This window comes from Trifolium pratense, linkage group LG2 (genome assembly GCF_020283565.1).
Source record: "Trifolium pratense cultivar HEN17-A07 linkage group LG2, ARS_RC_1.1, whole genome shotgun sequence".
In the NCBI taxonomy this organism is placed as follows: Eukaryota; Viridiplantae; Streptophyta; class Magnoliopsida; order Fabales; family Fabaceae; genus Trifolium; species Trifolium pratense.
In genome coordinates this window covers 24,888,318-24,958,532 of record NC_060060.1, presented here as the reverse complement: position 1 = coordinate 24,958,532, position 70,215 = coordinate 24,888,318, and the positions used below count along the sequence as shown (strand labels likewise).

Here is a 70,215-nt window from a genome sequence, read left to right as displayed (position 1 = left end):
TTTTTTCTTTTAAATATAGCAATGAAATGTATATTCAAGAATAACATTGCGACAATGAAAAATATATATAACTGCAATTTCTTAACTTTTTTTAGTGGTACTTGGTTTTAATAGAGAAGATTTGGAAATGTAATACAAGTTGGTCGTATGAAGCAAATTTGGAAGAATTTAATCTCTACTTGGTTAGAGGTGTTTTCATATGCTTAATCATCTTGGTTATGATTCAAATTAGTGGATTGGGCTGGTACGAAGGTTTTCAAGTTTGCAATTGAGCTAAGTTGTATTTTAATTTCTTTATTACTTTTAGAATAAACTCATTTAAGTCACTAAGAAAAATCGTAAGATTTCATTTAGTTTCTAAGACAAATATTAAAAGTATCTCACTATCTACCTTAAATTTTGTTTGATTGATGAAGGAAAAGTGACGTAGCAATTTAGTCACTACTTTACAATTTATACTTTTTTATTACACCAACATTTTAACTACTAATTTTGATATTCCATTGCTTAAAAAGACACATAAAATTAAAGATGCAAACAAATTAAAGATAGGATAGTGGCATAAACCTCACTAAGAAAAATAAAATTAAACCAAAATAGAAAAGAAAAAGAATTAAGCATATGGTGAAAATGATAAACGAAACCACTAGCTAAATAATTCTGACAAATAAAAGGCAAAGAAATCTTAATAAGTAATATAAAATGTTATATTATATTTATCTATTTTATTATTTAAATTACTCTCTAAGCATAATAGTATTTAGGAGATAAGATATTATAGTTATGAGTGAGTACATAGTGAGATAGTCTTAAGAATAAGATGACATGTTGAATGTTAAATTCTTATAATATCATGCAAACTAAAAAAAGAAGAATAGTATTTCTTAATCTTTGTACTATCGAACAGGTGGAGGGTGTTGAAAAAACTGTTATACTAAAAAAATGACCAACCAAAAAAAATGTAAAAAAAACAATAGACTTAAAAAATTGGGAATAGTAAAGTCTGGATAAAATTCCACCAAGTCAATATGTGAGAAGAAACTTCAAAAGAACGAGAGGAAAGTTTGTAAAAAAGCTACTTGATACCTTGAATTGCATAGAAGGAAATAAACAGTTACGCTATTTGATATGTAATTTTCAAAAAACGAGATCACGCGGTAAATAAAAGTATTTATATATGCATGCCTCCAACTCTATTGAAATAAATAAGGGTTACAAGTAAAATAAAAAGCAAGGCCACATTTTACTATACAATTGCAACTCATATAAAGAAAGCTACGATTACACTATTAAAATAAAATATAATGCATCTTTTCAAATTTATAAAATATTATAAGAGATCTATTACATTAAAATATAAAAAAAACTACGATATAAATCAATGAAAAATATCATTTCTAAACAACTTTTTTATTTATTTGTAGACACGGGCCGGCCCAAGGGTAAAGCGGCCCAAGCCCTAGATTTAGACCCCCAAAAATAATTTTTTTGGTAAAGGATTTAGGCCCCAAATTTTTTTTTATCACCTTTATACTATAAGAAAAGTTTACAATCTCTATTAAAAAACATTTTCATCATCTCCTTTAATTAAATTAAATCATTTTAATTTTAATTATCAATATATCAAATTATCACTATATAACTTCTTACACAAGGGACCAACTTACTAAAATGAAAAATTAAATTAAAAGGGACCAACTAATATATAAGATTTATATAACCACAAAATATTCATGACTATTGAAATTCTTTCAATACTAATAAAAAAAAACGTGTGTCTCTCTTCATTGCATAGTTAATTGGTTCCTAAATGAAAAATTTAATTAAAAGGACCAATATAACCACAAAATATATTCTTTCAATACTAAGAAAGAAAAAAAAAGTGTCTAAGACTATTGGAATTCTCTTCATTTCATAGTTAATTGGTCCCTAAATGACAAATGAAAAATTTAATTAAAAGGGACCAACTATATCGATATCGATTTATACATATCCATTAGAATTATCAAAAATTAGATGGTTTTTCAAAAGAAATTGGATGTGGCACTCTATAAAAAAGTTTACAATCTCTATTAAAACCTTTTCATATTTCATATAATAGAGTTACTCTAATAATAAATAATAAACAATAATAATATATTAAAAAAAAAACTAACACAATTTATTGTTGTTTAATTGAGACAAAAATGAATTGCAAGCAATGAAAGGTGGAACGATGCATCATGTTATTGTTTTATTAATTGCATTGCAATATATTATTAAAATATATATTGTATGTTACAATTCCCTATTAATGCAATTGAAAACAAAGAATTCTTGGAGACACTAATATTGAATATGTAAATTTAGCTAATTATCAAACACAAGCCCTATATAAAGTTAACCCAAAAGCTAATTATCACCACCATATTGAATATGTAAATTTACATTTCTAGCTTCTATGTTTTAACAAAATTTTAATTTATCTATCTCATGGCAAAAACTCTATGGTTTCTTTGTCTAACATCTCCATGAGAAAAAGTTATGCATCTTCACCTTCCATATGTTAAAGTTACACATTATAGTGTCTTGAATTGATTTAAAAGCTATCGTGTGCATATATATAGTTACATCATAAGTATATTGGTTTTTGTCCTTGGTGGGTGATGGTGTCTAACCTCTTAGAATATCAGGTATGTCTACATGTGATTGATTAAGAAATTGATATACATATATGTGATAGTTGCCTATTAATATGTTTGTAAATTGGAATTTTTCTACTACTCTGAGTTTAGAACATCTCTAATCATTTTTTATATTTCTTTTTTAGGTTGGATATTTTTTTAAATATCAACCAGTGTTTTGTTCGATGATTAATTAAACTTTGAGTTGAATCGATTAATATGAATATGACTATTTTTTCATGTGAAGGAGGAGAACAGGATAAAACATACTTCTATTTTTGCTTACGTTGCATCCTTGCTCCTTATAAAGCATATGAAATGACACATCATGTAAGGATGTGTATTTAACTCTAATGGGAGTTTGTAAACCATCATTTTTTTTAATTGATATAATGTTTGTAATTAGACAACTTTTCTTTTTCATTTATTATTTTGTTAGTCTAATGTTTTAGCTTATTTGTTTCTTATTTTCTTTTTCATTTATTATTTTATATAAGGTAGAAGATTTGTATAAAAAATTGTTGATTAATAGGAATATAATTAATTTTTTTCATGTGAATAAGTTGAAGAGGATAAAAGAGACTTCTATTTATTGATTTTGAAGTGCCTTAAAATTTATATAGATCGAGGGTATATTGATGTTGGAGGCATTCAATTAAAAGAGGACAATCCAAATAATTTAGAAATATAAATATGTCTCTCATTTTTAAATATTATATTGTCTACAATGTGTAGGTGATCTACTTGATCTCGATCAAGAGAAATATAGAAACAAAAACAAAGTAGAAATTAAAATAAGTTTTTTTTTTGTAGTTGACACTCAAGTCATGCGGTTCTTATAATTGTAATACATGCAAGAAGTATATTGATTCAACTTGACTTAGAGGTTGTCCAAATATATAATCTTCATGCATTTATCGTATAACATTTGCCTAATTCTGGATGGTTCAATATGAATATATATGAATTTTAATAGACGGTCCTATTTTAATCTACGCATGTCATCTTATTCTTACAACCATAAAATGAATCGATGAAAAGAATTGTGCTAAATATTTTTTCCTCCCACTTAGAATTGTACTAAAAACTTTCTAAATTAAATTAAAAAAAGACAAAAATTATTAAATAAAAATTGTTGATGCTGATCATTTGTCAAAATAAATTTTAGAAATTGTTAAAACCGTAGATGTTAAAATATATTTACATATATTTAGAAAATATAATCACACATATATTTAAACATATTTACACACAACTAAAATTCATCAATAATTCAAAAATTATTAATTTAATTTACATAATAATATAATTTTTTGGATAAATTAAGTACATATTCTAAAATATTATTTACGTTACGGCTGAAAATAAAATAGTGGAATATTTATAAGAATAAGATGACATTTCTTTAAGCAAATAAGAAGATGACACATGTGTAAATCTTAAATTCATCTATAAGACTTTCTTTACCTTAACCAAATAACTAAACCTAAATTCAAATATATAAAATCTTCGTCCAAACTTATATATTAACAACAACAAATATTCGAGTTTATATAATATAATAAGAAAAAATAAAATAAATGTTCAAGAAAATATTAAATAAGAGGGACAAAAACTAACAATAATTTTGAAGAGACACAAACCTCGCCAAGAAAAAGAAAAACAAACCAAAAACAAAAGGACCAAGCAAAAATAAATGTGAACCAAACAATAGACTAAAAAATTGGGACTAATAAAGTTGGAATAAAATTTCACCAAGTGAATAAGTGAGAATAAACTCCAAGAGAACGAGAGATGAGTAAGTAGATAAGCTATTTGGAACCTTAAATTGCATAGAACGTAATAAGCAAATACACTATTTGATACATAATTTTCAAAAAATGAGATCACGTGGAACAAATAGGCAAAGCCACCATATATGAATCATATTCTATAATCAAAACTTATTTTAACATTTCTCATGAGCAATATTATCTACAAGTATAATTAGGTATGCCTCCAACTCTTATTGAAAATAATAAAATAAGGAATACATCAAAAATAAAAAACAAAGTGACATTTGACTATAAAATTGCAACTCATATAAAGAAAACTAAAATCTTATATGATTACACTAATAAAATAAAAAATGATACATCCTTTCAAACTTATGAAATATTATAAGAGATCTATTACATTAAAATATAAACAAACTACGACATAAATTAATAAAAAATATAATATTTCTAAACAACTTTTTTTTTACTCATATACTAATATTAAACATAATCATATTTTAAAATAATATATATTATTTAACTATATACGATTATAGTTATCACAATCATTATTTTTTTATTTATAAAAATATTTTAATTATATATTTTAATCGAACCCGTGCAACGCACGGGTTTATTCCTAGTGACATATAATATGATGATGAATGCATATGCAGGCACGAGGAGGGCTAGACTCGAAGCTTTCACCATTGTTGAAAGAGATGGAAGCTCCTAAATTAAGACCAGATTCCTTTAACATATTTAAATTAAGAGCAGATGGTCCAATGTGGACATGTGATGGATATTGTTAGGAGTAAATGGTTATCATTGCTTTCAAGAACAAAAAAAAAATGGTTGTCATTGCTATTATGTTAGAGATTTACTTTTTACACTCTACACCATTTCTTGCACGCCCTACAAATTTACCAAAATACCGCCGTCCGCTACTTAAGTAGCGGATATTATCCGTCACTTTAATAGCGGATGGGGAAAAATCTAAAATTTTGGACCGGTTTAGATCCCAAACCCCCCAAATACCGCATGTGAAATTTGACGTTTTTGGCGGATGACCATTCGACAGAAAAAAGGTCAAAAACAAGATTACTATAACAAACAAGAATATTATAATAGTAGTTTTTTTATAACAATGAATTAAATAAAATTATATCTCAAATGAAAGGAAAATTTTTGATTTATAGAGTTTTAGCTTGAATTCCATCCGCTACTTAAGTAGTAGATTGACTGCGTAGCGTAGGGTGTTCCGCTACTTAAGTAGCGGATGAACGGTGGTCAGAATTTTTGCGGCCCAGAACACACTAGAACCTGTATAAATAGGGGGTGTGGTGGGAACTTGAATCTTTTGAGGATACACGTTAATGTTACACTAGGTGCTCTGAGGCAATAGCTGACCCAGCTTAATTGTTGACTGAAATTAATCATTGGTATATTACTCACATTATTCTTGAAGACATGAAATAAGTTTGCTTTTGTAACTTTAAATGCAAAAAAAAGAATACAATAAAGAATCATGCAAATAAAGCTAAAATAAACATTGATACTTTTTATACACAATTTAAGATTTGATAATATAATAGAAGATAACTTATCATTATTACTATATATACATTTGTGAACTGAAATTAATCATTGGTATATTGTTCCATAACTAGCTTAATCAATGTTTCCTATGGCCTGATGATGCCATGAGCACACCAACAGCCACAATAAACATAAACAACATACTCCCCAACAGTATATATGTTCTTGGTGATGATCTCCTATACTCTCCAAACAAAATTATGCCCCAAAATGTGCTCACAAGTGGAAGTGCCTGTTTCATTATCAAAATCAAATGAAGATATTATTCAATAATTCATTGAAATCTAAACACACAAATATTACATGTTTCGATAAAATTAGGTGCCGTTTGGCTTATGGCGCAATGGTGAGTTTTCATTATATGTCAATGTAAAACTAATTTACTGCAACAATGCATCTCCGTTAAAATCTCGAATTATAAATGTAACAAAACTCACCTGGACAGCATCTGCTGCTGCATATCCAGCCGCTTGACCTCCCATAAACTGAAGTCCATTCCCGAATCCACAAAGGAGACCGGCCACCAAGGCCCAGCCTCTTCCATTCCAGTCTCCCAAATAAGCTTTCAATGATGACTTTGGTAAGTTTAAGACAGGGTGGTAAAGGAAAATGATGTTTAGAATTACTCCAATAACAACACAAGATACTGAAAAATAGAAAAAGGCGGTGTAAACACTCAAATGCGGAACCCCTTTTTCTAAACTGTGCCACTGATCATTTGTTGCTAAGTTGAATGCTGGTGAGAACAAAGAAAAACAGCTTCCAGCAAAGAAAATTATGGTTAATCCAATCAAAGTGCTTTTCCCAAAAACCTGCAGCAGAACTTAAGAGCTTAATATGTGACTCAGGCAAAAAGCTTTGATTTCTGACATTAACATAACTTTTCATCGAAATATCATCCAATATACATGTATAATAATTGATAAATTATAGTGACATGCCTTAATAGACCTTCTTTTCTCAAGATCTATAAGAAAAACTGCAGTTCCTGCTTTCAACTTTTCTGCAGAATCGCTTCCACTTTCAACATCCTTTGATTTAACTATCATTTTGTAAATGCAGAAAAAATTAGCATATAGTCAAATGATAGAATTAGCAATATGAAGTTTTGAACCTTCTTATTTGAGGTTGTTACCTATGTTTCCTTCTTTCAAAGAGTCCCTGGCAAAAATATGAAGTTTGTGATAGAATTAGCAATATTCTACCAAATTCATATATTACTAGCTAGACAAACGGTAAGAAAATAATACATACAAGGAATCACTCGAATATTCCTGTAGCTTAGCCCGATTATCAGAAGTATTTGATGAATGAACAGCCGAGCCTAGACAAACTGCAACCAAAAAGCAAGCTACTCCTGGGAAAAGAATCTCAGCTTTATTGATTTTGTCATCCAAAAAGTAATTCAATGTTGTTCCTGTCACAAATGGAACAACGTTAATACAACATAATTCAGTACCGGATCAAGTTGAAGGGTACATTTTCTTTAGTATTCAACATAAATTCCCCTTTCCTAAATCCACAATTTTGGTCCCGAGTTTTCAAAATGTACTTTTTTCCACCTATGCATTTTTATACTGAATTTTGATGATTTGGTAAGTCCTATAAGGAATTGAGTGCAAGAGCCTAAGGAATTGAAAGATGCATGTTTGGTACGGAAAAAGTGTGAGCTGTTTATGTGGAAACTCAGTCGACGACGACATGCTGCCGTCTAGATGGATTCTCATTTAACAACTTATTTCATTTCATTAAAATATACATTTTATATCACAAAAGCAACCAAATTTGATGCAAGATGTTGTCAAAGTGGATTCTCACTTAACAATTCACTTTCATGTCATCAATCATGAATCTCTAAAAATAAGCCTCAAATGCATAAACATTTAAAAACGGTGGCGACCAAAATCATGAATGAGACAAAATAAGCGGACTAAAACTATATTTAAGCCTAAAACTAAATTATTCTTTGTTTATGGCTAGTTAAAATAGTTTGTTTAGTAATCTAATAACTTTGGACTGATTAGATCAGTGAGATACCTATAACAACAGTTATGCTTGCTGTAATCACTTCAGTAACCGACAGCCCAACGAGAGCGAAGGCATACTGTGTGGACAGATTTCCAAGGCTAAGAACCACACCACCTGCCATTGCATACATAACCGAGGGCCAATTATTCTGCACATAACAATTTAGGCAGATTGTTAACTTGATTGTAGGCAGTAATTAACAATTACGGATAAACTTAAAATATTATAGTACTATTAGTTTCAAAGATAGTAGCAATTAGTGGTTATTTTGTATAGACAAATATCAGTGGTTATTTTGCTAGGGGGAGGGAAAATTGTTAGCATCTGGGATCGAACTCTGGTTCAACGTCTCATTCTGTACTACTCGACAACACTTTCGAGAACTTTTCTTATTTTCAAATGATGATAAACAAGTGGAGAATACAATGAATACCACCCTAACCTGAGCAAGTTGAGCTAAGAAATTTGGTGCATCATGCGTCCCCTTGCCTATCTCACCAAATGTGAGAGCAATGATAACAGCAGCCAAGAAATTGGTGATTGAGTAATCAAGGTAGGTATGCTGTGGAAGACGGCCTCGCCTCTCCAAGAGAGTCAAAACAGCAGGCCATGTCCCCAAGAAGAAAAGTGCCAACAGCATGCACCCTATGGCACCTCCCTTGCTCTCCACTAAATACATTTTCAACTCGGCCCTTAAATTGCTCTCAGAAATTGAACTAGTCAAGGAGGTAATCTCAGAAAAATCCTGAAAACAACATGAATTAGTCCTGAAAACAAAAGCACCAAAATGATAAGCTATCACTAGAAATACTCAAATTCTACAAAGCAGACATACACTGACATGTAACTATTACATGTAATAATCACAGGTAATCATACGTGTGAGTGTCATGTGTCGAATACCAGACACACACCTTTAAGCTAAAGTGTCAATGCTAAATATTCCAAATTCAGACACCAAAATAATAAGCACAAAGAAGGGTAGATCCACAAAAGGTCATGCAACATGATAAGGTAAAATCAAACTTAAAAGAGAAAGTGCATATCCTGAAAAATTAGAAAGGGCTATCCAATTGAGAACTCCAAGTTATGCATATGAACTACTCATAAACTACCTTTTAATAAAATGAATCATCACCAAATTGAATAGGGTAGAAAAATTGAGAAGACACATTATTTACAAACCCATATAAAAAAAAAACTAAATATTCAGCTATTAATCATGAAACACCCAAATGAGAAAAGGGAAAGAAAAACAAAAAAGATCCTTAATTTTCAAAAAGTCAAACATGGTGACCAACAAAGAACATGCAACTACCTTGAAATCCATAAACCAGAAACAACAAAAACAGAAGACAAAAAAGAAAAATGTTAAATCATTGTAACAAGGCAATAAAAAGTGTATAAAAAGATCAAAAGTTTACCCAGTTGCAGTTACTTGTAAGTAACAAGTTTAATAGTGGGCCATAAGACAGAAAACTATGATTTGACAAAGTTTCTCCATAAAAAATGGTTTTAGAAACTCATATAATATAACTGTTGGTTTGGAAGCACTTGAATTCACAGAAGAAGTAAAGAAAATAGAAGGAACATTTATAGAAAAAATAAAAACAGAAAGTTACCTAAGTAACGCAGAGAAAGTGGCAAATGTATTATGTTCTGTTCCACGGAGAATCAATTGGAATCTTGACAGCGGATTCCAACTATAGTTGACTTGAATAATTGGATAATAATGGAGATTCTGTTTCTTCTACTACCTTGTTTGCACCTTCCTATTCAGATATGTGGGGCACGTAAAACTAAAAACCATTTATTAAGGATGACATATCGTATCACAAACAATAAATCACTACATATCACAAACAATAAATTAAATTTATTAAGAATCAAGCTCTAGTGTTTAATGATACATTGATATTTTCCTCCGACAGATTATTTGGGAGAATTCGAATATATTTGTTGTTGAAAATATCTTTAGATTAACCTCGAATTTTAGATTATCGGAGTCACCTTACCCTAAGAATTAGAGGGTTAATAATGCTAAAAAAAAATTAAATTGATTCCCAAGTTTTCAAGTTGTACAAATTGATCACTCGATTTTTTGAAATTTTATAAATTTGCCCAACAAATTGGTCTAAGTTTTGAAATTTTACAAATAGATAATTCAAAATTTTAACTCAGGTTCTTCCGAACTTTAGAGGGAGGGTGTTGAATGTGTGTTGAATGATTCTTGATAACTTTGTCTAGAGTAACATAGATTGAAATGGGGTAGAGTTCTTGAGCTCAATATTTTGGTTGCAAGGAATATTACATATTCAAATGAAAAATAAAATTAAAAATACCAATCATTAGGTCTAGTGATAATTGACGTTGGATTTGATAGGAAGGATCACAGTTCGATACCCCACAATTGTGATTGAGAGGAGTTGAAATCACTTGATATTAGAACTGATTCGAACCAAATTAAGTATGCCATATACTGGTAGTGAAAAACAAAATGAAGAGAATTTATTTGAAGCATTAAAATTGCTCAGAACTCTATTTTTCCGTAAAATTTCTAATTTCCGGTACAAGCACACTCTTAAGAATTAAATATGTTTTGAATTCTAAGGTATGGAAAATGTTTCATCAATGTACAGTTCTTGTTAAAGTGTTTCTTTTTTTAGAATGATATTATGCTTTTAATTATCTATTAGGGATGTTAATGTAGTTGGACAGAATCGAGATGTATTTTTTTTTTCCACTTCTTTCTCTGCCATCTAAAAAGAATATAGAGCGCCACATGTGAGTTTAAACGACTACTTTACTTCTTTAAGGATTTACATGTCAAAAGTATCAAGCTGTTTGTCTCGTATTGGGACAACCAAAGTGCAATTCAATTTTTCATGAGCGGATATAACATTTAGAGATCGATTATCACTTAATTAGAGAGAAAATACATGCAAGAATGATGAAATTGCTCTCACTCTCTCAGTTACATCAAAGGATCAATGGAGTTTATTTACTAAACCTTTACTTCCACAAATGTAACGACCCAATTTTCATATTATTATTTTTATGTGTTAAAATATTTTATTTAACGTGGCATTTTAATTAAGTTAATAACTTGAGTTATTTATCGAATACTTTAGTTATTAAGCGAGTAGAGTGAGTTAACGCGTTATTGGGCCAAGCCAATTGGGCTTGAGGCCCAATGGGCCTTGAGTGTGTGTGAGGGGGCGCCCATTAAGGGCAAGGAAAGAGAGAGAAATTCATTTTTATCATGTTCTTGTGTTCTTGAAGAGAGGAAGAGGAGAGCTTGGGAACTAGGGCAAAGGGAGAGCTAGGGATTCGAGAGCTTCGTCGTGTTTTCTTCGAATCCAGGTAAGAGAGTAGATTTCATATTCGTGGGTGACTCGAGGAAGGGGAGAATGTCGATTTCTCCTCACCCGAACTTCCTCCACCCCATTTTCGTTTTAGTTGTGAATGAATTTTCTTAATGGAAATCGATTCTAAGGTTCATAACATGTTTAACATGCTCTTATCATGATGTATGAACGAATTTATTGGATAAAAACGATGTTTATGAAAGATTAAACTCAAGAACTTTGTGTTCTTGAGTGTTTTGAGTAAAAGTGATAAATCCTTACTTTTTCGTAGTAAAAATGGTAGATCGGTGAAATGAACCGTCCTTTTGTGTTTAGATATGCTTGTTATGCTTGAATACAAACTCTTTTGGGATTTATAACATGAAAAATGGGATTTTTGGGCGTTTTTGTGTAGAAAACGCATATTTTTCCGCCTCAGACGCAATAATTTCCGCCTGAAACGGAAGAGCAGTGAGCAGCCAACCTTTCAGATGTTTCTGCGCCTCAAACGTAAAATTTTCCGCCTCAAACGTAAACTTCCGCCCCAAACGTAAATATTTCCGCCCCAGGCGGAAATACTGCAGATTTCACCAATTTTTGATCTGCTATCTTCCTTTGCATGTATTTTCAATCAGTGTCTTATTCTTACATGATTGTTGATGCTTGTTGATGATTGTTGATGCTTATAATGCTCATTGCTAATCGTTAATTGATTGTTAATCATGTATGAAGTATAAATGAAGTATATTAAGGTGTTAATCAACTTAATAAAGAATGATATTAGAATTATGTTATTCTAATAAAGACGGATATTAAGGTATAGTGTTATCTTAATAAAGAAGTAATGTTGGATAGTGTTCCACATTAGTAAAGGAAGAGCTTAATGCTAATTAAAATGATTGTGAGTGAATTCATGAAAAACATATACATGCATTCATGAATATATGTGATATTGGATATTCCAATAAAGAAGGATATCGGATTATATTTATCCGATAAAGAAGGATATTAGAGGTGAGATACTCTAATAAAGAAGATGGTACCACATGCATTAGAGGTGTCTAGAGGACATAGCATGAATGTGAAGCATTAGATTGCATTAGGGATTATGTGTGCATTTTATGATAAATAATGTTTGACACGTACTTGGTAAATGTTGATTGTTAATCCGTATGTGAGGAGCAGAGTCCGTCATTACTATAAAATGAACAACGCAGGGTCCGTCATGACCATAATCTGAACCGTGTATTTGTGGTGTTAGATTACATTAGGAACTTTATGTGTATTCCTATTTGTAATTGAGTTATGTGTATTTGTTGATGTTTTGGTATTGTCTGAGACGACGTGAAACTATATGTTTGGTATATAATTGTAGATGATTGATTATGTGATAAATGAAGTATATGCATGATATATGAATATGCATGAATGATGGTGATGTATATGTATAATGTATGATTATGCATGTTTTTATGAAGAAGTGTTTAAGTACCATTTACTTACACTTGTATATTCTGAGTATGTTATCTAACTCTCTTTTATGTGTTATGTGCTGGACCGTTGGGGGTCCAGATTTACAGGTTTTGTGGTATTCGATGTCGAGTCGTCGATGAAGCTCCGCTCTGATTGTGACACGGGAAAGGGTTGTATTTAGACTATAGGGTCTTTATGACTTGCGATATTTATTTGTAAAACTATACATTTTGAGAAATGATTATTTTGTATAAACACTGTTTTTACTAATTAATTACATTAGTATTATTATGATAGAGGAGTGTAATACTCGAACCAATATTCAATAAATTAAATGTGATTTTCCGTTGCGTATTTTGAAAAAGATTTTTACTAAAGGTAGAAATATTGAAATAATGGGTTTGGGTGTTACAATTGGTATCAGAGCCCCGTTGTCTTCGGATTGTGTGGGTTATGTGTCGATCAGAGCAGGTCTGTGCAGTCAGACCAAGTGAGTATTGTGTGTCAGTCGTGTTTGTCTAACAATTTTGTTGTGTTTGTTTTGTGAAATCACTTATGTTGTTCATTTAGGAACTATGAGTGGTGTGAATTGGATTAATCGATCCATTCTTTTGTTGAGTAGTGGTGTGAGTGCTATACTTCTATGTTTATAATAGTTGTATATGCTTAGAGTTTAACCTTTGTGTAGTTTAAACTTGATTGATTGATGCTTATTTGCTAATTGTTGACGATCCGGCATGATATAAAACTGCATGTGACGATCCGACATGATATAAAACTGCATGTGGTAATGATTTGAAATAATTTTAAAAACTAATATTATTTCTTGAAGATTTTGGTGAAAATAAAGAGTTATTTTCTTTTGAATAAGTGAAAATTAATTTTCAAAATGGTGAGAAGAGTAGGATATTAATGTGTCCTGGTATGTGTTTGTTATATGTTTGTTTATAACATGTGCTAGATGATTACTATGAATTTGAATTGCTATGCGTTTTATGAGTAAAAACATGAAGATCTCATAATTCTATGTTGTAATTGTGATGCATGATTCTAATTTGTACTTTCAAGTATATAATGATGTTATATGCTTGATGTTTTGGATTTTGTGGATTAGTGAGTCGAGAAAACGAGAGTTTAGTGAGCGTAAGTTCAAAACTGTAGCAGAGCACCCAGATTTTTGGATGTGCTCGCTAGGTGAAGAATGAACCTCGCTGAGTCTCGCTAAGTCTTGCTAAATCCTGTGAATGTTTTTGACTTGTCTCGCCGGGAGCTCGCTAGCTTTTGCTAAGCGAGGGAGTCAGACAAGAAATTTATTTTGTTGACGTCTTGTTCTGGGTTGATTGAATGTGAATATGAATTGTTGCTATGCAATGTTCATTTTTCTTGTGTTGTTTTGATTTCCTAACTTTGAAAAGTGAGGGAAGTATAGGTTGCTTGAATGCTTGCATGAATTTGTGTTAGTGGTTAGGTATCGTGGGTTAGGTTTTGTCCCCTGTATGCGACATGCGTGTAAACGATGTCGATACTAGTTTCTTCTTAGGAAGAATATGTTTAGAGACGATAGAACCGTTAGGTGTGAGCACCAGAAGTTATAGTGGAAGAGTGTAGGTGGGTTTGAGATAAGTGGGGGAGAAGGTTATGTCCCTCCGAGATGTTTCGAACGTGAAAAGATGAGATGAGTAGAGATGCTCTTGAAGCGGAATATTCAGGAAGTGGTGACGTTGTTCGAAGTGGAATGAATGGGAGCAACAAATTGTGAGAAACTACTAGAAGAGAAGTTGTCAGACTAAGTGTTTCGCCGTAGGGAGTTGGTGAGATTGGTTAAGTGAGATGAAGAGTATTCGGAACGGTTGGAGATCGTGTGTTGCACTAAAAGTATGGATGCGTGTTTTTGTGGACCAAGGTTGAAGTATCTGTTTGATCGAAATGAGTCGAATATGAAGAAGAGGGAGTGATTAAGATTTTGAGGAGGTGATGATTTTGAAGTCAGTTGTCATCCAAGTGGATCGGATGTTGTACCGAATTCTTGAGTAAGAAGCTTTATGTGAGTCGTGCATATGGTAGTAGGTTGAATTGGTTGAACAAGTCGGAGTTCTAAGTCTAGTATGCGAGGTGATTTCTAGAAGAGGTTTGAGAAGCTTAGAGAAAGAGATGTGAAGATTAGTGAACCGTTGGTGTTAATTAATCGATGAAGGGAAGTAGGTTTTAAAGTAAATGAGAATGGAATTGAGAAATATCATAATAGGTTTGGTATGTTTGTTGAATCGTTGGAAGTGAGGATTGTATGAGTAGTCGAGTTTATTCGAAAGATTTTGTGAGAGGCTTGTCGAAGAGTGATTGGATTTGGATAATGACAGGGCAATTTGTGTCGAAGTTGAATGAGATCCTAGAAGTGGAGATGAAGCTAAATGAGAGGTATCATTTTGAATGATGAAGAATAAGGAAGTTAGCCGTTGGAGAACGTGTTGAGAATGAGTAGTATGAGGTCATGTTGGAAGTGACTTGTGTTAGGTGAGAATTTGCGAAAAGGATTATCGCACATGTGAGTAGATGTTGTGTTTGAGCACATATAGTAAGGAGTTGAAGACAATGCCTAAGGTAAGTGTTGGAGAGCATTTTGTAGTGCCCACAAGATAAGAGTGAGTAAGTGTTTACTAGGAAATTGAATTCATGGAATGGAAGAGTTGGTAGAGACTAGTTTTGTTAGATGCATCGTGGATGTTGATGAGGTATGGTCATAATCGGTGACAGTGAAGTAAAGGATTTTAAATTGTTTCATCATGGATGATGGGACGGTAGTGATTTGGTGAATAAGAAACCGATGGGTGAATAAACAGAGAAGAGTATGCTTGTAGCAATGCAAGATGATGAGGAACATCGATAGATGGATTATGGGCGAATTGAAGATGTCGTTTGAAACTAATGAGATAGAAGTTATGATTGTTTGGAGAACCAATTTTAGGCAGTGGTCTAATTTTTGAAGTAGCGAATTACTAAGGAATTAATGAGGAGTGGTATTAGGAAATGGTTGCGTTAAGGAATGCAAATGTTGGTTGAAAGATTACTTGGGAACAGAATAGTCGTATTGAGACTCGACTCAATGATTGGAGGTATGTGAGAAAAGGAATTTGATGGTTAGAAACGATAATTTCTAGGATGTGTCGAGGAAGATTTGAGAATGTTGGTCATCAAGTGATTGTTGGTTATCGAGTGATAAGTTGGAATAAAATTCGAATATGAATAAGTGGTGTACCACGGTTAAGTGATTCATGAGGGAATCAGAGACTTATAGGATTTGTGGAGTTGTGGAGTATTCCACGGGAGTACCTTTTCGGAGTGTGTTCAATTGGTTGTACCAGTTTTAGGGTAACGTTGTGAGGTCGTAGAATGTGAATCTATGGATGTTTCGTGCGAAGTTGACGTTTTAGCGGTTTGATAAGAATGGTTTATGCCGATATCATGATTGTTGACTATCTATCGACAAATTGAGGAACTGGCCGTCCTTGATCTCTTGTTGATAAATGGACAAAAATTGTGTTGGATGAGATAAACTAATTTTGTCAAACTTAGTAATGTGTAGCGTTTTGAGCGTTTGGTAGGAGGGTCGGATACAGGAGTTATCCGGAGTTGCTTTAGTTGCGTAATTTTCGAGGGCGAAAATCTTTTAAGTGGGGGAGAGTTGTAACGACCCAATTTTCATATTATTATTTTTATGTGTTAAAATATTTTATTTAACGTGGCATTTTAATTAAGTTAATAACTTGAGTTATTTATCGAATACTTTAGTTATTAAGCGAGTAGAGTGAGTTAACGCGTTATTGGGCCAAGCCAATTGGGCTTGAGGCCCAATGGGCCTTGAGTGTGTGTGAGGGGGCGCCCATTAAGGGCAAGGAAAGAGAGAGAAATTCATTTTTATCATGTTCTTGTGTTCTTGAAGAGAGGAAGAGGAGAGCTTGGGAGCTAGGGCAAAGGGAGAGCTAGGGATTCGAGAGCTTCGTCGTGTTTTCTTCGAATCCAGGTAAGAGAGTAGATTTCATATTCGTGGGTGACTCGAGGAAGGGGAGAATGTCGATTTCTCCTCACCCGAACTTCCTCCACCCCATTTTCGTTTTAGTTGTGAATGAATTTTCTTAATGGAAATCGATTCTAAGGTTCATAACATGTTTAACATGCTCTTATCATGATGTATGAACGAATTTATTGGATAAAAACGATGTTTATGAAAGATTAAACTCAAGAACTTTGTGTTCTTGAGTGTTTTGAGTAAAAGTGATAAATCCTTACTTTTTCGTAGTAAAAATGGTAGATCGGTGAAATGAACCGTCCTTTTGTGTTTAGATATGCTTGTTATGCTTGAATACAAACTCTTTTGGGATTTATAACATGAAAAATGGGATTTTTGGGCGTTTTTGTGTAGAAAACGCATGTTTTTCCGCCTCAGACGCAATAATTTCCGCCTGAAACGGAAGAGCAGTGAGCAGCCAACCTTTCAGATGTTTCTGCGCCTCAAACGTAAAATTTTCCGCCTCAAACGTAAACTTCCGCCCCAAACGTAAATATTTCCGCCCCAGGCGGAAATACTGCATATTTCACCAATTTTTGATCTGCTATCTTCCTTTGCATGTATTTTCAATCAGTGTCTTATTCTTACATGATTGTTGATGCTTGTTGATGATTGTTGATGCTTATAATGCTCATTGCTAATCGTTAATTGATTGTTAATCATGTATGAAGTATAAATGAAGTATATTAAGGTGTTAATCAACTTAATAAAGAAGGATATTAGAATTATGTTATTCTAATAAAGACGGATATTAAGGTATAGTGTTATCTTAATAAAGAAGTAATGTTGGATAGTGTTCCACATTAGTAAAGGAAGAGCTTAATGCTAATTAAAATGATTGTGAGTGAATTCATGAAAAACATATACATGCATTCATGAATATATGTGATATTGGATATTCCAATAAAGAAGGATATCGGATTATATTTATCCGATAAAGAAGGATATTAGAGGTGAGATACTCTAATAAAGAAGATGGTACCACATGCATTAGAGGTGTCTAGAGGACATAACATGAATGTGAAGCATTAGATTGCATTAGGGATTATGTGTGCATTTTATGATAAATAATGTTTGACACGTACTTGGTAAATGTTGATTGTTAATCCGTATGTGAGGAGCAGAGTCCGTCATTACTATAAAATGAACAACGCAGGGTCCGTCATGACCATAATCTGAACCGTGTATTTGTGGTGTTAGATTACATTAGGAACTTTATGTGTATTCCTATTTGTAATTGAGTTATGTGTATTTGTTGATGTTTTGGTATTGTCTGAGACGACGTGAAACTATATGTTTGGTATATAATTGTAGATGATTGATTATGTGATAAATGAAGTATATGCATGATATATGAATATGCATGAATGATGGTGATGTATATGTATAATGTATGATTATGCATGTTTTTATGAAGAAGTGTTTAAGTACCATTTACTTACACTTGTATATTCTGAGTATGTTATCTAACTCTCTTTTATGTGTTATGTGCTGGACCGTTGGGGGTCCAGATTTACAGGTTTTGTGGTATTCGATGTCGAGTCGTCGATGAAGCTCCGCTCTGATTGTGACACGGGAAAGGGTTGTATTTAGACTATAGGGTCTTTATGACTTGCGATATTTATTTGTAAAACTATACATTTTGAGAAATGATTATTTTGTATAAACACTGTTTTTACTAATTAATTACATTAGTATTATTTTGATAGAGGAGTGTAATACTCGAACCAATATTCAATAAATTAAATGTGATTTTCCGTTGCGTATTTTGAAAAAGATTTTTACTAAAGGTAGAAATATTGAAATAATGGGTTTGGGTGTTACAACAAACATTTCATCATACATTACATTCCAAGTTAGGGATGATAGATATTTACCTATGTGGATACTCCATTTTAGACCGAGTACCGGTACCGGGTACGTACTGAGTACCGGTACGCGTATGGTAGTCCCCCGGTACGCACCGACGCTGTACCTAATTTTTTTTTTTTTGCAATGGGTACACGCGTGGTACACCAATCCAAAAAAACAAGGTTTTTTTTTTCTCCTTTTTCTTTTATTATTAGTTTTTTTATAGGAAGATTTACGTTTTTTATTTGTTTATAATATAAAGTAGCAACTATTGCTAAAAAATAATAACAAAGTAGCCGTCAGAATTATTCACTCATTCATTGAAAAAGAATAGACTAAATTCAAAGAGAGATGAAAATCTAGTTTTTATTCATACCAATCTTCGTCTTCTCTCAAGAAAGAGAAATATTAATACTTATAATGAAAGTGCAATAAAAATGTGGGATATTCGTAGAGATTAATGAGATTTATTTAATATATAGTTGATATTCTTGAAATTGTTAGTCTTTCTAAAAATGACGTACCCGTACCTTAGTTTTTCTAAAAATGACGTACCCCGTACCGGTCAGCACCCGGGCAACATAGATATTTACCAATCTCCAACTTGTATTACACCAAGCCAATCAAGAGAAGGAATATTCAAAAGCTCATGAAGGATTAGTTTGTGTTGAGATTTATCAAGTGCGAGTTAAGTCTCATATTGATCGGAAGAGTTAGGGTTGAACAATACTTAATTTATAAGTGAGATGATCCATAAACCTAATAACTTTTTGGGTGAAAGTGTGATTTCATCGTCACTTGTAAGATTGTTCAAAAGCCAATATATTGATTCAATCCAATAAACTCTCCCCTCTCGTTCCAACAGTTTGTTAGTGCTAGTTATAGTTTATTAATGGTAATAGTAGCTATCATAAGCAGCACTAGTGGTGCATAATAAGTATAGTGTTCTCTAACTATATGGCTCTATAAAAACTAACTATATGACAAGGAAAATGATTCTTCCACTCTCATTTTACATCTCACAATATTAAGATGTTGAGTGAAAATATGACGCATCTTTTTCTTGTAGTCATGAAACATTATCTCATTGCTTCTTTTATCTGATGCTCCCTCGAACTCTCCAATATAAACAACATTATTATTATACAGATTATATGTACGAATAAATAGTCTAATTTATTTATAAATATATATGTATAATGAAAAGGGAATAACCCTTGCTACTTCAAGTATACGAATGGATGTTTGCGTACAAGGTAATTTTTTTTTATTAAACTTATTATGGAATTAATTGCATTGGCTTTGGTATATAGTACATATATATATATATCTTCATCGTGTTGATTTGTAATTTAGTTGAAAAATGTATGTGGTGGAGAGCGAGGGAGGAGCAATAGTGTGCATGTTGTTTTCCTTATTGTTCTTGGGAACATGGCCTGCTATTATGAATCTATTGGAAAGGAGAGGTCGTCTTCCTCAGCATACATATCTTGATTACACTATTGCCAATCTATTGGCTGCTGTTATCATTGCTTTCACATTTGGTCAAATAGGCACTGATGACCCAAACTTCTTGTCTCAGCTTACTCAGGTTTGTGTTATTCTCTGCTCTTCTCAAGGGAAGCTGGATACACTTATGTACTTCAGTTTTAAATTACATTTAGTCGCGATTGGAAGGTGCTGAAACCACTTGATTGCAGAACCAACCCCTGAACCAGATTAGACTGGTGGTGAAAACAAAAAAAAATTACATTTATCCTAACACCTAACTGTCATAGGATACAAGTTTTGCTTAGATAAATGTATTTTTGAGGAGCAGTCCGCATTTGTAGGATTAAGCAACTAAATTTAATGTGGTGTGGTGTGGTGTTTGATGCAGGATAACTTGCCTTCTGTTCTATTTGCAATGGCTGGTGGGGTTGTCCTCAGCATTGGAAACTTATCCTCTCAATATGTTTGGGCTTTTGTTGGTTTATCAGTTGCTGGAGTTATCACATCAAGCATAATTGTTGTTATAGGTATTTCACTCTCATCATATATATCCCTCTTAATTGTTATGATATTGAATTTTATTTAACTTTTTTGTTTTTTGTTTTTCTTATGTGACAGGAACAACATTGAATTACTTTTTGGATGACAAAATCAATAAAGCTGAGATTCTTTTTCCAGGAGTTGGTTGCTTTTTTGTTGCAGTTTGTCTTGGCTTTATTGTTCATTCATCAAATATTGCTGATAATCAAGCTAAGCTCAAAGAGTTTGCAAGTGATTACAATGTAGCTCCGTATGTTTTTTTGTCATAGATTATGATTATAATGTCTTATTTTTAGAATCAAAATATGATAGTAAATACAATGTTGATTTTACGACAAAAATTAATTTATTCTTTTGCTAGGGGAACTAGTTTATCCACTTTGAAAGAAGCAAGTGAAGGTAACAATTTTTTGTTATCTACATTGTGGCATTGTCTTATTTTATAAATGTTGATCTTTTTCTTCTTTTATTACAGAAACAATTGATTCAAAGGATCTAGAAAATGGAAGTGATCTTAGTCCTACATACAACGTTAAAGCAGGAACTGCAGTTTTTCTCATAGAACTTGAGAAAAGAAGATCCATTAAGGCAAGTGATTATGCCTGAACAAAATTTTCACAAAACATTTCGCTTTATTGTGGAAAAATGAGACCTAAGTTATAAATTGCAAACACCATTTCACCTGTCTTATATATTCAACATTTTACTCATTCATAGTTGATGTGAGACTTAACCACTCACTTGACATTATAGAATAATGCAGACAAACGCGGCCGCAATTGAGATTGCGATGTTATTGTATAAGCCTTTAAAATCTTTATATTGTGGCAGCATTTGCGATTACGGACCACAATTTAAAACTATGATTTTTACTTAAACCATTTGCAGGTGTTTGGAAAGAGTACTTTCATTGGGTTGGCTTTAACTTTCTTTGGAGGAATTTCCTTCTCCCTATTCTCACCAGCATTCAATTTGGCAACAAATGATCAATGGCACACTTTAAACAAAGGGGTTCCTCATTTGAGTGTTTATACTGCCTTCTTTTATTTCTCAGTCTCTTGTTTTGTTGTTGCCATCATTCTAAACATTACTTTCCTTTACCACCCTTTCTTGAACTTACCTAAGTCATCATTTAAGGCTTATTTAGGAGATTGGAATGGTAGAGGTTGGGCCTTGTTGACTGGTCTCCTTTGTGGATTTGGGAATGGACTTCAATTTATGGCAGGTCAAGCTGCAGGATATGCAGCTGCTGATGCTGTTCAAGTGAGTTTTACTTTTCTTTATCATGGTTTTTTAGATAACTTAATAATGTTACATATTCTTTTTTTTTTGTCAAGTAGTCTAGTGACTAGATATGTGGGATAATCGGGATTTGAACCCCGGCCTCCTGCCTCTGGCCTCTGCATATATAATTCAATGTTCCTATCAACTGAGTTATTCTATAAACTAGTAAAATAATTTCTTTATAACTTTTGGTAACCTAAAGGGTGTTGTTGTTTGCACAGGCACTTCCACTTGTGGGAACTTTTTGGGGAGTTGTTTTGTTTGGGGAGTATAGGAAATCATCAAAGAGAACATATACACTGCTTGGGAGTATGTTGACTATGTTCATTGCAGCAGTTGTTGTGCTAATGGCATCATCTGGCCACCGAAAATGATCAATGCATCTGAAAGGAAAATGTTCATAAACTTGAAAGATTTTGTAAACACTTGTTTGGTGTTGCTCAAAGAAAAAACTGATAGTTTGTAAGTGTAAAAGTGTAAAGGCAAATTCTTAACTACCCATTCCACTAAAATGGGTAGAGTGACCCATCCTAGTTGGCACTAATCAAAACCATTCATTTTTTCATCTATTATTTATGTTATAGAAATATATATTTTACAATATTAGTATGTTAAATTTGTATAATTGCAAAAACACCCACAAATTTTTCATTCCACTAAGGAAAAAATATACAATCACAAGCAGTGAAATAATATTCTTAATATTCTGCAAACACAACTACAAGTTCAATCTACAACTTCAGTTCAATGAGCTCCTAGGGGATCCTCTTCTTCATATTTGCAAATGAACTTCTTCCTTGTTTTCAACTAAACTATAGTATTCTGCTTCTTTTTCATTTTCGTTTTTGTATTTGTCAAATTTTCGGATCTTAATATGCAACAAACTGAAATGAAGAATTATATGACATCTGTAGATCATGATTTTACGAATTTAACGCCACAAATTTCGTGAATTTTCGACAACCATGGATAGAGAAATCAATGAAAAACCTTTGTTTATGGGATTCACGAATTGCTCCTTAAATATCATGTTTTGATATTTAAGACTTGATAATTTTGTGTTAAAATCATTAGAAATTGTATTCCGGTTGAAACACACAAAAAATCGTGTGAAACGGGGCTGAAAAACGAAAGATATCGATTCCGGGTCGTGATCCACGTTTTGACCCGGTTTCTGGTCGTGGATCGACCCGTCAGAGGTTGAAGATGGTACTGTTCATTAGCGTGTCAAGCCCACTTGCAGGTTAGAGAGAGTGAGGGAGAGTGTGATCGCTACAAGTGTCCGTTTTTTATGGCTTTTTTTGCGTTGCACTCTATTTAACGAGCTTTATTTTTTATGACATATTTTTTTTAAAAAAATTCCTGCTTTAAAGTTTTTATAAAATATAACATCTTATATTGTTCAAAAATATAACACCTTATATTTGTAATTAAATATTAAATACTTTCACAATTTTCAAGTGTCTTGCATTTATTTCTATTTGTTGAAAACTCAAACGTTTGCTCTCTCCCATGGCAAAGGCTAGGCGTAGCAGTACGCCGGTACTCCCTTTATTTGTCAAAACAAATACTCCCTCCGTCTCAAAATATAAGCAAAAAGTGGTCAACCAAAATGAATGTATTTGGACTAAATTTTTAACCAAATACCACTTTTTGCTTATATTTTGGGACGGAGGGAGTACCCTGTAATTCTATATACTCTATTTTTTTTAACAATATACTTTAATTTTTTTAGTTTAATTGTTGTGCATTATTAGTCTAATATTATGTTACACATGCATCTAATAATGTGTTGTCACGTTATTTAATACTTATGTTGGTATTTTTATCATATCGGATAAAAAATATGAATTTTTACAAATTTTTATCATATCGCATAGATAAAAATATGTTTTTGTACAAAAAAAATGTTTCGTTAAATATAAGTACACAAAATATACATTAATTTTAAAGTATTCACGAGTTTTCTCTTTTTTTATAAAAAACATTCATTAAATTTATTTTTTATTAAATACACAGTTCCATTTGTATCTTTATTGAGTAAAATCAAATAATTCATTCCAATTCTAGTGCATTAATTAAAGAGACCTATTTTTAATGGTAGTCGAGGGTCAGTTTTCGAATAAAACATAAAATTTTAGAATTATTAATGAGAAACATAAAAATATTTATTTTTAATTCCACGTCAGCTAATTATAATATTTTAAAAAAAAAATTTGTTAAAACTATTTTAAGAAAAATATATATATTTTAATTATTTGATTGATCATTAGTTCAAGTTAACATTTTTGTAAAAAAATGAAAAAAGAAGACGAAACAAATTTAGTTGGTTTTTAAAATAAAAATTAACAAAATTTTAGTTTGTTAAAAAAAAAACAAAATTTTACAGAAAACTTGGTTTAACTAAGGATTGAACTCACAACTATGAGTGTCAACCAAAAAAAAGTTACCATTACATGGTTGTATTATATTTTTGATATATTATACCTTTTAAAAAAAATTACATGATCTAACCTGTTGATCAGAAGAGGTTGATGGCCAACAAATCGTCTGTTGAGCAAGTAGTTGATCCATCGGAGGGGGGTTTGTACCTACAGGCGCTCCGATGCTTAAATCAGTAAGAGCACGAGAGATACAAGAAAGAAAGAGTAGAATGAATTCAATATCCGGCTCTCATGTACAAGAGAGCTTATATAGTTGCCTCAGTGTTAGGCCAAAGGTCACCTTAATGGGTTGTGTTGAGCAGCCCATTAAGAGAGACTGCTAGGATATTTTTTCTGGATTGTGGGAAGAGTAGTTACTTGATCATATCCTGTTGAGCTGTTCCACGATGCAAGGATGGCGGATAAGCTCAAATGAACGCGCCGTCCTTGAGTAGGAGAACACGTGATAGTCGTGGTGTGATGCCGTGTCGAGGAGGCCACATCATGTGTTGACGTGGACGAGGAGGCCATGTGTTATTGGGTCGTCCTCTTGTAGTCTGAGCAGGAGCAGATTTGGGCCAGCTCTTGGCCCAGTTCAGAACATTACCATACTTAGTTCATATTTTTAAATTGGTTTAATCAAGGATTGAACTCGCAACCAATAATTTTAAAAAAATCAATTTACCATCATTTTTTTTGTTGTGTTATATTTTTTATGCATAGATTAAACCAACTTTAATATGATAGTGAAATTGATTAAACATTTGAATTTCGACAATAAGGCATTTCAATCTTGTTAATTTAAACTTCACATTTATAATAATTGTTAGTCCAAGTTAGCTTTTTTTTTTTGTCAAAAAAGAAGGAACAAATCTAATTATTACTAATTTTTTGACACAAAAATCTAATTATTTTTAAAATAAAAATTAATAAAATTGAACAAAAAATTGCCTTAAACAAGACTTGAACCCAAAACCTCTTCATTGTATAACAAGTTGAGTAACCACTGCACCAAATATATTAGTTATGTCTCTCTTTCGTATCCTAATATATATACGTTAAAACCAACGACAGAAAAGAAAGTTCATCCTCAACCTCTAGCGGGTCACTTTGACCCGAATTCTGATCCGCCGCAGATCTAGATCTCGCACGTTGCAGGCCAATTTTAACATAAAAAACCACATTTAATAACTCAGAAACATCATACAAATAATTTCTAATACATTTTTTATTTTAATTTCAATTAAAAATGTGTTAAATCAAATACTAAAATCAAAATTTGTCATAATTTGAAGAACAAATATCCAGATTTATTGAAGAACTATTCAGATTTGTTGAAGAAAATACCCGAATTTGATATATAAACCATGTTACCCATTATGTAAGAGAAGAATTTAGATAAAAAGAAAGAGATGCATTTAGAGAAGAAGTAAAAAGAGATTTTTGAGAATACTAAAGATGCACATCAAGAGGAAGAAGATGGAAGAGAATGGATGAATGATGCGTAAAAAACAATATCCAAAGAGAATGATAGAAAACATGAATTGAAACATGGGTGTATTTACAATTTTTAAAAGTTGTGTTGTCACAATTGAAAATTAACTATATTTTAATAATATTATAAATGATAATTTGGTGGACCAATATAATTAAGACACTTAATATGGGTCACCTAGCCCAATTTTATGAAATGGGTAGGCAAGTTGTCACCAAGTGTAAAACACACTAAGAGTTTAATGTCGATATATTAACAGTGTATAAAATATAAACTGAAGGTGATGAAAAACACAAAAAGTGGACAGTTTGAATTGTATCTTTTAAAAAAAAAAAATGTTATGTTCATTGTCAAAATATTTGAATCGTGTTTTTCTTCTTTTTAATTAAGAATTAAATATTAATTTTTTTTAAACCAAAGTTATATTCCGGGCGTAACTGCAGAGACTAATCCTCTCGAAATAACTAATATCCATTTAAGGGTTTGATCTTATAAAATGGAGATCCTAAGTTTAATTTTTCCTTAATTTTTATTGTTTTTTTATTCTCCACAAAAAATTTCTACTTGCGAGTCATTTTAGGCTTTCTTTAGTAAAAAATAACGGATAACCCATGAATTAGTTTATAGCGGATGAATTTATAGCGAATAAATTAGCGGATTGAATTTGTAGTATTTAGTAAAATTAATGATTGAATGAAATAACATAAAAAATATATTTTTAATTAATATTTAATTTTTTAGTAAGATGACAGAAATAAAATTAAAAGAAAAAATATATAAGTTATAAGCTCGTAAGCTAGTTGAAATAACGATTAAAAAGTAAAATATAAGTTAATGCAAGTTTTAACATGGAAGTTGTAAAAACATTATAACGAATATGAATTTTATAAAATCCACTGTTGAATTGAAGATTTATATCATGTCGATCATTCATAATTTTGTTTAAAGAAATTAAAAATCATTTGATATGTTATTGAGACCGATCAAAATTAATAGTTTATGAATTTTTATTGAATACTGTTAATCTTGATGGATCTCAATAACATTTCAAATAATTTTTATTTACTTATTTTTTAAATTATAGATGATCCATAAAAAATTCAATTTAACAATAAATTTTATAAAATTCATATTATTATCATGTTTCTTTTTTTACGACTTATACAAGATGGAAGACTTCGTCCAAATCTTTCAAGATAGCCAAAGCCAAGTTAATAAAATAACTTTTAAGCTTTTTTTATAAACGTTTACGAAGAAACCGATTGGGTTGATTTATTTTTGCGTTTATACAAAAGAGCTTATATGAAACTCAAAATTGACAATCGGCTTATCCATTGCCCAATGCCCATTTAGGTCCATAACAATTTGTTTCTATTTTCGCAAACAAAAAAACGAAGCTTATAATCGCAAGTTTATTTATGGTTACTCACCGAATCGATAGTCTTCTTCAAAGTTTCTGCTCTGCGACAGACAACTAATCCTTCCTTCACGTGCAGTCTTTTCTTAACACGCCAACATCTTCTTCCGGTAACTACTGTTTCTTTTTTTCGGTTTTCCAATTTTTCATCATTATTTGCTGCTTTTGCATTTTATAATTGAAATATTAATTGGGGTTGGTACTGGGTAGTGCTATGCAATTAAAAGGTTCTATCTTGTTTCAAACTATAGAAGAAGATATTAAGATTTTTTGACTGATATTTAGTTCAATCATGTTGAATTCAACTATTATGTATTATTTCTCAGCTGGGTTTAAGTGCTTATAATCTGAAATGTTTCATACTAACACTAGGCGTGCCCAACACGGACACGACTCTAACACATATAATTATATTGAATTATGTCATTTCCTCAAATTATTAGTGTCAACGTGTCGTGTCCATGTCGTGTTCCGTGTTTGTGTTTGTGTCTGTGCTTGATGGCAAGTGTGAGGTTTCTTGTGTTCATAAATTGAAGGACTAATTCATGAAATTCAGCTATTGGTTTCTTGTGTGAGTTTAATGTCCAACCTTATTTTTTGTAATTTAAAGAGTTGGGTTTCAAATACCGGTAAATAAACAGATAGGGATCCTCTCCACTAATTGTCTACACCAATCTCATAACATCACATTACATTTAAACCATTTGATGTATCCAAGAAAACCACAAACTACATATTATGCATACTGCATAATTATGCAGAAGAATGCATAAGGTAGGTAGATTTTATATGTATGTCTTCCTTTAAATGAAATAGTACATGATTGACTTTAGCATCATATCAACATATCCTGCAAATTAAACTTTGCACAGCGAGTATAATTTTATCAACTTCTAATAGAACCAGCTGCAGTCATAACAACAAAGATAAAGCATTCATTAGGAAAGATGAAAACCATACTTGCGAGGTTCTTGTTCTTATCGTTGAGAAGAATATCATCACAAACATAAGGCATTCATTAGGCAACGGAATGATACAACAAGGGAAAAATTGGGGATTTACTCACAATCTCACACTGAATTGTTTCTATATTCCTCCAGAATGCATAACAAAAAGAAGAGTTAATAGTACTTTTGATATGTAAGTGTAACCAAAAGACAGTCTGTAGTAAACGAAACACCCAGATTTTACCTCACAATTCTTCTCTAAATTTCAAATCAAATAAGACTCAGATCATCACTCACTGACGGAACCCCACGAGAGGCAGCTTCCACCTATTTTTTTCTGTTTTTTTTTTTGCTTTTAACTTCTCATCCGTTAGATTAATATAACGGTTGAGATTGAACTGTGTAGAAAGTTGAGAGTGAGAGAGAGTATTAGTTGGTATATTTTGCCCTTTTTATTATTGATTGTTTCCCTTTTTATTGATTAAAGGTTGTGATGGAAATGAATAATTGATTAGTAAATGGTGACGGAGACTACCTCATCTGAAAAAGTATTGTATCAGAACAACAAGTGAGAAAAATATACAATGCAATGGAAGAAAGACAAGGCCAGTTTTATATTTCCAGTCCACCTCAGTCTGATTTTACCAGGCAAGTGAATCGCAGGGCTGGTATAACAGACCTGAAGCAGAGAGCTCATGGAAGTCGCTCTTGGATAAAAATTGATCAGGATGGAAATTCTGAGATTGTGACACTTGACAAGGCTACTATTATGAGACATTGTTCTTTGCCTTCTAGAGATCTTCGACTGTTGGATCCGAAGTTCATTTATCCTTCTTCAATATTAGGAAGGGAGATGGCTATTGTAGTCAACCTTGAGCAAATCCGGTGTATAATCACCGCCGACGAAGTCATCCTGATGAATTCACTGGATGGTACTGTTGGTCGGTACAGGTCACAGTTATGCAATCGGCTCCGGAGAGAAAAATCTGGTGAGGATTCCTCCTCTTTTTACTGTATAATTATAATACATTTAGTTTAGGTTCTTTCTGGCTATATAAGCATATCAAATATGTATATATTTTTATTTTTTTTAGATACAAATATGTATATCTTAGTTGCAACACTATTAGGAAATAGGAATAGATGAAGATCAATGAGAGGAAAGGTATTGAAGTGCTGTAAAATGTGATGTCTTTTCTTGGTAACAATTTAAAAGCTTAAATTGAATATGATTCTTCTTCAGCTTTCAATAGCTGTTGTGATTTATTTCTTGAATGCAATATTTATTTTGCTCCAAAATATTCTTATTGTTTTAATGCTCTTCGGTCGAGCCCGAGGTGATTACTGTATAGAATTGCTTACCGTGTTTCAATTTTTGAACAGATGATCTTCCGTTTGAATTTAGGGCACTGGAGTTAGCTCTGGAATTGACATGCACATCTTTAGATGCTCAGGTATTAATTGACCACAAGCTGTACTATTTTGGGGAATCCTCCACAATTTTGGCACTAATCTGTGTTAGTTCAATTTCTACATGAAAAATGGCAGCAATTAGTATATATGCTTGCATATTTTGGTTAAATTGTGTTGCTTATTAGCTCAATTTCATTAAATTTCCTCTGTTTTTTCCTACATTCTCAAGACAATTCACAAAATGGCGAGTACACTCAATGGAATGTCTTCAATTTTTTACATTATTCCCTTCAAACAAAATGATGGCTGCTAAAATCTCTAGAATTAGTTTTGTAGGGAGAGAAAATAATGTTCAGGGAAATCAGAAATCAGAAACTCTAAGATAAATTTGTCAAAAAAAAAAAGAAACTCTAAGATAAAAGAGATCTGGTCTTTTTAGCAAATTGATATCAGGTCGTCTTTTGAATTTATGTAATTGTATGCTTTTTGTTTCAAAGTTCCGCAATATATATAGCTTGTTATATTGCATAAATCATTGGTTAAGCTATGCCGTATGTGCATTAAAAAGCTGTCATCTTGAATCTGTTATATTAAGAAGGATCTTGATTTCATAGGTAAATGAACTAGAGTTGGAAATATATCCCGTGCTCGATGAACTAGCCTCATCTATCAGTACTCTCCTTCTGGAACGTGTTCGAAGATTTAAAGGTCACCTCCTTGCTTTGACTCAGCGTGTTCAGAAGGTTGATCAAGATGGAATTCTCATCCTTAATTATCATTCTTTTTTTTTTACCTAGCTTTCTGTGACCTGTAACTAGTAACTTATATTTAACTATCAGGTTCGTGATGAAATAGAACATCTCATGGATGACGATGGTGACATGGCTGAGATGTGCCTGACTGAGAAAAGGAGAAGATCAGATGCTTCCCTTTCAAATGATTGTTTTCAAACTCGTTCTTCAACAGGTAGAGTGATTTCAAAATCAGCCCCTACTTCACCAGAGCGGTCAGTTAGTGGGCTACAGATGTTGCCAAGGGCTTTGAGTGGCATTGCAAATTCAAGTAAATATGGCAGTTCAACGGGTTCATCTGATAATGAAGAAAGGATTCAGCCGCTGGAGATGTTGTTGGAAGCATACTTTATTGTCATCGATAATACTCTCAACACATTATCGTCGGTATGGGAAGTTTGACTTTATTCAGAGCTGTAGGTAGTTTTAGGCTTTACCCACATTGCTTATCTTTATTGATAATACTCTTGCTGATAATGCAGCTCAAAGAATACATCGATGACACGGAAGATTTTCTCAACATAAAATTGGTACGCCAAGATTAACGTGTAGCAACATTCTTTTGTAATTTTATTTGATATATTCTAAACTATGTAACCAGGGACCATCATTTTTCACTCTATCTTTTACAGGGAAATATTCAAAACCTCCTAATAAAGTTTGAGATGCTTCTTACAGCAGCCACATTGGTAGCTACAATATTTGCAGCCGTGGCAGGAGTATTTGGAATGAATTTTGAAACCTCAGTTTTTGACTACCCATCTGGATTCAATTGGGTTTTGGCAATTACTGGAATTACATGTGTAGCATTGTATTTTGCCTTACTATTCTATTTTAGATACAAAAAAGTGCTTCCAGAATAAAAATTCAACAGCAATAAATTGATTGTGCATTCTATCAAACTTGGTAATGGTGACATGACTGGCAGTTGTATATTATTTACATATTTATCTGTTTGTGGAAGATAATCCTAGTGTTGCTTTCACATAGCTATATGCATTGAAGCTATTGCCATTTCATCAATCAGGATGCCATCGTTGTACTTGGACAACTATCCATGGTGCAGGCCAAGATGTCTCTATAATCCCGTGATATTTTGAATGAATCATAAACCTTCCCATCTCTGCTCTTCTTGTACTCAAACTGCAAATTTGAATGATCAAATGCAGTTAGTTTTACGAATCCGTAATCATAGTCTCTAAAGATGCTCCATTTAGTTTTGAGAGAAGTAAATGTTGAAAGGCTTGCTCCACCACCACCAGCAACAATATGTATGGTCCCATTTAAAGTTCCTTTGTAGTTGTGTTTCTCCTCACTAGTGCAGATATTCTGTATCAACATGCCAAAGAGAGTGAAAAAACACAAGCACTCTTTAGTGGATATAATACACTTAGTTGCATGTTTAAAATGATGCTATTTGTGACAATGTTATATGGTATTAACACAAAGCTTAATTTGGGTTGTGTTTTGATGCACTTTATTATAGCCCTATATATTCACCAAAGTTAGGAAGGATAGATGAATTGCAGAAAGGTGAAGAAACCTGGTATATGGGACATGTCCTCTCATAATTGTGCGCATGACCATAAATGGCAATGTCCACCGTGTATTTCTGCCACAGCTTTTGAAGGCTTTCTCTGCCCATTGGTTCAGCAAATGATCCCTCTTCTACATAACAGATACAAGAAGAGTAACCAAGTAGCCGATGTGCAAGGAAGATTAGCCATGGTTGTTTTTGTCGGTCAACCGACACCAAACAATGCTCAATGAACTTGTATTGTTCGGTTCCTTCCCTCCAATCATGTTCAGTGTCAGCAACACAGAAGCGGAACATGCCATAGTCGATCGGATACCTGCCAAGAGTAAACAAATGTAACATGTTCCAAACTAGTGACCAAGTCTGTTGAGCATTCTCAACCAAAAACTTTGAAACCAAAAGCATTAGTAAGATTTGTTATAAAAGTATTGCATGTGCTTTTGGATCGGCAAGGAACATGATTTTAAATGTAAATAAATGGTTCTGTAAAATCTTGTTACAGTTGAGCTTAAGCTTAAAATGAAGTTTTTGCTTAAAATGTAAATAAATGGTTCTGTAAATGCTTAATTTTCTGTTATATCATTTTGCTTCTCCTAATAAATCTTGTTGGTTGTGCTCAAATCATGCCAAACCTTTAAACCAAACAGAAGATAACTTTCTGTCTTAAAGGAAAAAAAAAATAGTATATGGCATACCAGAATTTAGCCCTATTTGAAGCAGGGACATAGAACATAGTCTCTGCCAACACACCACATTCTCCTACAGAATCCATGTTCCCATAAAAGGATCCTGACCCCGGCCAGTCGCGCTCATGGTTCCCACTGGAAAACAGCATTTTAAGAATTTCATTTTGTTACTATTAAAATAAAAGTACTTCCTTGACTAACTTTTGTGGTATTCCAATTAAAAAAACCTTGCAATCATGTAAGGCACAGCTGATGCATAACAAACAATTTGAAGAGAGAAACTTTGCTACATAGTCCACACTATTAGTTATCATGATCAAGCACTAATTCTTTTGTGACTTGTTCTGCAAGCAACCTCTCACTCTCTTTTTCTTGTGATGCTTCCGTCACACTATCAGCTTCATTTTACAAACTCGTATCCTTTCCTAATGTTGCAGAGTTTCAAGTTTGTTTGGAAGCAGCACACAGATGAGAGAACCTAAACAACTGAGGTTATTTGAAACTTGAATCTCATAAGCATGCTGTAACAAAGCCACTCAATATATCTTGCAGGAAAATAACTGACTTGAAAGTTCAAACGAATGCTAAAGACTAGACTGGAGACCGAATGGATGTTTCCTCTAGATCATGTTTTAATTGGTTCAATCAGTTCAACCACTATTGAAAAATATAGTTTTTTTTTTCTTTTCAAATCAGCAAGCAGTTTCTCCAATGGTTTCGAAGTTTCAAAGGAAAGGGATTGAACTATGTGTGGAGTGAAACATAGTTTAGCTATTGCACCTTACATCTTGTACGCGGGTGGATGTAACCGCAACTTATGCATTAAAACTATGTTTGGATTGATGAAAAACGGCTGTCGGTTTAAGTTTTGCTACGCTACAACTCAATTGCATCACAATAGCGACTATTTGACAAACATTGTATTAAGTAGTGTATTGCAGAAAAATAGTGATTCGTTCAAATTCTACTGTGCTATAGTGTGTGCACTATGATGGTGGAGCCAGTTTTTCTTTCTTAACAAATGATATGTACAGATTGTGAATTTGACCTAAAGTTTGCAGGAGAAAACGCTCTAATCCAATCATCAATTGAAGGAATCTCAGAACTGTATGATATAGAAACCAAACACATTATGAGAAACCAGACAACATTATATAGCTCTCTAAGTCCATAAGAAGTCATTGGTTTAACTATTAGCCATAGGGTACCATAACAAAGCTCTCATCTCCAGATGTGACTGAAGAAACCAGTGCAGTCACAAACTTCCGACCAGTCCGAGACAATGGATTTCAATAAACAAAGCAATAACGGGTCGTATTGCAAACCAAGTCAGAATTCACCCACAAATGCTTTAAACAAACGGGTCTGGTTCTAACTTCTGACCAGAATTCTGAACTCCAAGAAAGAAAAAAAGAAGTGTGATTGCACGATTTAAGAAAATTCAGAATAAGAGACATGCAACAAAGAAACAGTTTTGGCAGTGAGAATACACGATTCTGTTCCACAATGCTTTTCATTTTAACTGTAGACAGTGATCAGCGCCTCCACAGCAACTCAACGAGAGAGCATCTCAAACCTAAACCATGCAGAAAATCAGATGCATGTTCCAATTGACGTAATTCAAACATTTAAAGCAGAAATTAATCCGAGCAGAATGACTAGCCACACAAAAGTATCTTATAAACATATGATTCTGGCTTTAATTTTGAGAATTGAGTTATATTATTTTATTCTGAAATGCAATCTGTTTAAACACACTACCATTCTTTGCCTTCCCACTTTATCTTTTATGGGAGATGAGAAAGCAGAAAAAAAGAAGGCATGAGAGAACCGATATGTCTCAACTAGATGCAAGAGAATATTATATATAAAGTCATATATACAAGGATTTACAATCACCATAATTACTGTAGTTACGTAGTTACAATATTTACAATAATTCTAACACTACTTCTCAAGCTGAGCATATAAATCACATGCTCCAAGCTTATTACAAAAATAAACAATTCAAGGAACTATCAACGACTTCCTGCAGATATCTCACAAAAGAACAACCTATCTCAATGTATTACTTTAGTCGTCTTGAAGAGTACTGGATTTAATTCGATTACAAGGCAGTCTGATTAACACAAGTGAGCGCCATCTGCAAAACATTCCCAAACCTCAGTTCCTTAAGCAATTAATTGAATCATATAAGTTCACATATGGCTGAAGCCATAGCAAAATATTTTGCTTCTACACTTGATTTTTGTCACAACATTGTATTTCTTGATCTTCAAAGTGTTCATGTTATTGCAGACAAAAACACAATAACCATCTCCAATACCATTTTACAACTTAGACAAAGTCTAACTCAATCACAAAAGCTAGCTCAACCGGCCAGGAAAGCCCATGTCTTCCAAGAACTATTCCACCCATATCTCTAGACAACGGGGGATCTCAAAACAGCCCCTTCACACCTAGGACTGGGCATTTGGGGTGTGGACAATGCAGATGGCACAATAAGAGATCTAAAGCAGGCTTAAATAACATGCTGAGATAGAGAACAAGAAAATAAATGCGGGCGTCTCAGTGTTATCAATAGTAGATGGTGGACCACGACGCAAAGCAAAAAAAAAAAACGCCATTTTAAGCAGCCATATCCACCATAAAAATCATGGTGCCGGTATCCTTCACAAATTGGCCATGGGGGTTGTCAAAAAATCCACCACCACAATCCAACATGGTTGATATTTGATAACACTGATATAGTCACAAAACAAGGTTGATAATTACCCTAGTTAAAGTAGTTACATAATTACCCTAATTACAGTAAATCTAATATGCAGATTATGTTATTTGAACGAATAATTTTCGACAACTAAATACAATGGCTAATTACCTGTTTGCTTAAGATTTTTTTCATCACAAAAGTTCACTCTGACTTCCTAAGGCTCACTAATATGCAAAGGAAATAATCTTTCCTTCTTGCTGACATGCCTAGGGAAACCAAGTTACAATTTTGTGGTGAAGAAAAGCTTAACCAACGTCACTCATAACCCAATGAATGAAGTTTCATATCTCCTTGACACAATATTATTTCTATCAGACAGTTATACGGTAACGCCAACTTATTGAGAAACTGAAAGGAAAGTCACTTGAAGAAGCAACTCCGGGAGATGTTGCCGCTGTCTAGAGTCAATTTCCAACCTTCAGCCTTGAGGACAAGGATGTTTCTCGAGGGGGTTTAAGTTTATTAATCTACATTAATTTTTCGGTGGTTTAAGTTTATTAATCTACATTAATTTTTCACATATATAAATGTATTATTATAAACTAAAATTAAAATATGATTTTTTTTTACTAATTAAAATATGATGTTATATATAGTCAAATTTTCTAAAATATCATGTTAAATATCAAAAAGGTAATAAACCTGCCTGACATAGTAAGGAGTGACATAAGCTTCAAGCTTATGACAAAAAGCCCTTCAATAACCATACCAACCTGTCTTTGGCGGAACAAAGCTTACACATTTCAAATTTTGCGTCTCATGGTTGAATAGAATACCTCAGTAGATTAAAAACCATACCAAGAGGTGTGTTAAAGATTTAAAACAAAATAAATAAAAAAACAGCAAAAATACATAGTTAGCAATCAATTATTTTTTTCAAAAAAGGAGGGTTGCAGCTAAAGTGCTGCAACCACCAAAACTATATTAAACAAGGAAAAGATACACAAAATAGAGGGGGGACCAAACCAAAACCCTCTAAAGGGAAAGAAACCCATAATTAGGCATGCCAAGTTTGTTCGTAACATGTCTGATATTAAGACCAAGCCAGTAGGATGGTTCTCTGATATTAAGACCAAGGTCAATGTTTTCTAACATGTCTGCACACTCATTCCCTTCCCTAAAGATGTGTTTAATCAAAAAATTCATATTTGTCAAAAGAGCTTGACAATTCAGCCATCTATTCCTTAGAGACATGACTTGAAAGCGGAGACTGTCAAAGATGAATCAGTCTCAATCCATAGGTTGGTCCAATTATAATGGCTAGCTATCACAATTGCTCTCAATTGCTCAGCTTGCTGGTTTCTAAAAATTCCACCATAGGAAGAAGATATGGATGTTGAAGCCCCAACCGTGTTGCACTTAGTCCAGTTAAGTATTGGAGGAAGCCAAAGCACTTCTTTAATTATAGGTGCTCTAGGAGGATGTATCTCAACTCTGATTTTTTTTTTAAGTCCTTCATGGAGTTGTAGAAAGTATGCTTTGTATTGTTTCCAGCTAAAACAACATTTGCCAATATCAAAGTGACTGCATTTTTCCAGCGAACATTCTTTCCCTTGAATCTAGCTTGATTTCTCACAAACCAAATTGTATTAATGATGTTAATCAGTGAAGCCTGCATAATAACCTTACACTGAGGAGTCCATTGTCTGTCACATTTCTTCCAAATTTCTTCAACTGAGTTGAAATATAAATTAATACCAACCATCTCAGAGAACCAGGTCCATGTGTTTATAGAGTAAGGGCATTCAAAGAAAAAATGAAAGGAAGTTTCAACATGCTGAAGGCAAAGATTACAGACTGAAGGCATGCTACATCCTCTCAACATTAAATTTTCATCGGTTGGCATCTTACCATGCATAAGTCTCCAAGCAACACAAGCTTAGCCCAATGTAGATCCATGGAATGATGATTTTTGAAAGAATAAGCCTCCTTGGGGAACAAGTTACCTGAGTCAGTATGAATCCAAACTAACACATCAGGCTTATGCTCCATTGGGATTGAAACCCTATCAATAATGTGTCTTAGATTAGGGAACATAACTTCCAGATCAAAAGGAATATGCCAATGGTGATCATGAATAAAGTCTGCAACAGTAGCAGAAAGAAACTGATGAAGATTGACAGGTATGTGTACATTTGAGCCAAAGATTGTTTATCAAACCATCTGTCATTCCATAAATTTATAGTAGAGCCATCTCCAACTGAAAAGATTCTCCAAAATTAAACTGAACTCTGACTTGAAGCTACTCCATAAGGATGAAAAAATGTGGTGATTGATGCATTGTTTATCTCAACAGACCCTGCTTCTCAGTAATATAGCCCAATGTTCTTGTGAATGTAACATGTCCCAACAAAGCTTTAAATTTGAGTCTTCATTGAGAATAAATAAAGACCCGAGGCCTAGACCACCATGATTAAAAGGCTTGCAAACATTCTTCCAACTAACAATTACCAGCTTCCTTTGAGTGATATCCCCTGACCAAATAAAGTTCTTTATCCATTTCTCCAAATCTCGTAGTAAAGATAATGGCCATGAGTAGACAGTTCTTTATCCTCTTGCATCCATTGGCACAAATTAGGCTCTTCACTTGCATAATCAGTTCACATCTTAATCTCTACCATTCCTACAAAAAAAAATAATAAATTTGATTACAAACTCATATAAATTACAACTACAACATGACAACACACTTAATCTAAATATCAAGAATGCATGAGGGAGAGCAAAAGAACGGTGTATCTATCACAATAACCAATTCTAGTGTAATTTTCAACATACAAAATTGACCTTATAACCAATTCTAGTGTATTTTTCAAGGAAGTCACTTCAAAAAACCTTAATGTAATGCAGAAGTATGACCAATCTCTACTGCCTGAAGCCAAAATACAAGGCATAAATGCTATTATAAATAATCCAAATTAAGCTCTAGAGGAAAACATGTTCAGTTTGCAATTGCAAATCATGTGATCCAAACATAAAAAGAATCTGGAAACAGGGATTCAATTCAAGCCAAACATTGAACAAGTAAAAGAAAAACATACAGGAGTTTGAGTAGCAGAGAATAAGCACTTCAACAGGCATGCTGATCAAGATGTTTGCTCCTTGTTCCTCAATTTTCTTCATGTCATTTTTTACTTCCACTCCACCAATGAGGATCATTAACATAATAATCGATAAAATTGAAACAAAATGTTGGGCAACATTATAAATTTGGCATACCTAAAAGCAAAGAAAAGCTTCATAGTCATGCACACGCATAAATTGAACATATTACAGTCAATAAATAAATAAGTTTGAATCGACACATCAATAAGAATTAAAGAAGACGAAGAAACACAACAAGTGAAATGAGAAGATGGAGGAACCTGGAGAGGTTTGGGGAGAACGGAATGTCGAAATCAAGGGTTTTTCCTGAACCGGTGCAGTGGCTTCCTTGAAGCTTGCTCAATAACCATACCAACCTGTCTTTGGCAGAACAAAACTTTGCAAATTTTGTGTCTAACAAATGACATATAGTGATGGTTGAATAGAATGCATCAGGAAGTGTTAAAGATTATGATAGGACCCATATAACTACATCACTGCCACATGAGCAATTAATCCATAATGCGACAAATCAGCCAAAGACTTGGATAATATATTCTAGAAAGGGCAAGAAGGGAAATAGTGGCTAATTGGATATGATTGGTGACGTAGGAGTGAGGGCTACATGCAGTTAGTTCCTAGATATAAGGAGGTGGGGAGAGAATGTAAATCTGACCTGGAATTCAGTGCACGAATAGAATGGTTAGGAAGTATTCTTCCTAAACGGAGCTCTGCTCCGAGTCAGAGTCTAGGAATAGATTTATTCCTTTTTCTGTAATTCCTCCATCATTTCAATATTAATAAAGCCCTTTGTTTTCTCAATTTGTTCTTATTTCACTGTTACATTGCGTTTTTCATATCTGGTTCGTAACAGATTACAACCAAAATAACCAGCAAAAATGAATATTTAGCAATCAATTAAGTGAACAGTTCAGAATATATAGTTAATGTAAGATGGAGAGCAGACCATATAGCCCAGAGTATGATTGTGCCTGATGAAGGGGCATCTGAAGTTGCAGTCTTGTCTTCACTAGCGAAAAAGGATTTGTACACAAGCAAACCTGACAACAGGTGAAGGAAACCAAAATGACTGTCAGTTCAGTTTTGAAACCAGTCATGAATGTGCTACAATATGATTGATTGGTTTTGGAGCCCTAAACATCCAACTTTGAAAGCTAAGCAATATCTCAAATATATGCAGAGATAAGAAAGTAGTAAAGTATGTTAGTTCCATCAGTAGGTTTTGATAATATGATAGATATAGGCCAATGTACAAATCTTGTGTTTGTCCACCGTTGTTCAAATTATGAGCCTGTGCATGAATTTGCACATTGACGAGTATTAGGCCAAACAATTTTGTACCAAAAGAGTTATACTTCATCAGTATAGTTATTAAATTTGGAGTAATGCATAATAATGAAAGAAAAAAGCAGGATGCCTAACTACCAACAACTAGAGACCTGTCTGACATAAAAAAGTGTGACATAAGCTCTAAGCTTATTATAAAAAGCACTTCAATAACCATACCAACCTGTCTTTGGCAGAACAAAACTTTGGCATTGTTATAACCTTTACACATTGCAAATTATGTGTCCAACAAATGATATATAGTGATGGTTGAATAGAATTCATCAAGAAGTGTTAAGGATTAAAACCAAAATGACCAGCAAAAATGAATAGTTAGCAATCAATTACTTACACGGAATCGGATAAGAAAACTTAATGGAAACCTAACTTACCTTATAATCCAAATGATCAATAAAGTAGCAAAGAGATCATCAGTAGATTTTGTGACAATCCAAATATGCTAAGGAAGTAACTTACCTTAATGAAACCATTATTACCAATCTAAGTGACTTTGGAAAAGGAACATTGAGTCATGCAGTTATGGTCCTCAATTCATGCAGTTCCTTGTATCAAAATTAAAAGACAATAACATCATCAATAGACGCAAAAATGATGGAAAATAACAAGTGAGCTACATAGAATTTCACTACCAAAACATCGAAACAAAACAAGTTATACGGAAGTAAAATATCCCCAAAATATTATCCTCGAAATAAGGATAACATAGACAACTGTTTGCGAGGCCATTATCAACTGTTTGCGAGGATAATGGAACACTCCAAAGAAACAACCATTATCCTCGAAATAAGTGGAATCCATATGCTGTAGACATTCAAGTGACTGAAAAAATGAATAAAAATTAACATTGAACCAATTCCAATTGTTCACCTATGATTAATGTCATTCTATCAGCTTATTCACTACTATAATCAAAACAGGTAATGTATGTAACCTCAATTGGTTGTATAAAATCTAAACGTAACCAAGAAAGGAAACCGATGCTCCCGAATTGATACCATTCTATCATGTCCAAGGCTTCTTCTGCTGACTATTTCTATCAGTTTTGCAACAGGCGGCATGTGTCTATGTTCAAGTCCAACCTGCACCAACATATTTGGTCTCGTTCGAGCGGCACGAACAATCAAATCCAAACGCATAAACATAAAAAGAATTACAATCAGAAATATCATATCCTAAACATACTCAACACAGAATCAGAAAATCAGATCCTAAACATTGTAAAACACTGAATTAGAAAATCAAAACCCTAAGCAAAATTAAAATCTACTTGAAGTCAAATCTAGCTTTCAAGGCTACCTTTCCAAACATAGCAATCTGTTGTGAGTTTGTTATTGATCGAGCAGTGTTGATGAAATTCCGATTACCAACATATGAATCTTCTTTACCCAAGCCAGTTTTCCGAGCATAGCGGTGTTTGCTTGTCTAGCAAGTCTCGCTCGAAGACCTCCACTCTTCTTCTTGAATTCAGCAATACCTAGTAAGATATGCAAATTCACAGAGAAAGATGGTAATTTTCAAGTACATAGTGATTCTACAAATTAATTAATAATCATACTTATCATTCCTTTTAGTTACTACTGTGACAATACCTTATTCATTGAATGGTTGGTTGGACCAGAAATTATATTTATTTATGAAAAGGTTATATATAAATTCAATGTTAATTCGCCATAAGAGCAATGAATCTTATGATGAAAATCAAAATGGTTCATCCAAAAACCTAGTGATAGGATAAGGAAGTTGCTTAGGAAGTTGTGTAATGCATAATTATCAAAGAAAAAAGCAGGACACATAGTAAAGGGTTACATAAGCTTGCTCAATAACCATACAAACCTGTCTTTGGCAGCACAAAGCTTTGACATTGTTATCACTTATCACCTTTGCACATTGAATTCTGTGTCTAACAAATGACACGGTGATGGTTGAATAGAATGCATCAAGTAACAAGTTAAAGGTTAAAAAAAAGCAGCAAAAATGCATAATTAGCAATCAATTATTTGGACGCAATCAGGTAAGAAAAATGCAATTTAGGAAAACTTAATGGAAAGCTAACTAACTTACACAATAAAGTGGCAGAGAGACCATCTTAAAACTTATCACACTCATTATATTGTAAAGTGATGAGTATTATGCCAAACAATTTTGTACCAAATGAGTTATACTTGATCAGTATAGTTGAAAAGAACCTTCAATAAGCATAGTAACCTGCCTTTGGCAGAACAAAACTTTGGCATTGTTGAATAGAATGCATCAAGTACCAAGAGGTGTTAAAGATTAAAAACACAAAAAGACCATAAAAAATGCATAGTTAGCAATCAATTATTTAGACGGAATGGGATAAGAAAACTTAATGGAAAGCTAACTTACCTTATAATCCAAATGATGAATAAAGTAGCAGAGAGATCATCATTAGATTTTATGATAATCCAAAAATGCTAAGGAAGTAACTTACCTTCTGCCAATTTCAAATGTTGTCGTCGCAGACCAGATTGAGCTCCCAATAAGACAGAGGATAGTTTCCACTCTTGTGTGACAATTTTACAGATGTCATTGCTTTAGCACTAATCATGGTTAATGTAATGAATATAGCATACCTACCTACCTCAGAACATCACAATTTCATAATAACAAATGGAATTTCTTACCCTTTTCCTTACCATTTTTCCATACTATAAGAAGTAAAAACTAAATCAAAAGAGGTAAAAACAAATTAATATCTTACTTACAAGCATAGAAATGTTGATGTACCTGCAAAGACACTCTCCTAACAGAAAATAACATAACCTACCTCTAACAGATCAATTTCAAAATTTCATAATAAACCTCTTACCTTTTCACTTACCCATTTTCATATAGAAAGGAATGATCATCGAAGTGACATCAAAATACGTATTTTTCTTTTTCTTTCGTTTTCCCTGGCTTCAGCGGTGTTCTGATTCCTTCGATACTCAAGCAACAACAATTCTCCCTCTTGAATGATTTTATCCATCAAGTGTAGCATCGGGGTAGAATATATCTTTCCTTGCTTCATCGGTGCACGAGGAGGTGACGGAGTTACTACCACCGCCAGGGACGATGATGAAAGCGGCGGAGTACGAGGTGTGGATGGAGAAATCGGAGTACGAGGAGGAGTGGTGATCGGAGTACGAGGTGTGGATGGCGAAATGGGAGTACGAGGTGTGGTGATCGGAGGAGTACACGGCGGTGAATCCATGAAGTGAGAGAGAGATTTAATTAGGGCGAAATCAATGAACAAAAGAAACAGCGAGCGAAATCAATCAATCAATCTATTGAGAGAATAGAAAGATAAAGTGATCAGAGCTTTGATCAACAAAAGAAACAGCGAGCGAATTCAATCAAACTATGAGAGAGAATAGAAATAGAAACTCAGAGAGAGCTTTGATCAACAAAAGAATTCAATCAATCTATGAGAGAGAATAGAAAATTAGAAATAGAAAGTGGTGGCTAATGTTCATTATCTATCTATATATATATTCGCGGATTATGGCGCAACGGATCTTTTTTTAACTTGCGTCATCATTATTACGCTGTCTATTGTGGGCCGTATTTTATAATTTTTCTCTTAAGCCCAACATTTCTTTTTTACTTAATAACTAAATACTTTTTTTTTCTTTATAAGCAATTTACCTAAAGGATAAACATGTAATTTTGCCTAATAAATAAAACTAATAAATTTAATAACATATTGAAATCAAGTTTTTTTTTTAAAAAATTATTAATAAATAAAAATAAATTATAAATAGAGATGGTGTAATGTTTATAAAAAAAAAGAAATAGCCAGTGTGATTCGCAACGGAAATGATGATTATTGGCAAAATAGTTTCCTTAATAAGTGTCAAAATTTATACTTTTCTGGCACTATTGACTAGTTCTGTCAAAATTTATACTTCGCCGGCTGCATATCTGTGTCTCGATCTACTACGATCATTTTTTGGCACTACTGACTAGCTCTGTCAGCGATTACTAGTACCATTCAAAGGCGGTGGTATGTCTCCCCTAAGACCCATAGTTAGATTTGCCCTTTTCCTTTTCGGCTAGCTCCTCTGTATATCATTTGTGCCGGTAAAAAGAAAGTGTTGTTTGTGTTTATTGTTCATTAATCGAATAATTGGTTTCCCAGGTTGGAGAATCGTTGTTGAATGATGGTCATGTGGTGTTGCGTGATGTGTGTGTTCACAAGTTCACAGCAGCATCGTTTAGTACAAGAACAGGCTATGATTCAACAACTCGTCAAGGAGGCAGCAATACAATTGGTATTGTTGTGGGGTTGCTTTTTGCAACTGGTTGTTAATTTGTGAGAGTTTTCAAAAAAACAAATAAATATAATATTTGAGAGAGTTTCCACAAAATAATAATAATAATAATAATAATAATAATAATAATAATAATAATAATAATAAATAATAATAATAATAATAATAATAATAATAATAATAATAATAATAATAATTTTTGAGATATTTGTGAGTTTCTACCAAAATTATCCTTTATTAAAAATATTCTCTCACCTTCCCTCCCCTCCTATTACTTTGAACCAAATATACCATAATTGAATGTCACCTAAGCAATAATAATATTAGAGTTTATATACAAAAATAATATATATTAGAATTTCTACGAAAAAAAATAATATTAAATTTTTAAAGAAAATATAATATTATAGTTTCTAAAAAAAAAAGATACAATGCATAAAGCTAACACAATGTCAAAAAAGAGATGTATACTTAAAGCTAACACAATGTCAAATAAAAGTAATCTCATGTTATAATTTTCCAAGATTATGCTTTTTTATTTCACTTTTTTAATCATCCAAATTGAAAATTTACTTATGTCATTTTATGTTTTTTTCAAGATTATGCCAAACGGCTGGCCTAAAGAAATACTAAGTGGTGTACAAAATCTCACTGAAGAAAAAAGATTGATGATGAAATTTTAAATGAATTTCTAAAGGATTATAAGGAGGGTTCACTAGAAACTAAAGTTGGCGTCTAACTAATTATGCATATATTATTTCAAAAGTTGCTCTTTAATGCCCACACAAGAATTTTGGCCTAGAAGTACTCTTCTTTTTGCATAAATGCAATTTGTCCTGGTTATGTGAAAACTGATATGAATCATGGTAATGGTATTCTAACACCTGATGAAGGTGATGAACCTATTGTGAGATTGACATTATTACAAGATAGTAATTCTTCTGGTCTCTTTTTCGCTCGTGGTGAAGAGATATCATGTTGATTAAGGTTTAATTTAAGCTAGAAAATATATTTTTTGTTTAAAGAATATATTAAAGATAATAAGTTTAAACTTTGTAGTCATGCTTAAAGGAATGATGTTTGATGTTAAAATTGTTTTACATTCTTCTAAATAAATGTATTGGAAACACATATAATCTTAAAACAAAACAACAATGTGTTGGAAACAATGTGTTGTATAACCACTAAACTATGGTATAGTATTATTAAAATTGTATTGATTGTCATTTTACAATGGTCTTTGGAGAATTTGAACACCATCTTTTTCGGATTATAAAGTCAAGTTATAACCATAAGCGGACACTTTATGGATGTATTAATTTTGTTTGATTTGTGGAAAAGAGTGTAGATAGATGAATAAAAAGTATTGGGTAAAAACAATAAAGTGCTCCTAATTTGAATTACTTTCGATAGAATACGAGTTAGTTAAATGGAGTTGAATCTCACTAAGTTGGCTAAGGAAATATAGGTTTCCAAATGCATATTTACCCTGACGCATAATTGATGAAAGACCATACACCATTCCTACTACCGTTGAATCGAACAAAATAGCGATTCTTAATCCCACCTTTATCAAAACCTTTTGAGCATATCATCTTATGCATGCTTTGTTATTCTTATTACATTCTTGTAAGGAAAAAAGAATTGGCTGACACAAGCGACTTGTACGCAAGCTAGAAAAGAAAAGAGAAATTGAACTTCTCAACAAAAATATTTGTGTAGGAAGAATATTTCTAGTCACTCCTCAACAAAAATCAAATACAGTTTGCAAAATCAAAGATCAAAAAAACTAAAGCAGTACCACATATTTGAGCTTTATATGAGAATTGAGAAATACTACAACACTAATGATATTTTGTTTCGAAAAACAAATAAGAGGAATAGAACAAATCTTATTTAATTCCTTCTGTACATAAACCATATCTTAATGAAGTATTCTTTGCAGGCTATATATGTCCCTACCAACTCATGAAGAAACTTTGGTGACATATTTAGTAGATCTGTTGTATTTCATGTGGCTCTTAACAAGTTGTCCAGCAGCAATTGCAGACATGAGTGAGAGCTCTCCGGCAAGGACTGAAGCAGCTACTATAGTCGCCAGTTGCCTTGAATTTGCTCCAGGAGTCTCTTTACTAGCACCCTTAACACCAAGTAAATTCAAACAAGCTGATTGTGATGCAAGTTGTGTGCTCACCTCAATGGAAGGCATAGTCACAAATATATGATTCTATGAAGGACCTTCCCATCATTCACAGCTTCCATCACTGTCATATAATGAGAACTCTCAACATTCTGAGCTGGATCTTGACCTGTAGCCAACAATCTCCACCGCTTGGTTCCGAATCACCGCTGCATGCAAGCAAGCAATCTCCAAGCCTTGATTTAAGTGAGTAAGACGGAATTGATCTCGATACCACCTCACGGACAACCTCCTCATCTTCCATGGAAAGCAGTGCAGGCACCGCACCGGTGCAACTTTATGGATAGAGATTTTAGGTTGTAACAGAGGTAGCTTCAACACGACTCTGGTAGTTTCTGTTATGTCAGCATCATCTTCTTCATCATAATGAAGAACAAAGGCAATGCCGAAGAAAGCCATAAGGTAGATACAGAAGCAATGAGGGAAACTAGAGCGATAATCTCGGAGATTGTGAGGACGTGGAAATTTGTGGAGGTTTTGATCTTCTCACGCCGCCGGTGTAGAAGAAAGTACATGATGGAGAAGAAAAGACCGAAGAAAACTGCATTTGCTAAGTACAGTGAATGTTGTGACTGTGAATCCTGCTTCTGGTTCTTTGTTTTTGAAATCAAAGTTCAGCAGATATATGTGCAAGTACTACTTTGAAAATCACAGTTTGACATACCTCATATTTGGTCCATACTTTTTTTTTGACTCGATATTTGGTCCACACTTATGCAGCTACTTGTACAACATTATACAACTTATCTGCCCATCATATACAAACAGTTAAGGGTGTGCATAATCACAACTGATGAAGTGTCTGTGATAGCTTGATTTGTCTAACAATTGAGATGAAGGACATAATAAACAAGACTTCATTCAACGATGATATTTAGTATTATGAGATTATTACAAAACAGAAATAAAAAGAGAATGCATAACAATATTGTTCTAGACTAGAACATTGGGTCTGGAAAGCAAAATCAGTGCATAACAATATTGTTCTAACTCAAATCACCATAACACAATCAAGTGGTTTGAACTTTTTTTTTCTCTTTTTTTATAAAAGGATCTTTGTTCGACAACACCTCAAGTGGTTTGAACTTGCAATTGAATTAAGAGGTTTAATCTCATCATCTTCCTTTCAGTGGCTTGACCACTTTTTGGTTCGATTAGTCCTGAGTTTCAATAATTGGTTTTTCCTCAATAACAGACTAACTAATGAGTATCAGAACTTTCGACAGTGTGATTATCAGTTGCAGAAGCTGCCATCATCAGAATAGGCAGCATCTCATCAATTCCAAGCAATTTAAATTCAGAACTCATTTGTTTCTAAAACACATTGCTCTGACTTCCATGACTTACAAACATTAAAACTAAACTCAATTAAAAAAAGTCCATCTAACCATTGAAGATACATGTAAAATACTAATTAATGATAAAAGTGTCAGATAAAATTAGACATAAACATTACTAACATTACCTCAATGGATCCAAAATCAAAAGAGAAATCCTGAAAAATGGAACTTTTCAGAACATTCAATTTCTATTCTAACATCGTGCATCGGGTGATTGTTAAAGACCAAGTACTAGTATCCGCTCCAAAGAAAGCGATTGTTTCCTATTCTAACATCATGCATAAAGTGTTTGAAAAATAAAAACAAGAGCATTCAATTCCTAACCCTCTTTCAGTTTTACTTGCTTAAATAAGAACAAACAGAAATTTCAATCAACTAACCCAATGTAATACACCAAAACAGCTATTTCAAGCAATGTTTTTAACCCTAGAGACGATTCAAAAACCCTGGTCCTTGGCCCAGCAGAGGCCTCAACTAATTCCTCAACTAATTCCCATGGCATCCACTATGGTTGGATGGACTCTGATTCTTTACGGATTAGTAGCAACTGATAGCCCCTACATGGTTCCGGACCATGGTCCCCGTCTAGTAATGCTGTCAAAGCAGCCAAGATCTATTTTGTTTTGGTACAATTTTTCCTTACAACTACTTCTCTCCTTCCTGCAGATTTAATAACTGAATTTACTTTGTTGACCGAATTATATTAAGCTATTAAGCCTGCATGGTTAGCAGCTATGACAATATTATTAAAAATGATATTGTAAAAAACAAGCTGATTTCTTCAAAAGAGTAGTGCTAAAGAGTCGGCCTTCTAAAGCATATGAAATTGTAAGCCAGTGAAGTAGCGGAGTCTTAATATGCAATTGATCAAGCACATTTATGCCCAAAGAAGAAGAAAACCAAAGCAGCTTTAATATAGTGGTGTGGAATTACAGTAAAGTGGACATCAAGAGTCAGTCTTCAAACCTTCTAGTAGGAAGAATACCACGCACTCTCGTCAAAAGAATCTAATTACATTTCAAAATCAAAACAAAATCCAACCACATAACCTCCGCATAAGTATAGAAAAAGAAAACGTACCAAAAACAGTATAATGTGCATGTACTGCAAGATAAAATTCCTCGACCAAAACAGTTCAAAACAAACTGCAGGAAATCCACCACTCTCCATATCTGTGCAGTATATATATATATATAACAAAACGATCACAAAAAAGCACCATACCACCTCTCTATAATTTTGGACGAGCCTCGTCGATTCAACATCCATACCTGCCCTGCCTCCATGATAGCAACAAATCCAAACATAGTCAAGTTATAAAATCTTGACAGAATTCTCACTTAGCACCCGTCACCTTTGGTGAACAAAGCAACAGATGACTCTTCATTTCCTGCATAGTTCCTCATAGAAAACATATATCCATTAAAATCACACTCAGCATCCTCCACTTTGTCTGGCCACCATCCAGCTCAGCCGCAATAATGCCAACCCTTTTTCACATTTTGCCACCTCAGGCTCATTTAAGTGATATAGGCATAAGGCATCAATCCTCATGATAAAGCTCAAACCATTTACCCAAACCTGCATTTGCTGAACTGAAGCAACTTTTAAGGATGCATGTTTAACATTCTCTTCATGAATCATGACCAGAACAAGTCACATGTACCTGATTCCATCAGAATGTTAGTATTATCCTTCCCCATGAGAAATTAGTAAATAACATGTAATCAGCCTCATCCTATTTCAAGAAAAGGTTACACACATGCATTAATCTTGTAGAGGAGAGAAAACTATTCGTTATTAAGAGTAAGAGTTACTTTTTTCTAGGCTAAAACTAAAGACCGAATTAGCAATAAACGTTATAAGTGGTAAGTTGCTTGAAAAGGAAAATAAGCAACACAGATTAAGGAAGACCTACTCAACAACAGATACTAAGTCATTCTACTTTTAGTTACTTCTGGATATTGCCAACAAGTACAAATAATTACTTTCCATGACTGAATTCTATAAAACCTAAACTGCAACATGATTACTATATGAAAGACATGAGTGGGACACACAATTTAATTGTTATGTCACAAGTAAGCATTGAAAAGTAAATACTCATTGACCTCTTCTAAGTGATCCACCTACAAAATCCAGAAAACATTGACACAGTAAGCATTGAAAAGTAAATAAGCTCACTACTAGCAGACCAACAAATAGTCCCTATGACAAGTGAAAAAGCCTCTTAATTGATAAAAGGCTTCACTTTTTTATCATTTAAAATATACATATTCATTACAAAAATGAAATCAACGCATTAACCAGAATAATAATGTTTATTTTTTGACTAAAACCTGAATTGAGACAAACTACAACACTAGTGATATTTTTCCCCAAAAAATAGATGAATCAAACTTGGTCTTATTTAATTTCTTCTGTACAACTTGACAAAAATATGATCTCCTCACATGGACCATATATTAATGAAGTCTAGTTTGAAGGCTATGTCCGCACCAGCTCATGAAGCAACTTTGGTGACATCTTTGGTAGATCGGTTATATTTCATGTGACTCTTAATTAACAAGCTATCCAGCTGCAATTGCAGACATAAGTGAGAGCTCTCCGGCAAGTAGATCCATTCCATGTTCGGAAAATTATAACAGATTAGATTACATAAGCTGAATATAGAATGGATCTAATTCGAAGTTCGGCAAATTATAACGGATTAGATTACACAAAATAAACTCAAAACTATTTGAATGTGAGTATATGAAAGGGATGATAAAAGTCTATAACAAAAAAGATAATTCAGGATAACAAAACAGGTTTTTGACACATAAGGATGGGTGTAACGAGAGAAAAATGTTTTTTTTTTTTTTTCCATTGCAGATGTGTACTTCCCCAATGTATGCTGCCTCTATCATTTCAATATTAGCTGTTGTTTGTTCCATTGTTGTTGCTGGCCAGGCTTTGGATCACAAGACTTGTAAGTCACTCATTATTACGTGAAAAGAAGACTATAGAGTCAGATTGTATCATTAGCAAATGATAAGTTTGTTTGAGCAAAAAGAATGCTCAGTGCCTTTAGCTAATAAAGCAATATTTTAGAATAAAAATTATAGTTTGTCATACCTCATTTTTGGACGTATACATATATATGTGCAAGTACTACTTTGAAAATCATAGTTTGACATAACTCATATCTGGTCTATACTTTTGCAATTTTTGCGACAAGTGGACATGACATTCTTCACAGCTACTTCTACAACATCATACAACTTACCTGCACATCATATACAAACAGATAAGCTAACGGTGTGCATGGTCACAACTGATGAAGTGTCTGTGTTAGCTTGAATTGTCTAACAATTGAGATGATGGACATAAACAAGACTCCATTCAACAATGGTATTTAGTATATGGTTTCTTTTTAAGCTGCAAATAATATCATTCAAGCTGATAAAAAAAGTATTATGAGATTATTACAAAACAGAAATAAAAAGTGAATGCATAACAATATTGTTCTAGACTATAACATTTGGACTGGAAAGCAAAATCAGTGCATAACAATAGTGTTGAAAGAGAAAAAACCAGTCTGAGAAATATTCATGAAGCTAGACATAGAATATAATGGAGCTCCCATTGTTCCAGACACCATGTAGTTGGTAATTGATCTTAGTTATGAATTCTGACATTGAGAATCAATCTAACTCAAATCACCATAACACAATCAAGTGGTTTGAACTTGCAATTGAATTAACAGGTTTAATCTCATCATCTTCCTTTCAGTGGCTTGACCACTTTTTGGGTCGATTAGAGCTGAGTTTTAATAATTGGTTTTTCCTCAATAACAAACTAACTTATGAAATAAGTATCTAAACTTTCGACAGTGTGATTCTCAGTTGCAGAATCTGCAATCATCAGGGCATCATTGGTAGTAAAATTATCATGTTGAGCGGCATCTCATCAGTTCCAAACAATTCAAATTCAGAATTCATTTGTTTCTGAAATACTTATATCCCCATTGCTCTGACTTCCAGGACTCGCAAACATTAAAAGTCCGTCTAACTATTGAAGATCCATGTAAATTACTAATTAATGGTAAAAGTGTCAGATAAAATTAGACAAAAACATTACTAACCTTACCTCAATGGATCAAAACTCAAAGAGAAATCATGCAAAATGGAACTTTTCAGAACATTCAATTCCTATTCTAACGTCATGCATCAAGTGATTGTTAAAGACCAAGTACTAGTATTATACCATACTGAGCATCATATTCAAGAAAGATACAATTTCAAGCTGGAGCTCATTCCTAAATACTCCACCCATCCCACTTTATACGCACTTATTGCATATTTCGCATATATGAAAAAAAGGTGGCTGTTTAAATTAATGTGAATAACTACTGTATTATTGAATTACCCTTTGTGTGTAAAGTATCTAACATTTGACCGGGGGGGGGGATGAATCTAGTGAATTTGAACGAGAGCTTATATTTATTTAGGTTTTCCCAAAGGGGTGTTTATAACTAGGGACAGAGGGAGTAGATGATATACTGTAATCTAGCTAGCATTTTATCATTTATCTATATGCTGCCGAGATAAAATAGTAAACGCATAAAGAGATATTATAGTAACCTTGATATACTTACCAATGCAGCATGAACACTTCAAATTCACCCGCCTACAAAGTTCAATCTCTTCCTTCTCCGCCAGCAGTCTACTCTCTTTAAGTTGTAACCTCTTGCCCAACTTCTTTTTCAAGATAAAACACACTTATATCTCATTTTGCCACTCATGACATCACCATGCGAACAAACAATACTGTATACTCTCCAAGTGTACATAAACCTGCGTGTACAAATGCTCATGAACAAAGCACCAAAACCCCCCAAAATATCAATTTAAATGTTTGATTTTGCATAATGAAAAATGTGGAAGAGAGGAGAAATGGAAGTATGGATAGATAAACCACAATTTGAGTCCTCGTGGAGATGAGGTTGTGGCAACAACTGCCATAGAGTGAAGTCTATTTGCTTCAGATTTTCAGTCGGGATTTCTAACCTTTTATGCAATGATGTTTTCATATAAAGTAATTAAGTTATGCTTTCAGAATTGTGATGAAGGCAAAACCATTGGCATAGCTATTTGCAACTGATATAGTATATTAAGTCTCAACTCTGAACTATTATCAAACAATTTTGGGATTTTAAAGAAATATACGAAGCTGAATCAAAACGTCAAACCTGAAGATGAGTTTTGGGGAAGAACAGTATCCTGCTCTAAACCAGGTTCAGATATATAGTTTTCAATTTCTATGCGGTTTAGATAAAGACGCATAAAAATAAACAATTCAATGGGAGCAAACATAAGGAAAGAGAATATTGAATGGAAATAAGTTCTTACTAATACTAACAATAGTTGAGGTGTAAGATATTGAACTCTAATATCCATGGTGGTATTTGATATGCCTTAGGGTTGCAAGTCACTTATATGGTTGGCAAGAAAGCAGTCAACTCTCAACTATATTTTTCTTTGGAATATTAAAATCATAAGTTCGTTGATCCAATGTGTGTTTAAAGTTCCTATGCTATGTACAAAAAGACAACTGAGGACGACAATCAATGAGTAAAAACATGAGAGCTAAGGAGAACAAAATGGTAAAAATCATTACACTTGGCCCATAATGCAATAATTAGCAGTCTAAACTTATTAAAAGATTATCAGTAATTGCTTTGTATAACATCATAAATAATATAGAAAATGGGGCATTGTGGAGTACCCGCAAGCCCAAACTTCTGTTGTTATCAAAGTAAGTATGAAATTGAAGTGCTCTAAAGTTGTGAAATTCAAGCTTGCTTCTTGAAGGAACATGAATGTTGAATACGTCCTCAACTTTCAGTTTAAGCTGTTTTATCCAGAAGTCATGGTTTAATCCTTGAGATAAGCAGTAGCCACGCACCAGTGCATATAGCTCACGCATTTAAGCCAGCCCAATTCTTGAAAGCAATAAGCGCTTCCATTTTTCTAATATTCTTTTTTCTTAACCTGGCCACTTTGAGCTTTTTATGGGTCTCCATGAATGCTTGTTTGTATCTCCACTTATCAACAAATATTTTCATCTCTTTAGATTTCTCCACAACTTGCATCACAGCATCAAAGAAACCTCCCTTGACCATAGCATACAGGAATGCATCAACCAGATTTTGGTCAAATTTGATCCGCTTTGGTCCATCCACCGATAACTTGCGCTTAACCTCATTCCACAACATCATTACATCAAAATATTTCTGTGCCGAAACATATCCGTTAATCAGTGACAAGTATGTCTGATCATTTGGCTCAAATTGCAGGAATGTCATCCTTCGGAAAGTCCTCCGTGCATCTTCTAGTCTCCCAGCTTTACAAAAAGCGTGGATTATAGAATTCCAATCGTGAGTACCAACTTCAATACGAGGATCCTCAGCCACTTCATCTAAGAAAGCTGCCATCAACTCAGGTCGATTATTCTCCATCAAACCTGTCATTATAGTCAAGTAACTCCCTTTCAAATCAAGAACCCTCGCCTCTCTCATGTCCCTAAACAGAGAAAAGACCGACTGAAAGTCTTGACCGGACATGGACGTTTCTATCAGAGCATCGTAGGTTTCCACATCCAACCGAAGACCAGAACTACTAATATCCACCACCAATAGAGTAGCCTCAGCAGTTCGATTTTCTTTGCAGTAAGCCTTTAAGATGGGTACATAGACCCCAAGACCCACCGAGCCTCCCAAAGCATTCATTTCATCAAGAATACTGTGTGCTTTATCCGAAAGTCCAATACTAACACATGCATTAACAATACCAAAACCTATAGACTCATCAACTTTGATATTTGAAGACTCTAATTTCTGAGCTTCAATAATCAAATTAGCTAAACCCTTAATATTTCCCTTCTGAAGATATTCCTTAATTACTAAACAAAAAGTGTCTCTATCAAATTTCCAAACTTCCCCCCCATCTCGATCATTCAGACTACTCAGAATAGTCGACTCCACAAAAGCTAAATTACCAGACTTAACATACCCACTAATCAAATTAGAATAAAAGCATTTATAGTTTTTTGAGTAACCAAAACCAGTCATCAAAACTTTTAACTCATCTATCTTATCTTGTAAACCTTTAAGTGCATATAAATAAGCAAGAAATCCAAAACTAAACTCATCAGGCTTAACACTAAGATTTGACATTATTCCAACAACTCTCTCAGCATCGCTTACCGATTCAAGGTGAAAACAGCAAGCTTCAAGAGCAGCATTACAAGCAGAAACATCAGGCATCATGAAATTCAACTTCTCATCGAAAGCAACCCTGCAATTCTCTTCAAAAAGAGGCAAGAAAGCAGCAAGGTTACCATTGTTCCTAGCAATATCAACGAGCAGACTGCCCCACGAATGAAAAGGAATAAAAAATCTGTTTTTGAACATTGTCTTAACAAGTGCAAAAGCAGGGGAAGCAGTGTTGGCAGACTTCATTGAAAGAAGTATGGTATGGATTGTATCGAAATGGAGAAGGTTGGGATTCTTTTGAATGAGAAAGATGGTAGATGCAAAAGCTCTTTTGAGATTGTGAATGTCACCAAGAGAGGATAAGTGGGTGAGAAGGGAATTGGTGAGGGGTTTAGGTGGGAAGGAATGGTGGGTAGTGAGGGTTTTGAATGATTTCCAAGCTTCATCAGTTTGAGTAGTGATGAGGGATTTGTGGAGAGTTGTTTGAAGAGTAGTAAGTTGGTTAGGTGTGAGAGAGAGTGATTGTGGTGCTGAAGTTGGGAGATTTTGGGGTTCATTATCATCATCATAAACATGAGATTTGTTGTTGTTGATGGAAAACAAACAAGGTTGAAGGAATGAGTAAAGAGAGGGAGTTTCAGAGGAGAATGATCTTCTTCTACATGGAACATTCAATTTCAAAAGTTTTTTCGCCATTTTTCTTCATTCATTCATTCATGAATTGAAGCATGTTGTTGCGTTTTCGATTGCTAGTTTCAGTCTTCACCGTTCTCTTCTCCTCTCTGATACCGATACTGTGTGTCTGTAAAATGGCTTTGTCGCGTAAATTGCATTGAAATGAATATAATTAGTATCCAAGTTTAAACAACAAAGCTGGAATAGCTCAGTTGGTTAGAGCGTGTGGCTGTTAACCACAAGGTCGGAGGTTCAACCCCTCCTTCTAGCGGAATTCTTTTTTTCTTTCTATCTTCTTTTAATTTATTGCAATTAATTATTAATTATTATTTTTTCTAATTAATTAATTATTTTATCCGTGTCTGTCTGCGAAGTCATCGTCAAAGGTTTGGAAGTTGGCAGTTCAGTTCATATGATCCAAACTGAACCGAACATGGAATCAGTTTCACCTTCTTCTCCAATTGTCTCTTCCTCCAATAAAACATTGTTATTAACATTGGAAGAATGGAACGGTTCATCTCCCACCAAACTCTCCAAGACTTTCACTATCAAAGCTTCTTCTTCCTCTTTCTCCATTCAAAGGTTCTTCCTTTTCCTTTTCTTTTTCCCATTCACCATTCCCTTCTTAATTATTCTTTCTCCTTATATTCTTCAATATCCACAGATCTGGTGCTCGTTTCACTCATGTTTGGAGACGATTTCTTCAAGCATTTGTTCCTGAGGTAACCTTCTATATTTTAATTATAATTGTGTATTCAACCACATTATTACTATCTCATTGTTCTTTTCATTCATCATTGTTAAAAGATTCTCTGTTTTTTCTTGTTAAAAGGGGTTTCCTACCAGTGTTACTCCAGATTATGTTCCTTTTCAAATTTGGGATTTATTGCAGGTAACTAACTATTCAATTAACAAGCATGACTAATTAACTTATTATTTATTATGTATTCAAAACTATTGGTTTTGATTTAATTATAGATTGATTGATTATTGCAGGGTCTTTCAACATATATAAGGACTATGCTTTCTACCCAGGTAAGGCATTGTTTCACTGTATGTAGTAATACAAAGCTTAGAGTAGTGAATGAGTTTTGAATAAAAGAAGATCCCTTTCAGGCTCTCTTGAGTGCTATTGGAGTTGGTGAGAAATCAGCTACAGTCATTGGTGCTACTTTTCAGGTATCTACTAGTTTTATTCAGTATTTACTTGAGTAGTATCATAGGATGATGTAGCACCGATACTATAGATTGAAGGCGTGTCTGGTGTCCAACACGTGTCGGTGTTAGACACACAATTACACATGTTTACATTCAATTACTTCTAATTTTCAAATTATTATTGCTGTCGACTTGTAAATGTCAGTGTTGTGTCTGGTGGATATGTGAGTGCTTCATAGGTAGTAATTGAACCTCAGTTTTTATGGTGGAGCTTGTGGAAAAAGAAGCCGCAAACTGATTTTTTATTTTGCTTTTGTACATTACCTTTAGTGTTTCTTAGGCTGCAATGTGTTGACATTAAACATTGATACTATTTCCAGTGGTTTTTGAGAGATCTAACCGGCATGCTTGGAGGAATCTTATTCACATTCTACCAGGTCTGTATCTCAAATGAAATTGTAGTTCTTATTAACTTTGAATTGAAATAAGCAGCAATGACTCTGTATGATGGTTCAGTCTCCACTCAAATGATTCTGAAATCGTGTTCTTTTAACAATATTTCTATTTATTCCATATGCTGCAGGGATCAAATCTTGATAGCAATGCAAAAATGTGGCGTTTGGTTGCAGATCTCATGAATGATCTTGGTAGATTATTTGACACTTTGTCTTATTATTGAAGAAATTTGTGTAACCATTTTCTTTATGAAATTTCTCTCTGATGTATATACATAGGCCAATAAGGTATTGGCAACAACAATTTAACTAGTTGAGTGTTGGTTTCATATTATGTGGTGGATTAAAGGACCGAGATTGGAAATCAATTAAGGGGTAGGAAAAGGAGAGAACTTGTATTAGGTGTATTACTGACAATATGAAAGCTGATATGAGTAGTCAACTTCGCTACAAAATTCTACAAAAGCTGATACAAAAGTATATCTTTACTGATACAAGCTCAGTCCTTTAATCCACCACCTATAGGAAAAGCTCAGTCCTTTTACTGACTCCTCATATAGGAAAAACTCTACAAAATTATTAACAGAAGTATATCTTTTACGCATGCCACTGTTAAATTTGATCATTCACATTGCAATCTTCATTTCTCACATTGATCAGTTAAGTTTTATAAACTGATTGCAGGTATGCTAATGGACCTCATTTCACCATTGTTTCCATCAGCTTTTGTTTTTATTGTTTGCTTAGGAAGCATATCAAGATCTTTCAGTAAGTTCAGACATTTCTATAAGTTAAAAATAAATTAGTAACATAATTTATCAGTCAGATGTTGTAATTTTTTAACCCCTCTTTAGTTTCCATGTAAGCTGTTATCCAAGAGAAATTGACGTTAGATTATAGGATACATCATTTCCTAACAAATTAAGTTGTTAAACATAAATAAGTTTGGAATTATCCAAGATTAAGACACTTTTTTATTTTAGTTCCCGACTGATGTCATGAATCATAATTGAACTAGCTGGGGTTGCCAGTGGAGCCACTAGAGCAGCTTTGACTCAGCATTTTGCTCTTCAGGATAATGCGGCAGATATATCTGCTAAGGTATAAATTGTGTTTATTTTAATTTCTTAGATTATTATAAGTCTTTTATTTAGTAGGGCGTGAAAAATATATATGTTTTGATTTGTGAACATATATGAATAGGAAGGAAGCCAAGAAACTGTGGCGACGATGATTGGCATGGCACTGGGAATGCTTGTTGCTCGCATTACTATTGGACATCCACTAGCAATTTGGTTTTCTTTTTTGTCTCTGACCCTGTTTCATATGTATGGTATGTATTCATATTGTAATTTATTTTTGCATTCATTTGCATTTTACATTTGTGAAGAAAACTAAAAGAAAAAAAGAAACAAGGACTCTTTAGGTATATGTAATCATGTATTAATAGGTTTTTGAGACAAGGACTTTTTAGGTAAAATAGTTCTTTTGATTCACAATTTGAATCTCGAATTGATAACCTTATTTATGTTGTCTTGCAAGCTTAAACTCTGATGAGATTCTACTATATCATATTATCAACAATTGAAAACATTGTCTACTCTCATTAAATTAATCCCATTCTCTTTGTGAAGTTTGATATCTCATAATTTTAGTATGGATTTTTTGCTCTATGCCGAATATCCATATCCCTCCCCAACTCACATTCTGATTCTAAGCACCAACTTCACACATGAAAACTTCAATATATAAATGGTGTCTTGTTTCAATGTAGCAAACTACCGAGCTGTTCGATGCTTGGCGTTGAACTCATTAAACCCTGAAAGAAGCTCTATTCTTTTGCAGCATTTCATGGAGACTGGCCAAGGTATTGTTTGTTTCAACTTTTCATTACTATCTTATCCTCAACTAATCTTTGATGTCAGACTTAGACCATCTATTCTTCCTTTTGTGATCTTGGCACATAAATTGGCTGCATCTTAAGTTAGAACGGTTTTGTCACATTAAAATAATTATATTCACAGAATGTCTATTTTTGGTGTATTTTTAACCCCTCCAAAAAACGCCTCGCAAAGAAAAGGTTGGTTTGATAGAGTTAGGACCTCTAAAGCACTGACACAGACACGAACATTGACACGTTGGTACCGGTTATAATTTTGAGAAAATGCAATAGTTGAATGGAACCACATATGTCAATGTCATGTCGGACAACCCTTTAATGTTAAGTGTCGATGCTACATAGGTTAGGACCCTGCCAAAGAGAATGTGATTTCTAATTTAGAAGCCAGCTTATTATTTTCTCATCCTCTCTTAATGCCTACTTCTAAACTTTTTGCCAGTTCTCTCTCCTAAACAGGTCTCTTCACTGGAGCATGTTTTACCCATACAATTCACTTCATGGAGCTCAAAGAAGGCTAATTCCTTGGATACGAAAGTACGTTTAGGCACAAGGATTTCTACATTTGATGAAATGGAAATGTGAGTGTCTAAAATTTGGTCTGTGTCCATGTCCAAGAAAATAAATTTGTTCTTTGTGCGTCAATTATGATTTTGAAACTTTGTGGAGTTTTTCCTGAACTTCTGATTCAGTGTATTATTGGTCTTTTCCAGTTCACAAAGGCCAAATGGCATTCAAGGTCTTCTATGTTGCGTTCTAACCTACTAAGCACTGACACATACACGGACACCAAATAAGACATTGACACGTCGGCAACAGTAATACTTTGAAAAAAATGAAATAGTTGAATATAACCACATGTGTCAATGTCTTTTATAGGTCTGAAGTGTAGTGACTCAGTGCTACGTAGGTTGTAACTTCTAATAGCCCAAATTACAAATTGTACTATTTTTGTGTCTTAGTTATTTGCAAACAAGGCCCTAAAAAGTAATATTTTCAAACTAAAAAAACATTACTTAGCTCTTGTGCTGCTTTTATCAACACTATTGGCTCAAAGCTTAAGTTGTTCATGATTATTATGGCTTGATTATTATAGTCTGTAAATATCTTTGAATTGTCATTCATAAAGCTTACTTTGAAAATTCGTTCTGTGTGACACCAACAGTAAGGAGCATTTGCTTTCTGTAGCATCTTACTACACAAAAGGTTGACTTCTCAAATTATTTTAACTACTTGCTTTCCACTTTCCATTTTAAGTCTTAAACCTTATTAAATTTTCTCATTTCTGTATTTAGCCAAGTACTTACTAGTCGAAAAGAAAGGAATCGTTAATGTTATTGTTCATAAAGATTCAAGTGGTACCGATGTCCTAAAGTCATTTATTCATGCTATCGTCCTTGCAAGTAATGTTCATAAAGGCAAATCTTTGCATTCAGACAGTCAAATGTGGATGGAAAATCAGTATGAAGTATTTTTTCAGAAGGTACATATTTAAGCTTCTAATTAAATTCTATTTAGCTTTAACTTATGAAAGCTTTTCAATTAAAATTAGGTTATGGTCCTTTATGAAAAAGTTGTGATGCAAAAACTAATTTGACCTTATAAAAAAATATGTATCATCTAAAAAACCCGATTATTGGAAGATTCTTTTAATATATGTAACGAACCAAGGACCAATTTGTCTCCAATATGAAAATGTTGACCAAGTTGAGTTTTATCTTTGTCAAGAACTGAATTGGGCCGTCAAAAAATTGTGAAGGACCAAAATGAGTCTTCATTCCTATATTTTTTCTTTGATAAACGTTTTTTGAACAGTTTATCCAAACTGACTCTGTGTTTGGTACAGCTCAAGTCATTAGGATGGAAAACAGAACGTCTTCTATCGTCACCTATCATATGGAGAGCAAACTGGATACATGAACCGTTGGCAGAAAAAATTGATTAGGTTCATCTCCAGTTGCAATACATTACATTGGTCTCGAGGCAGCTAAAAGAAGCTTCGGATGGATTTGTTAAAAACAGTTGACAATGTTATCATTTAATATTTTAAGCATATTTATGATTTTATTGATGTTTTGTCAAGATAAAGAAAATTTGATCATGTAACTGTTGCACTTGCATCCTATTTATCTTTTCCATCAGTTTGAGAAGAACAAAGGGGTAGAGGGAGCAATGTAGGGGCTGTTGTTTAGTTTAGCAGAGTGCAGTAAATGTTTGGTACATTGTATACATATCATAATATAGCATAAAAGTTTGTTTTCACTTCTTAGTTACATGTTATATTGTTTCAATTTTTCTCATGGTTAATTAACTTAACATCTTGTAGGACATTTGGTAATTGAGATCATGCAATGGTAAATGATATCTTGTTACATGTTATATTGTTTCAATTTTTTCTGAGGTATGAGCATGTTTATAGTATTTAATATTTATATAGTCTAAAAGTAAGGGGAAACATGGACAATCATGATTTATAAGACATTTGGTACAAGTATATTAACACAAGTGTTGCTACAAATTTTATAATGCCGTTTCTTCCTAGTTTACTTTCTTGGCTTACACCACAAATTTGTGTATCTAATCATGTTGAGAACACTTTTTTGATTTTCCTAATACAATATATTGTACTAGTTAAAACCATTTTTTTCAACACATTTAAAACTTTATGAACATTTTCCTTTAAGCATCATGATCATTTTCGGTGGCCAGATGATGCCATGAGAATAGCCACAGCTGCAATGAACATAAGCAACATGCTCCCAAGTAATGTATATGTTCTCTTTGATGATTTTCTATACTCTCCAAATAAAACCACCCCCCAAAAAGTGCTCACAAGTGGAAGTGCCTGTACAAAAAAACACTCCTTCAGATGCCAAATCTAATTACTATATGATTGAAACAAGTACACTAAGATAAAGAATATGTAACATCATAAAGTTATCTAAAAAAACATGATAAAGAAAAATAAAACTCACTTGAACAGCATCTGCTGCTGCATATCCAGCAGCTTGACCACCCATAAATTGAAGTCCATTCCCAAATCCACATAGGAGACCAGCCAACAAGGCCCAACCTCTTCCATTCCAGTCTCCCAAATAAGCCTTAAATGATGACTTAGGTAAGTTCAATACAGGGTAGTAAAGAAATGTGATGTTTAGAATGATGGCAACAACAAAACAAGAGACTGAGAAATAAAAGAAGGCAGTATAAACACTCAAATGAGGAACCCCTTTGTTTAAAGTGTGCCACTGATCATTTGTTGCCAAATTGAATGCTGGTGAGAATAAAGAAAAGCAAACTCCTGCAAAGAAAGTTATAGTCAACCCAATGAAAGTGCTCTTTCCAAACACCTGCAAATGGTTTAATACAAGGGCGTTATCATATAGTAACATCATTCTTCATTGTCTAAAACATACTTTTAAATTGGCGTTTTGGCCACTGCAAGTCCATTGCGGCCTGATGTGGTGTGATGCGGCTGTTGCACCCACTATGGTGGGGCCGTTGTGACATTACAATGTGGTTTTTACTGTGATTTACAATAACACTGCAATTGCGGCCTAATGCCATTGCAACCACAATGTTGTGACCGCATCACTTAATGCGATTTGCAATTCTAAATCATAGTTTTGAATTATTGTCTGCAACCTCAAATGAAGCTGCAATATAAAGGTTTTAAAGGCTTATGCAATCAAATCATAACTTCAATAGCAATTGTAGTTTAAAACTTTGGTATCATTATTAGGCAACAAAGCGAAATGGACTGTGAAAATTTCAGTGAGGCATAATCACTTACCTTAATGGATCTTCTTTTCTCAAGTTCTATAAGAAAATGTGCAGTTCCTGCTTTGGCTTTGTATGCAGAATCACTTCCATTCTCTAGATCCTTTGAATCAACTATATATGTAATAAAGGAGAGGAAAAAGACCATAATTTATCAAATAAGAGAATCCAAAAAATAGGAAACCAAATATTATTACCTTCACTTGCTTCTTTCAAAGTGGATAAACTAGTGCCCCTTTAAAAAGAACAAATTTTGGAATTTATTATCAATTTTTGATTGAAAAAGAAGACATTATAAATTAAAATCATAATCCAAGACAAAATCAACAATATAATGAAACTATAACAAGCATTCCAACCAGAAATAATTTAGAACAGAATCAGAAGGCATTTTTTTTTTGGAAGAAAGAATAACTTCTACAAAACTGTACATAAATTTGTTGGAAGTATCCGAAAACAGCTTGAAAAATCATCAGAGATTCTAACGATGTTCGACGATGCTTTTAAGAAGTAAAAACTCATGACCCTCCTTGTCTTTACAGCTAAGATAGTGACTTGATTGATGTTGGTTCAATGCAAGTTACATATTTATTTTCCGTTGTTTACACTGAACTAGTATCAACTAAGTCATTATCTCAATCGTAAAAATAAAGAGGACGATTAAAGTCTACTTCCAAGTCATTAGAGTTTTGAACTTTTTAAGTATTGTTCGTCAAGTGACACTGATGAAACATTAGAATTTACCAACAAAACATACTGAGTTGCATTTTTGTGATCATTTGAAAAATCCTTGAGCTTAGCTTGATTGTCAGCAGTATTAGACGAATGAACTGCAGAGCCTAGACAAACTGCTATCAAAAAGCAACCAACTCCTGGGAAAAGAATCTCAGCTTTATTGATTCTGTCATCCAAAAAGTAATTTAAGGTTGTTCCTGTTACACAATCAGAACATACAAATGTTCAATAAAATTCAATATCCAAGGTACAAAGTAAGCTATAAGTAATTGTGAAAAGGGAAAATTATTATTAATAGAAGTGACACTGATGAAACAAAATATATGACTCAATTAAGAAGGGATATATATGATGAGAATGGGATACCTATAACAACAGTTATGCTTGATGTGATAACTTCAACAACTGATAAACCAACAAATGCCCAAGCATACTGAGTAGATAAATTTCCAATGCTGAGGACAACCCCTCCAGCCATGGCAAACAGAACAGAAGGCAAGTTATCCTGTATTAAACACCACGGTAAATAAAATAAATAAAAATAAAACCAGTCTATTTAAATATTGTTTTTAAATAAGAAATTGAAGTGCAAAAAGTATGTCACACAAGACATTTCAATTATGTTTGAAAAAAATTGTTTCACTAAGAATCTATTAACCACTTGAGTCAAATGAGTCAAATGTTTTGATTACTTTTGTAGAAATTTTTTTATTACTATCCACTTGTCAATTGTCACTTTCAAAATTCAATGTAATATTAAATGCGTCAATGTTATTCTTCAGCTTATCATAAAAATAGAAATAGAGGTTGTATGTTTCATTCTCAACTACATTATAAACAAAAAAAATAGATATAGTAATTTTATTTACAAATAATTATGTCAAAAATAGTAATTTTATTTTATTGATATGTAAATAACCACAATAAGTAAGGTTGGCCTCAGAAGATGCAAACGGCACTACAAAACGCTCTACAAAGCTGAGCCTCCAAATTTTTATTTATTTTTTATCTTGGGAATTCAAACAAGGGTAGTCAGGATGTGCAAACAATACGTTAAGATGTTTTCTCTTCGGGTCTTTGATGTATCTTTTATACCCCAAATATTTCAATTTTGTCCTTGATAAATGACGCAGAACGGAAGCGCTAGGTTAGCAAAACGCCAAACCTAATGGATAAAGACAAGCCGCAAACACAAACTTGTCAAAATAGGGTTTCGGAATCCACCGAAAGAGTAATTTGGAGTCCACCAAATTTGAGAAAAATCTCCGAATTTTTATTCAATCAAAAAGTTCCCTTCAAGGCTACAATAATTTAGTTTAAATAGGAGTGAGAAATAAAAATAACAAATCTCCTAAAAGATTGTAAAAGAAAATAACAAACCTAACTAAATAAAAATAAGAAATCTACCTAAAATATAATAAAACTAAATCTAACTAAAATAATAATATACACAAGAAATCCTCCTACATCAATAAAAACTTCGGTTCTCAAAAACCGAAGTTTTTTCTAGTTCAAATTCAGGAAAATTTCGGTTAACAGAAACCGATTTTTTTTTCAAGGCAAAAAAAATTCGGTTCGTAAAAACCAAAATTTTTATTAAAGGTCAAAAAAGCAAAATCCAGAGGGTAAAAACGAACTAAAGGGCCTAAAAAAAACATCATACGTTAGCAATCCACTTCCACCCGCCGAGCCTAAGTCTAAATTGACTGGTCTGGTAGAAGTATATTGCTGACCTGTGTTTACACCCCTAAGTTACACTGACTTAGTTTTTGCATCCTCTTGGTGAATTATTTCTTTTGTATTTATTTACGGTTTAAATAGAAAATTTATCTTTTACAAAAAAATTCATTTTTATTTTTTTAGGGATCTATTTTTACTATGAGAAATGATATTTGTACAACAGTTTTTGAACAACTTTTGACAACTTTCTCTCTTATACTCACATTCATTCTTATTCTCTCTCTTCCTTTTTCTCTCTCTATTGTTATTGTCCAATAAGAATACGAGAAAATAAAGTTGTCCAAAAAGTTATTCCAAAATTGTTGTTCAAATAACACACCTCTTTTACTATAAGAGCCTGAACTCTAATTTAATTGAACACCCATGTCAATAAGTAAAGAGAAAAGTAAAGTTATCTATTCAAAATTAAGATAAGATAATTATATCCCAGTGGAGCCCAACATTATTTAAATATAAATAGGATGTTTTCCCGAACTCGTGATTTTTTTATACCCCTCAATATTCCAATTTTGCACTTGCAGAAAAATTCGGTTCGCAAAAACCAAATTTTTTCTAGTGCAAATTTAGAGTAAATTTCGGTTTTTAGAAACCGAAATTTGTTTTCAAGGCAAAAAAAACTTCAATTTTTACAAATTAAAGTTTTTTCAAGGATAAAATTGGAAATTCAGAAGATATAAAAAAAACATGGGGTCGGGAGAAAAAACATCTATAAATAGGCCACTTGATGTAGAGATTGGTCAAAGAACAACGCCAATGATCTTAGATCCATGAAAAGGAGGTAGTACTCTGTAGTCACCACTCAGATGAAGTTTAATTTTCATGTATGGGTTAGCACATGTTTGAACTCATCTTTTTAATTATTAGTATTTTCTTATAATATATATATTCAAGATGTAAGACAATCAGACAACAATCACGGCCGTTAATTGTTAAAAAAATAAAATTATTGTTTCAATTGATTGTGTATCTCAAACGTCTGTTTAGGAAAAATGTAGATTTTTTGGTTACCGTGAACCACAAAATACAAATTATAGTCTTCGAGCCACAATTTAAATGTAAAATCGAAATACTCTGAATTATCAAACCTCTTCTTTAAAAATTAGGGAGTTAAAAAAAAATGGAAAAACCGACTTGAGTTGGTGCATTGATATTGACTTGAGACCTGAGAGTGTGTTTCTCTTGAGGTCTGAGGTTCGATTCTCTCTGGTGTCAATTTGGATGGACTAATTTAACTTATTAAAAAAAAAAAGGGAATACTCATCGGACTTTAATTAGGTATGTATCAATCATTCAATTATTTAATTATTTAATATCATGTTATATTTTTTTATATGAATTTATCTTAAAATAAATCTACATTTTACCTAATTAAAAACTAGTATGCCTCTGTTTACCACCAAACTGCCGCTCTAACTCGTACTGTACTTCCTCCGTCCCGAATTATAAGAGAAAATAAAAAAATCACACTTATTAAGAAAAAGTAAAACATGAGAATTTGAAATATGTTTTTGTGGGTTTTCCTTGGAATAAGTTGCATATGAAGTTGTAAAAACAATTTTTATTGGTTGTTGTTTATTGAGAAAAGAGTAGAGAGAGAAAATTAAATGCAATTTGCATTTAATTTTATGAGAATAAGGGAAAATCATTCTTGAAAATGACTTTCTCCCTTATAATTTGGGAAAAAAAAATGAGTTTTTTTTCCTTATAATTTGGGACGGAGGGAGTACTTGTTAGTAATAGGTAAAGATCTTCACCTTCAATACTAAAACAAATAGAAACACCTTATGTAATCTTTGACTAGAGATTAAAAAAAGAAAGGAATATAATTAATCCATTTATGAAGATTAAAGTGAACTATATAGACTAAGAAAATAAATATAATTAGATATTTAAACAATTAATGATAGATATATTCAGATGATTAGAGGAAATTAAGATGATACCTACCTGAGAAAGCTGAGGCAAGAAGTTTGGATGATCAGTGCCAATTTGACCAAAAGTGAAAGCAATGATAACAGCAGCCAAGAGATTGGTGATTGTGTAATCAAGATATGTGTGTTGAGGAAGACGACCTCTTCTTTCCAATAGAGTCATCACAGCAGGCCATGTCCCTAAGAAGAAGAGGGAAAGAAGCATGCATACTATGGCACCTCCTTTACTCTCTACCATATACATTTTTCAACGAACTAAGATATTTGCTATCACATGTGACAAGAAATCAACTCAACTCAATGAAGATATATGTATACTACTATATATCTACCAAAGTCAAAGAATTAATTCTATAATAATAGCAATAGCTACATCATATGTCTTTGAAGTTTGTTTGTTAAGGTCAAAAGTATGACTATGTCAACATACAATCTATGGAATTTTATTTTTTTAAAATAGATTATACTTTTAAGGTGAAGTTTAAATTTTAGTTCGCCATATTTTAGACATTTAATAGCTACATCATATGTCTTTTAAATTTTATTCATTTTTTTGGTAAAAAAAAAAAAATTAAATGAAAAGGAATACTGTCTCTTTTTGATGGATTGTTTTTTTAAGTTGCAAAGGTTTACCATTATATATATGTTTCATATAAGCTTTTTTTATATAGTTTGTTTTTTTTGGGTACAATATATCTTTTTTATATAGTTATGTACATGTAGTATAAATAAATAAATATAACCTTTTTTAAAATAATAAATAAATATACCTACAAAGTAAACACCCATTCCCATTCGTAATTAATAGAATGACTTCATGTAATAAATACTATGTCGGTCTCAACTATAAAAATTAAAAACATAGATCGGCAATACAAAAAAGAGAAATGATGTTTCAACATTAAAATTTTGTTGTAAAATATTTTGTGTGCATTTTTAAAATGTGTAAAGCCACGGTTCGATCCCCGCAACTGCATTTGGGAGGAGACTTGAAACACTTGATGCTACAACTCGTCTCGAACTCTGGATTACTAGGACCCCTTTTCCTAGGAACCAGAGAGTGAAAGAAAAAAAAGAGTGTGTAAAGTATAGAAAGATATAGATAAAACGGATGATATAGATAAATATATGGGAGAATGATATAGATAAAGATTTGTTGTAAAATATGTTGTCACTTTTTTGATGTTTAAATAACATACATCTTCATAAAATTGTAATGGTCTAAATCAATGTTCTCTACCAATAAATATTTTTTTTATTTGTATAAAATTTTTGTCTAGATTTCATCCATGTAAAATCAGAGACCTTCATTTTTTATCTACTACGTCAACTACAATTACAAGATAGAGTGACATTTGACATCGATAATACAGTTTTTTTTTCTGGTATTTACCACCAGTATATAGTCCACTGAACCGTCTAATCTAGTTCGAGGTCAATTCTGATATCAAGTAGTTTCAACATCTTCCTGGTCACAGTTGTGGGCGATCGAACCGTGGTCCTTCATATCAAATTCAACGTCAATCACCTCTGAACCAACTAACGATGAATCTGCTATTTATAGAAAGTTTTCCGAAGAAAGTTTCTTTGGAAAGTTGGAAACGCTCATGTTGCACGAAAAGCCTGCAACAAACATTTACAACGATTATTTTATCAGTCCTTCCAAGGAACATTTCCTCGGAAACACATATGTCCTCCACAAATCGGAAACACATGTCCTCCACGAACCTTCCTAACACTCTGACTTCGTAAAATGTTCACCTGCAACAATAAGGACAATTTTCGAGGAATATTCACTCAGAAATTTTTTAGGACATTGCTTTCCTCAAAAAATTTGATGGGAAATGTTCATTTTTCTTGTAGTGAAAACTAGAAATATCAATCAACAAATCTTCATAATTCTATTTAGTATGTGTTTGGTTCTGCTGTGGATAGAATTGATTTTGACAGAATTAAGTTTGACAGAATTGATTTTGATAGAATTGATTTATGTTTGGATATATTCATATAAAAGTGAGTTGAACAATGAATTTGAGTGTAAAAATCAATTCTAGAATAAGCTACAATTTCTAACTTCAAGTAGAATCCATTCTGGAGGCAGAATCAATTATACTTTTGAGGAACCAAACAAGTCAGAATCCATTCTACATGTCCAAAATCAATTCTGGCTGCTCCAGAATTGAAACCAAATATACACTTAGAGACACTTAGAGTTTTTGCATTCTTCCCCAAACCCAAAGAAGATGGTTACTCACACAATCAATAAGATTATTCTTTCTTTAGAGATACAGCCTTCAGACATAAGTTGAAATGTTTTTGGTCTCTAGTTTCATCTAACATAGTCGAGATTGTCATAGCAAGAAAGTAGCAGAACAAATAAAAGGATAACAGATAAAAAAAATTGTTCAAACAAGAATGGCAATTCACTGTGATCTTGCAATATTAGTAAGCATACATGAAGACAAACCATTTCGGCACAAGTATATTAGTAAGCATTCTTAAAGAAATATAGTAATGTTGCAATATTTAGTAAGGATGCAAGAACGTTTATAGCATTAAAACATCTCAAACTAACTGAAAAGAAGATAAACCACCAAATTGAGCAAGAAATAAGTGGTATAGTTGTCAATAAAATTGTTCTTGCCCTGACCCAGGAAAACAGAAGTTTATAAATAATTGTCAAAATTTCAAGCTAGAAGTTCCAAGAATTTAGCAGAAGCTCATATCATATCCCATAACATC

At 33.0% G+C, this 70,215-nt stretch overlaps 7 protein-coding genes, 1 long non-coding RNA gene and 1 other non-coding gene across 23 annotated transcripts; 4 read left to right on the top strand and 5 right to left on the bottom strand.

Moving 5' to 3' along the window:
• Positions 1–5,946: 5,946 nt before the first annotated feature.
• Positions 5,947–9,821, bottom strand: LOC123909716 (ureide permease 2-like). Of its 3 annotated transcripts, none has more exons than XM_045960599.1 (8): positions 9,670–9,821; positions 8,490–8,792; positions 8,057–8,195; positions 7,274–7,436; positions 7,155–7,180; positions 6,961–7,061; positions 6,457–6,831; positions 5,947–6,251 (listed from the first exon to the last, which is right to left on the bottom strand). In XM_045960599.1, exons 2-8 carry the CDS (start codon positions 8,724–8,726, stop codon positions 6,096–6,098), a joined length of 1,197 nt encoding a protein of 398 aa, XP_045816555.1. In that variant the 5' UTR covers positions 8,727–8,792; positions 9,670–9,821; the 3' UTR covers positions 5,947–6,095. The 3 variants fall into 3 exon arrangements, with proteins under 3 accessions (XP_045816555.1, XP_045816554.1, XP_045816553.1); XM_045960598.1 differs by lacking the exon at positions 9,670–9,821 and adding an exon at positions 9,472–9,655; XM_045960597.1 differs by lacking the exon at positions 9,670–9,821 and adding an exon at positions 9,366–9,477.
• A 10,290-nt stretch (positions 9,822–20,111) lies between these two features.
• LOC123911710 (ureide permease 1-like) lies at positions 20,112–22,562 on the top strand. 2 transcript variants are annotated; one of them, XM_045963185.1, is made up of 8 exons: positions 20,112–20,293; positions 20,339–20,372; positions 20,661–20,799; positions 20,891–21,062; positions 21,174–21,211; positions 21,288–21,400; positions 21,701–22,075; positions 22,318–22,562. In XM_045963185.1, the coding sequence occupies exons 1-8, from the start codon at positions 20,145–20,147 to the stop codon at positions 22,468–22,470; spliced, it is 1,173 nt and encodes a 390-aa protein (XP_045819141.1). In that variant the 5' UTR covers positions 20,112–20,144; the 3' UTR covers positions 22,471–22,562. The 2 variants fall into 2 exon arrangements, with proteins under 2 accessions (XP_045819141.1, XP_045819140.1); XM_045963184.1 differs by having other exon boundaries at positions 20,112–20,372.
• Positions 22,563–27,194: 4,632 nt separating this feature from the next.
• On the top strand, positions 27,195–31,590 carry LOC123909137 (magnesium transporter MRS2-5). The gene is made up of 7 exons (XM_045959907.1): positions 27,195–27,541; positions 28,866–29,367; positions 29,762–29,832; positions 30,406–30,534; positions 30,631–30,969; positions 31,065–31,112; positions 31,215–31,590. Exons 2-7 carry the CDS (start codon positions 28,968–28,970, stop codon positions 31,443–31,445), a joined length of 1,218 nt encoding a protein of 405 aa, XP_045815863.1. The 5' UTR covers positions 27,195–27,541; positions 28,866–28,967; the 3' UTR covers positions 31,446–31,590.
• Positions 31,591–31,605: 15 nt separating this feature from the next.
• Positions 31,606–33,987, bottom strand: LOC123904444 (probable inactive purple acid phosphatase 1). Its single transcript, XM_045954112.1, has 5 exons — positions 33,838–33,987; positions 33,033–33,091; positions 32,815–32,940; positions 32,126–32,435; positions 31,606–31,911 (listed from the first exon to the last, which is right to left on the bottom strand). The coding sequence occupies exons 1-5, from the start codon at positions 33,985–33,987 to the stop codon at positions 31,606–31,608; spliced, it is 951 nt and encodes a 316-aa protein (XP_045810068.1).
• A 2,408-nt stretch (positions 33,988–36,395) lies between these two features.
• LOC123908054 lies at positions 36,396–43,493 on the bottom strand. 7 transcript variants are annotated; one of them, XR_006809549.1, is made up of 4 exons: positions 39,630–43,476; positions 39,339–39,522; positions 38,620–39,076; positions 36,396–38,201 (listed from the first exon to the last, which is right to left on the bottom strand). It is a non-coding gene; the product is annotated as an uncharacterized LOC123908054 (long non-coding RNA). The 7 variants fall into 7 exon arrangements; XR_006809548.1 differs by having other exon boundaries at positions 38,620–39,522; positions 39,630–39,723; positions 40,194–43,476; XR_006809546.1 differs by having other exon boundaries at positions 38,620–38,797; positions 38,944–43,493.
• Positions 43,494–48,735: 5,242 nt separating this feature from the next.
• LOC123906301 (pentatricopeptide repeat-containing protein At1g69290-like) lies at positions 48,736–56,001 on the bottom strand. 5 transcript variants are annotated; one of them, XM_045956188.1, is made up of 4 exons: positions 53,614–56,001; positions 52,484–52,682; positions 48,925–51,112; positions 48,736–48,851 (listed from the first exon to the last, which is right to left on the bottom strand). In XM_045956188.1, exon 1 carries the CDS (start codon positions 55,796–55,798, stop codon positions 53,807–53,809), a length of 1,992 nt encoding a protein of 663 aa, XP_045812144.1. In that variant the 5' UTR covers positions 55,799–56,001; the 3' UTR covers positions 48,736–48,851; positions 48,925–51,112; positions 52,484–52,682; positions 53,614–53,806. The 5 variants fall into 5 exon arrangements, with proteins under 5 accessions (XP_045812144.1, XP_045812142.1, XP_045812145.1 ...); XM_045956186.1 differs by having other exon boundaries at positions 48,736–49,510; positions 50,344–51,112; XM_045956189.1 differs by having other exon boundaries at positions 48,736–49,973; positions 50,962–51,112.
• TRNAN-GUU lies at positions 55,975–56,048 on the top strand. Its single transcript has one exon. It is a non-coding gene; the product is annotated as a tRNA-Asn (tRNA).
• An 88-nt stretch (positions 56,049–56,136) lies between these two features.
• On the top strand, positions 56,137–61,549 carry LOC123906302 (protein root UVB sensitive 3). Of its 2 annotated transcripts, XM_045956190.1 has the most exons (15): positions 56,137–56,359; positions 56,442–56,499; positions 56,610–56,669; positions 56,774–56,812; positions 56,894–56,956; positions 57,316–57,372; positions 57,519–57,582; positions 58,075–58,158; positions 58,409–58,491; positions 58,594–58,723; positions 59,165–59,257; positions 59,730–59,868; positions 60,453–60,493; positions 60,583–60,770; positions 61,134–61,549. In XM_045956190.1, exons 1-15 carry the CDS (start codon positions 56,190–56,192, stop codon positions 61,230–61,232), a joined length of 1,368 nt encoding a protein of 455 aa, XP_045812146.1. In that variant the 5' UTR covers positions 56,137–56,189; the 3' UTR covers positions 61,233–61,549. The 2 variants fall into 2 exon arrangements, 1 of the variants encoding a protein (XP_045812146.1); XR_006808821.1 differs by lacking the exon at positions 61,134–61,549 and having other exon boundaries at positions 59,747–59,868; positions 60,583–60,680.
• A 184-nt stretch (positions 61,550–61,733) lies between these two features.
• LOC123906300 (ureide permease 1-like) lies at positions 61,734–67,767 on the bottom strand. The gene is made up of 7 exons (XM_045956184.1): positions 67,490–67,767; positions 64,169–64,307; positions 63,825–63,999; positions 63,265–63,302; positions 63,081–63,181; positions 62,263–62,637; positions 61,734–62,132 (listed from the first exon to the last, which is right to left on the bottom strand). Exons 1-7 carry the CDS (start codon positions 67,715–67,717, stop codon positions 61,980–61,982), a joined length of 1,209 nt encoding a protein of 402 aa, XP_045812140.1. The 5' UTR covers positions 67,718–67,767; the 3' UTR covers positions 61,734–61,979.
• Between the last annotated feature and the right edge of the window lie 2,448 nt (positions 67,768–70,215).

Excerpts from the sequence above, each read along its gene's own strand:
- LOC123909716 (XM_045960597.1), bottom strand. Across the intron at positions 7,181-7,273 it reads GAATATTCGAGTGATTCCTT|GGACTCTTTGAAAGAAGGAA; the intron begins GTATGTATTATT and ends TATTTTTGCCAG. Across the intron at positions 6,832-6,960 it reads AGAAAAGAAGGTCTATTAAG|GTTTTTGGGAAAAGCACTTT; the intron begins GCATGTCACTAT and ends GTTCTGCTGCAG.
- LOC123911710 (XM_045963184.1), top strand. The coding sequence starts at position 20,145 with ATGTATGTGGTGGAGAGCGAGGGAGGAGCAATAGTGTGCATGTTGTTT. Across the intron at positions 20,373-20,660 it reads TCTTGTCTCAGCTTACTCAG|GATAACTTGCCTTCTGTTCT; the intron begins GTTTGTGTTATT and ends TGTTTGATGCAG. Across the intron at positions 21,063-21,173 it reads AGTGATTACAATGTAGCTCC|GGGAACTAGTTTATCCACTT; the intron begins GTATGTTTTTTT and ends TTCTTTTGCTAG.
- LOC123909137 (XM_045959907.1), top strand. The coding sequence starts at position 28,968 with ATGGAAGAAAGACAAGGCCAGTTTTATATTTCCAGTCCACCTCAGTCT. Across the intron at positions 30,535-30,630 it reads TGACTCAGCGTGTTCAGAAG|GTTCGTGATGAAATAGAACA; the intron begins GTTGATCAAGAT and ends TTTAACTATCAG. Across the intron at positions 31,113-31,214 it reads ATTTTCTCAACATAAAATTG|GGAAATATTCAAAACCTCCT; the intron begins GTACGCCAAGAT and ends TATCTTTTACAG.
- LOC123904444 (XM_045954112.1), bottom strand. The coding sequence starts at position 33,987 with ATGACTTCTTATGGACTTAGAGAGCTATATAATGTTGTCTGGTTTCTC. Across the intron at positions 32,436-32,814 it reads TCAAATAGGGCTAAATTCTG|GTATCCGATCGACTATGGCA; the intron begins GTATGCCATATA and ends TACTCTTGGCAG. Across the intron at positions 31,912-32,125 it reads GGACATGTCCCATATACCAG|AATATCTGCACTAGTGAGGA; the intron begins GTTTCTTCACCT and ends ATGTTGATACAG.
- LOC123906301 (XM_045956185.1), bottom strand. The coding sequence starts at position 55,798 with ATGGCGAAAAAACTTTTGAAATTGAATGTTCCATGTAGAAGAAGATCA.
- LOC123906302 (XM_045956190.1), top strand. The coding sequence starts at position 56,190 with ATGATCCAAACTGAACCGAACATGGAATCAGTTTCACCTTCTTCTCCA. Across the intron at positions 56,957-57,315 it reads TCATTGGTGCTACTTTTCAG|TGGTTTTTGAGAGATCTAAC; the intron begins GTATCTACTAGT and ends TACTATTTCCAG. Across the intron at positions 58,724-59,164 it reads GACCCTGTTTCATATGTATG|CAAACTACCGAGCTGTTCGA; the intron begins GTATGTATTCAT and ends GTTTCAATGTAG.
- LOC123906300 (XM_045956184.1), bottom strand. The coding sequence starts at position 67,717 with ATGTATATGGTAGAGAGTAAAGGAGGTGCCATAGTATGCATGCTTCTT. Across the intron at positions 64,308-67,489 it reads TCTTGCCTCAGCTTTCTCAG|GATAACTTGCCTTCTGTTCT; the intron begins GTAGGTATCATC and ends TGTTTAATACAG. Across the intron at positions 63,303-63,824 it reads GATCACAAAAATGCAACTCA|GGGCACTAGTTTATCCACTT; the intron begins GTATGTTTTGTT and ends TTCTTTTTAAAG.